General features: G+C 45.1%; 2 protein-coding genes across 4 annotated transcripts; both read left to right on the forward strand.

Moving 5' to 3' along the window:
• The first annotated feature begins 4046 nt into the window (after positions 1-4046).
• Positions 4047-17726, forward strand: SERPINB9 (serpin family B member 9). Of its 2 annotated transcripts, XM_032250084.1 has the most exons (7): positions 4047-4278; positions 6988-7165; positions 11554-11691; positions 12178-12295; positions 13140-13282; positions 14723-14878; positions 16105-17726. In XM_032250084.1, exons 2-7 carry the CDS (start codon positions 6998-7000, stop codon positions 16507-16509), a joined length of 1128 nt encoding a protein of 375 aa, XP_032105975.1. In that variant the 5' UTR covers positions 4047-4278; positions 6988-6997; the 3' UTR covers positions 16510-17726. The 2 variants fall into 2 exon arrangements, with proteins under 2 accessions (XP_032105975.1, XP_032105976.1); XM_032250085.1 differs by lacking the exon at positions 6988-7165 and having other exon boundaries at positions 4048-4278.
• A 32406-nt stretch (positions 17727-50132) lies between these two features.
• On the forward strand, positions 50133-60434 carry SERPINB1 (serpin family B member 1). 2 transcript variants are annotated; one of them, XM_032250096.1, is made up of 8 exons: positions 50133-50361; positions 51505-51680; positions 53668-53805; positions 54348-54465; positions 56084-56226; positions 56311-56478; positions 59138-59590; positions 59904-60434. In XM_032250096.1, exons 2-7 carry the CDS (start codon positions 51513-51515, stop codon positions 59540-59542), a joined length of 1140 nt encoding a protein of 379 aa, XP_032105987.1. In that variant the 5' UTR covers positions 50133-50361; positions 51505-51512; the 3' UTR covers positions 59543-59590; positions 59904-60434. The 2 variants fall into 2 exon arrangements, with proteins under 2 accessions (XP_032105987.1, XP_032105986.1); XM_032250095.1 differs by lacking the exon at positions 59904-60434 and having other exon boundaries at positions 59138-59615.
• Positions 60435-67552: the final 7118 nt, after the last annotated feature.

Below are 67552 nucleotides of genomic sequence, written 5' to 3' on the forward strand. Positions count from 1 at the left end.
TGGGGTGAGGAGTATTCACATTATCTTAATAACAGTTAAGGTGGGGCCGGGAGCGGTGGCTCACGCCTGCCAGCACTTTGGGAGGCCGAGGCAGGTGGATCACGAGGTCAAGAGATCGAGACCATCCTGATCAACATGGTGAAACCCTGTCTCTACTAAAACTGCAAAAAATTAGCTGGGCATGGTGGCGCATGCCTGTAATCCCAGCTACTCAGGAGGCTGAGGCAGGAGAATTGCCTGAATCCAGGAGGCGGAGGTTGCGGTGAGCCGAGATCTTGCCATTGCACTCCAGCCTGGGTAACAAGAGCGAAACTCTGTCTCAAAAAAAAAAAAAAAAAAAAAAAAAACAGTTAAGGTGGCAAGGTGGGGTAAGGGGAAGCTTATGTATGGGGGAAGTTCCACTAGGCGATCAAGAATAATGGTGACCTCAGGGAGGGTCGGGGATGGGGGGTTATCAACCGAGGCAGTCAGGACTTTAGACTTCCTGGGTCCGGACTTGCACATGGAGGCCTGATAAAAAGACCATTGTTTCTCCACTGAATTACATTGGCATCATTGCTGAAAATCAATTGATCATATGTGTATGGGTCTATTTCTGAACTCTGGACAATTCCATTGATGTAACTGTCTATTAAAATCCCAGTACCATGCCATTCTGATAACTGTAACTTAATAAGAAGACAAGACTGTTTAAGATACCTATTCCTTTTTTAGTGAGTTTTGGTAGGCTTTGTCTTTCAAGATATTTGTCCATTTTATCTAATTTGTCAAATTTATTGGCATGAGGTTGTTTATAATATCTGTATCTTCTTTCTAATATATCTAAAATCTGCAGTGACACCATCTATCTTATTCCTGACACTGATCATTTGTGTCTTCTCTCTCTCTCCCTTTTTCTCTCTCACACTTTCTTTCTCTTTTTAGAATTTTATCAATTTATTATTTTTTTTTAAATAGATTTTTGGGCCGGGCGCGGTGGCTCACGCCTGTAATCCCAGCACTTTGGGAGGCCGAGGCGGGTGGATCACAAGGTCAAGAGATCGAGACCATCCTGGTCAACGCGGTGAAACCCCGTCTCTACTAAAAATACAAAAAATTAGCTGGGCATGGTGGCGCGTGCCTGTAATCCCAGCTACTCAGGAGGCTGAGGCAGGAGAATTGTCTGAACCCAGGAGGCGGAGGTTGCGGTGAGCCGAGATCGCGCCATTGCACTCCAGCCTGGGTAACAAAAGCGAAACTCCGTCTCAGACAAAAAAAAAAAAAAAAAAAAATAGATTTTTGGCCAGACGTGGTGGCTCAGGCTGTAATCCCAGCACTTTGGGTGAGTCACCTGTGGTCAGGAGTTGGAGAACAGCCTGGCCAACGTGGTGAAATCCCATCTACTAAAAATACAAAATTAGCCGGGCGTGGTGGTGCATGTCTGTAGTTCCAGCTACCCCAGAGGCCTAGGCAGGAGTATGGCTGGGACCAGGAGGAGGAGGTTGCAGTGAGCAGAGATCGTGCCACTGTACTCCAGCCTGACGCCTAGCCAAGCGAGACTCCACCAGAAACAACAACAACAAAAGAACTACTGAATTGCGTGCTTTAAAAGGATGAATATTATGGTAGTCAATTGTCTTTTAGTAAAGGTGCCATGGGTGTGGTGGCTCATGTCTGTAATCCCAGCACTTTGCGAGGTCGAGGCGGGCGGATCATGAAGTCTGGAGTTCAAGACCAGCCTGGCCAACATGGTGAAACCCCAACCGCGTCTCTACTAAAAACGTGTAAGTTCTTTAGTGGTGATTTGTAAGATTTTGGTGCACCTATCATCCCGAACAGTATACACTGCACTATATTTGTAGTCTTTTTTTTTTTTTTTAAGACAGAGTCTTGCTCTGTCACCAGGCTGGAGTACAGTGGCACAATCGTGGTTGACTGCAACCTCTGTCTTCCAGGTTCAAGTGATTCTCCTGCCTCAGCCTCCCAAGTAGCTGGGACTAGAGGCGCACACCATCACGCCCAGCTAATTTCTGTATTTTTAGTAGAGACGGGGTTTCACCATGTTGGCCAGGATGGTCTTGATCTCTTGACCTCGTGATCCACCCGCCTTGGCCTCCCAAAGTGCTGGGATTACAGGCGTGAGCCACCGCACCGGACGCATATTTGTAGTCTTTTATCCCTTGTCTTACTCCCACTCTTCCCCTCAAGTCCCCAAAGTCCATAGTATCACTCTTATGCCTCTGCATCCTCATAGCTTAGCTCCTACATATCAGTGAGAACATATGATGTTTGGTTTTCCATTCCTGAGTTACTTCATTTAGATTAATAGTCTCCAGTCTCATCTAGGTCACTGCAAATGCTGTTATTTCATTCCTTTTTATGGCTGAGTAGTATTCCACTGTGTGTGTGTGTGTGTGTGTGTGTGTGTGTGTGTGTGTGTGTGTACATATATATATACATACATATGTATACATATATGTCTTACAGAGTTTCTTTATCCATTCGTTGACTGATGGGCATTAGGGTTGCTTCCACGATATTGCAATTGTGAATTGTGCTGTTATAAACATGCATGTGCAAGCATCTTTTTCGAATAATGACTTCTTTTCCTATGGGTAGTCATACCCAATAGTGGGTGGATCAAATAGTAGTTTTACCTTTAGTTCTTTAAGGAATCTCCACATTGCCTTCCATAGTGGCTGTACTAATTTACATTCCCATCAGCAGTGTAGAATTGTTCCCTGATCACCGCATCCATGCCAATATCTACTGTGTTTTGATTTTGATTATGGCCATTCTTGCGGGAGTAAGGTGATATAGTGGTTTTGATTTGCATTTCCCTGATAATTAGTGATGTTGAGCGTTTTTTCATATGTTTGCTGGCCATTTGTATATCTTCTTTTGAGAATTGTCTATTCATGCCAGACCAATTTTTGATGAGACTGTTTCTTTTTTCCTTGTTAATTTGTTTGAGTTTCTTGTAGATTCTTGATATTAGTCCTTTGTCTGATACATAGATTATGAAGATTTTCTCCCATTCTGTGGGTTGTCTGTTTCCTCTGATGACTGTTCCTTTTGCCATGCAAAAACTCTTTAGTTTAATTAGGTCCCAGCTATTTATGTTTGTTTCTATTGCATTTGCTTTTAGGTTCTTGGTCATGAAAAATCCTTGCTTAAGCCAATGTCTAGAAGGATTTTTCCAATGTCATCTTCTAGAATTTTTATAGTTTCAGGTCTTAGGTTTTAAGTCTTTAATCCACCTTGAGTTGATTTTCACATAAGGTGAGAGACGAGGATTCAGTTTCCTTCTCCTCCATATGGCTAGCCAATTATCCCAGCCTAGGATGGAGGCGGAGGAGGATATCTGATGACATCACAAACTGCTGCATCAACTCCCCCAAGTCTCTGCCTCTGGACTCCTGATAGAGTATGCAGGAGTGTCCTGAGCCCATGTAACTCAGTGTCTCTTCCCATCACTTTGCGGCAATGGTGGGGCTGCTTAAACCAACCGCAGTCCAAGCAGCTGTGGCCGGAGAAGGGCTCGGGTACTAGGAGTGAGGACGCCTGGTTCTCTATCTGGACTAGTACCAGTTAGTACTAGTGCCCAGGAGTAGTACTAGTACTAGTACCCAGGACTAGTACTAGTCAGTGGCGGAACCTGGAACAAATGCTTTGGTTAACTGAATCCCTCATATTCCTAAGACAAGAGGCCTGGAACACAGACCCATGGGGACTTCCCACTGGAACATCGAGCCTGGCTTGGGAACATCGAACCCAGCCTTCGCTTCCTGGAAGTAGAAAAGTCCAGGGTTTCAGGCTCTGTCTCCTTCCCGCAGACCCCTTGTTTCTTGGCGCGGAGGCCCTGGGCACCGCAGACTCTCAGCCTACTTCTCTGGGCTGTCAGTTTCAGAACCGGGTCTCGAAGCGGCCTTGGCGCTGGAGTGGGTCAGGCCAGGCGAGCGCCTTGGGCACCTGGCTGGCCTCAGGCGGGGGCGGGGGGCGGTCATGCGCGGACATCGCCCTGGCGGGGGCGGACGGAGCAAACCTGGCCGGCTCCGGCCCCTAGCCCTGTTCTCGGCCACCTAGCGCTGCGACCCTGCTGGTCCCGGCAGGCGGAGCCCCAGTCAAGCGGAAAGTGTGGGAGGCGCTCGACATTGTGGTAATAAAGGGCGGTGCAGGCTGTGGCCTGGAGTGAGAACTCGCTGAGCGCAGCAGCAGGGCCTGGTCCTGCGCCTTGGGAATCGGCGTCCAGGCTCGGAGCGCGGCACAGAGAGGGCGCAGCGCTGCACGAGGTGGCAGGTGAGGGCGTCCCCGCGCAGGGCCGGGGTGGGGGACGGGAGTGGTGAGCTTCAGGTCCCCCGCTGCCACCGCGAGATGGGACCCGAGGACAGGAGCTGTCTCTCAGCCAAGAGCCCCGGGGAGGCGGTGCCGTCTCGGGGGGGACAGCAACGGTCTTTGGGGGTCCCTTGCAGCGCGCAGCCCGTCTCTGCCTCGGCGGCCCCCAGCCAGCGCGGACACCGCCTTCCCCTGCAGCCCCCTCCCCACTTGCCGGCGCTGTGTTTTCTCTGCTCTGGGATCCGCAGGATGACGTCTGTCCTGCTGCTTCTCTGTCCTTTAAAGTCACCAGTCTCGGCCGGGCGCGGTGGCTCACGCCTGTAATCCCAGCACTTTGGGAGGCCAAGGCGGTCTGATCCTTTGAGGTCAGGAGTTCGAGACCAGCCTGACAAACGTGGTGAAACCCGGTCTCTACTAAAAATAAAAAAATTAGCCGGGCGTGGTGGCGCACTCCTGTAATAACGTAAGCTACAGACCGAGGCAGGAGAATCGCTCGAACTCGGGAGGCGGAGGTTGCAGTGAGCTGATACTGCGGCCACTGCACTCCAGCCTGGGAGACAGAGCAAGACTTCGTCTCAAAACAAAACAAAAAATCAAAAAACACACAAAAGAACTACAAAGTAAATAAAAAATAATAAAGTTACCAGTCTCCATTTCCAAATCTGAGCCCTCTTACTCATCCTAATTTTTTTTTTTTTTCACCATGTTGGTCAGGCTGGTCTTGAACTCCCGACCTCAGATGATCCGCCCGCCTTGGCCTCCAAAGTGCTTGGATTACAGGCATGAGCCACCACGCCCGGCCTCCTTCCTAATTCTTTAAATAATTCAGCTAAAGGGATGGGGTCTTTCCTTCCCCGGAGCACTTCTCCAGGGCCTGAGAATCGGGCACAGCCCTTTGCCTGCAGGTCTGTGGAGACCACCAGCAGGTAGATGAGGAATCACCTTTGGGAAGAAGGGTCGTGCTGGGGAGGTCGGCGCCAGCGGAGTCTAGGGAACCTCCTTTAGGGTGGGAATCAGAGCCTCCCAGTCGCAGTGTTTGAGGGTGAGTGGAACGAATCCTGGATTGTCATGGCGCCTCCTAAGGGGGAGCAACAGTGTTTACCAAGAGGTGACTTTGGGAGGGATTCAGGATGGCCACAGATGGAGGCTGTGACCTGAGTGAGGCTGGATCAGGGGAAGCGCAGGTGGAGAAGAAACCATTTCAACAAGGCGGCTTTGAGCGGACCCTAAGGGCCCCGGGAGATTTAGGAGGAAGGATGAGAGGATGGAGACACTGCTTTCCTCTCAGGATGCTGTGTGGCTGTGGCTGAGGGTGGCTGCAGGCAGCGGGTTGTATTCATTGTCCAAGGCTCTCCAGTGGTTTGGCTGGCGTTTTGGGAAGTCCAGGTGAGGTGTCCTGGGAGCGGCTCTAGGGAGCCCAGAGGCTCGGGAGGAGGCCTGGGCACTAGGCCAGGCACAGGATCTGAAGTGGAGAGAAGTGTGGGCGCAGAGGGCAGGCCTTGGGGATGAGTGGGGGGGATAGGGGGAGATGGGAAGGAGTCAGGGAGGTCTCCCAGCCGCAGCTGGATGGGTGAGGCTCATTTCCAAGGGCATTGGAAACTGCGGCCTGGGGGTGGGCGTTCCTTTGGTTTCAGATCTGTGGCCAAGATACCCACCCACTCACATTCACACTTTGCCTCCACCGGCTTCACAGGCACCACCTCCTTGTTCTCACTGGTTTTACTTCCTCACCTTGAGCTGCTTCTTGCCTTTTCATTCTGGTGTTCTGCAGGGATCATTCCTTCCATGCACAATCTACTCTCCTGACTTTTGCTGGGAGTAATGAGGAAAGCTCCACATGGATGTTTCTGAGTTAGCAAGAACATTAAAAAGAAAATGAAACGAAGCAAAAACAACACACAATTCTCTAAGTCTCACTTTCAGTGTTAAACGGTCGCATGATGTCCAGAGGCTAGTGACCGGCAGGAACCCTGAATGCATTCCTGGGATGTCAGAGTGGGCCTGGGCCAGCCTGGCTGGCTGGGAGCAGACTGGCTCCACCCCAGCCTTCCAGGACCCACTCACTTGCCTCCATGGACAATAGCTCCTTGCCTCACAGCTCTGTCTCTGGATCAGATTCAGCATCTCAGTGTCTCTTGTGTATCAGCTAAAGGACAGGGAGGCCACGGGCTGGGTGGCTAGTTGAAAATCTCACAGGACTCTTTGTAAATGCATGCAAGAATAAGAACAGCGTTTTCCTCCTCCTCCCTGGCCCCATTGTCCTCCTCAGATGGGGCCAGGGATGAGGATCTGGTCCTTACGGAAAGAACTGGAGTTCACTGCTCCCAGCTCTCTCTCTCTCTCTCTCTCATTCTCTCATTCTCTCTCTCTCTCTCTCTCTCTGTGTGTGTGTGTGTGTGTGTGTGTGTGTGTGTGTCCGCACGCGCGCTCAGGTGAGCCAGTTCCGTTGCTGTGGCTGGTTTGAGCTGCTGCCATCACCACACTTAGCTAATCACCTTAATATTTGCACTTAGTTTTTAGTCAGAGACTAACAGAAAATAGGTTTTCTCCAACTTAAAATATGAACTTTGAGATAAAAAGAAAAGGTAGGATTCCAAAATCGCCACGTAGTAAGTAGGTCAGTAACATTCAGGGAATGTCGAAACTGCATTTCTCTTTATTCTTGGTTTCCAGGCCCTGCATCATGGAAAGTTTTTCTAATGTGAGTGGAACCTTTGCCATACGCCTGTTAAAGCTACTATGTGAAGATAACCCTTCACGCAACGTGTTTTGTTCCCCTATGAGCATCTCCTCTGCCCTGGCCATGGTTCTTCTGGGGGCAAAGGGAAACACCGCCACCCAGATGGCCCAGGTAAGCTTGCCCGTCCCCCAGGAGCGAGGACTGGTCTGGGTTGGGTATTCTGTCACCAGTTTCACACTCACACTCCAAAGCCACCGAGGAAGGAAGGCAGGACTGGGGCCCGAGTATGCACGGGCCATTTCAGGGAGGTGGGGGTCCACTGGGGAACAAGAGGGACAGGGCAGGGAGGCAGGAACTCTGCTCCACAGAGATTTATTGGGGGGGGAGAGTGTCATCAGTTAATCTTTTGGAAAAGACCATCCAAGCTGTCTGGTCCTAGCACAGAATCTTTGTTTAGAAAATGATACTGAAATTATTTGAAACACCAGTTGCAAAGCCCTACCTCTTTTTTGGAGCAAGAGACTTTGTAACTATAAACTTTGGTTGGTAAGGACTGTTAATACCTGTTTCGAGTTGTTTTTCTACCAAGGGCTCAGGGAGGGCAGAAACAAATTTGCAAGAAGGATTCCAAGGCGTGTGCTTAGTTACAGCTGCACGCTGTGCGGTACTGCTCAGCTCAGTCTCAGCAACACTCAGAGAACCTCTGGAAATGATTCAAGCTCTGTGCTTCTCCCCAGAGGCTTGTGGAAAGGGGAGGAGACTCGTACCTGAGATGAAACCGAAAGCTTGTGTCATCCCTGAGCACAGGCCCCTGAACACATCTTCATTGTAGGAGTGTTTCCCACTGCCCTTAGTTCAATATGACTCTTTTCTTTGATGACGCTTTTCAGTCGTGAATTACTCATCTTAATCATTTCCCAGCTCATTGTGTGAAGGAAAGAAGGTTTATGTGTAGAGGGTACCAACCTCAATAATAAGCACACAGAGAGGCTCTCTAAAAGAGATTTATTTGCACATAGAGCATTGCAGTGAAAATGTGCATGGCATAGCAAGCTGTGTGCATGTTCAGGGTGGTAAACGAACACTGCGGTTTATAAAGAAAAAAGTAAACAGGATTACATAATTCCTTTGAAATAATTATTTCTGGCAAAAAAAACTATAACGAAGGTGACACCAGTGTGAGGTTGGATGGGGAATTCCTGGGTAGATGTCCTTGCACAAGTATTTTTTGTGTAAGGCTGTGATGGCCTTTGTGCAAGGGTGTGGTTTTTACAGAGTCCTCTGTGATAGTTTTGTTACCAAGCATTCAAGCATGAGAACCTTCCCTTTGTGTCTTTCACTGGCTCTGTCAAGGTTATTTGTGTTTGTTTTTTGCCTTTTTTTTTTTTTTTTTTTTTTTTTGAGACTGTAGTCTTCTTCCACTGTCTCCCAGGCTGGAGTGCAGTGGCACAATCTCTGCTTACCGCAACCTCCGCCTCCCGGGTTCAAGCAATTCTCCTTGCCTCAGCCTCCCGAGTTGTGGGATTACAGGTGCCTGCCACCACACCTGGCTAATTTTTTTTTGTATTTTTAGTAGAGACGGGGTTTCACCCTGTTGGCCAGGCTGGTCTTGAACTCCTGATCTTGTGATCTACCCACTTTGGGTTCCCAAAGTGCTGGGATTACAGGCATGAGCCACTGGGCCCTGCAAGTTTTTTTTTTTTTTTTTTTTTTTTTTTTTTTTTTTAACATTAGTGACTTCATTTTGATTCTGAAGTTGCTTATGCTTACATTTTTATGATCTTTTTCTATGTTTTAGGCTCACTGATAAACCCTTATTGAAAGTTTTTTTTGAGAGCACCAAAATTGCCTGGTTAGCTTCTGCGGTGTGACGCCGGGAGCTCTCCATGGCTCCAGTGTGCAGCTGGATACTCCTGAGCCCCCAAACATGCTGAGTACACGTTGCTACCTGTAACATGAAGGGACGCGTTAATGGCATCAGAAATGTTTTAAATTATTTTTTATTTTTTCCTTCATTATATAAGTAGTAAAAATCCACTATAAAAATCTTTAAAAAAGGAAAGTAGAAGGGAGGAAAAAAAAGTCCCTATGAAATCGTCACATGGAGACAACCACCCTTGATAACGTAAGGCATCTTCCTCCAGTCTTATTTCCCCATTTTCACTTTACATGTTGTACTTTGGTGATTATACAGTATCTTTACTCTTATAAATGTTCTTTCAGTTAATTGAGGAGTCAGTGAGAGTCTGTGTAAAGCAAGTGCTCAGCATGTGTTGGCTATGGCTAGTCATAGCGGTATCCCAGCCGTAGGTGAAGTTGGTCTTAGCTTTTGGTTTTGTTCTATTTTTGACAGGGTTTCTTATCAACAGTCTACGAGCTGTCTAAATTAAATTTAGTAGCTTCCTCTTTTTTTCTCTGTTCTGGAACAGTGTGTATTACACGGGAAATAGAAATTGTTTGAATATCAGAAAAAATCCCTCAAAAGATCATCTAAGCCTTTTTAGAAGTACTTCTCTCTCTCTCTCGGTTTATTCATTGTCAGTGATAATAGATTCCTTTTTTGTTTTTTTGAGACCGAGTCTCACTCTGTCATCCCAGCTGGAGTGCAGTGGCGCTCTCTCAGCTCACTGCACGCTTCGCCTCCTGAGTTCAAGTGATTCTCCTGCCTCAGCCTCCCGAGGAGCTGGGATTACAGGCACATGCCACCATGCCTCGCTAATATTCATATTTTTGACTGGCATTTGGTAACAAATCGATACTTCACTGAAAATAATTAGACATAGTTTTTATTGTTTTAACATTCCCTTTGTAGACATTGCTGTCACCTCTTTTTTACATATAACCTTCCTTTGGGGCACTTTTTCTTATTTTTCTTATATGTGCTGTGCGGTTGTCTGTTTTGTATGTGAGTATGTGTGTTTGCTTTTAAAGAACCAGCTCTTGGATTCATTGACCATTTTTTGTTTGTCCCAAAATTCCTTAGGAGTTTTTCTGTATTTTTTCTAGCATAATGATTTAAAGTTTTAGCATTTCATTATTTTCTTGGTAATATTAAAAACAATGCTGTGTTTTCATTTATCTTTGGCCAAACTCTTTGGTCTAATATATATCACCCATATTTTGATTATTTTCTAAATCGTGTGTCGTATACTTATTTAGAAGAATATTTTTTGTTTGTTTGTTTTTTGAGGAGCCTTGCTCTGTCGCCCAGGCTGGAGTGCAGTAGTGTGATCTCAGCTTACTGCAATCTCTGCCTCCCAGGTTCAAGTGATTTTCCTGCCTCAGCCTCCCGGGTAGCTGGGGTTACAGGCAAGCATCACCACACCAGGCTAATTTTCATATTTTTAGTAGAAATAGGGTTTCACCATGTGGGCTAGGATGATCTTGAACTCCTGATCTCAAGTTGATCTGCCCACTTTAGCCTCCGAAAGTGCTGGGATTACAGGTGTGAGCTGCCACGCCTGACCTAGGAGAATATTTTAAATATTTGTTTAGAAGAGGCCTTTTTTTTTTTTTTTTCCTTTGTGAGACATGGTCTGGCTTAAGACTGGAGTGAAACAGCTTGATCATAGCTCGCTGCAGCCTCAAAGTCCTGGGCTCCAGCAATCCTCCCACCTCAGCCTTCCAAGTAGCTGGGACCACAGGAACACACCGTTGTGCCCCACTAATTGGAGATGGGATCTTGCAATGTTGCCCAGACTAGTTTCAAACTCCTGGATTCAAGCAATCCTCCTGCCTTGGCCTCCCAAAGTGCTGGGATTACAGGCATAAGCCACCGTGCCTGGCCTAGAAGAGGATTTTAATGGTTACTTTGAAGAGTTATTTATTTAGGAAAGTGTTTTTAGTAACATTTTGTAGGGCCATTTTCATGTTACTGGTATTTTATTTATAATGTTATTGATTTCTTGTTACTACATCGAGGTTAGAGAATATAACCCATATAATTTCTATATTTCAGAATGTATTGAGACTTTGAGACTTTTCTTACGGCCCAATATGTGTTATATTTTTTGAATTATTTACGTAATACACACACGTATAGTCTCTATAGTGTCTTATTCATCACATTGCTCATTTAATATCTTTATTTCCTTTTGAGGATTCTGATGATTGTATTTCTGCCTATTTTTCCTTGCATTTTTTCTGCTTTTAACTTTTTAACTTCATTTTTTTTTTACTATAAATTTTAGAGATAATTTTCCCACCATTTAGGGTGCATTTGTTTTTCTTTGGATGCAAGATTTTATCACAACCTCTTTTCTGAACTTTTCTTACCTTGCCATTTTTTCTGTTACTCATCGTTAAATCAGCAAGGTCCATTCAGGCAGGAGAGCTACATCTTTTACTTGCCTGTTTTTTATGGACAGGGTTTCCCCATGTTGGTCAGGCTGGTCTTGAACTCCCAGCCTCAGGAGATCCACCCACCTTGTTCTCCAAAGTGCTTGGATTACAGGCGTGAGCCACCACGCCCAGCCTACTTGCCTGTTTTCTATTCCCTCTTTCCTCTCGCCATCAGCCAGAGCTAAATGGATAATTTTTAAAATTGTTTTTCACAACAGGCACTTTCTTTAAATACAGAGGAAGACATTCATCAGGGTTTCCAGTCACTTCTCACTGAAGTAAACAAGCCTGGCACACAGTACCTGCTGAGAATGGCCAACAGGCTCTTTGGAGAGAAAACTTGTGAATTCCTCTCAGTAAGTTGAATCAATAGAACAATAAAAGTTGTATTCAACATACCTGGTGATATAGAGTCCGAGAGAAAGGCTCTAGAGAAATTGAGAAAGTTACGTTAACCAATTTTTTTTTAATTTTACTATTTTTTTTTCTAAGTTGGGGTCTCATTATGTTGCCCAGGCTGGTCTCGAACTCCTGGTCTCAAGTGATCCCCCTGCTGTGAGCCACCACGCCCAGTCTAAACTTCTTTTTTTTTTTTTTAATACCATAATTCTATAATTATACCTTGCATTATTAAAAACTTGACTCTTCTCAAGTTCATTTCTGGTTATTCAGGGTTCAATACATACCTATTTACAAATTCTAATATTTTAACGTATCTTAATTTGATCGCTTTAAAAGAGTTATGTATATTCTTTTTATTAAAAGATAAAATATTTAGAATTTTTGGAAGTTTGCTGACATTTGCTGACAATGCAGCCTCACTGAACTTTTTCTCTCCAAAGACATTTAAGGAATCCTGTGTTAAATTCTACCATGCTGAGCTGAAGCAGCTTTCTTTTATCAAAGCTGCAGAAGAGTCCAGGAAACACATCAACACTTGGGTCTCAGAAAAGACTGAAGGTCAGAATGACAAGTTATTCCACCCTCCTCCCAACCCTTCCTCCTTCTGCCTCTTCTCTCCTCCTCTGTCCTCCCTCCTCCTCCTCTCCCTCCTATCCCTCCTTCTCTCTCTCCTCACCCACCTCCACCTCTCTACTCCAGCCCCTCTAATTTCATGGGTGTTTCAGATGGTCAGAGTAATGTTGACTGGCAGGGCCTCCTGGCATACTGAACCTTAGTGGACTCACAAAGGTTCTGATCAGACACTCAGGTTTTCAGCAACAGCGATTTACTTTCATCTCTTCTCCCAGGACGAGAGTAGCTGATACAAATGTCAAAAGAGGGCTGGGCATGGTGGCTCTCACCTGTAATCCCGACACTTTAGGAGGCCGAGGTGAGCATATCACTTGAGGTCAGGAGTTCGAGACCAGCCTGGCCAACATGATAAAACCCCATCTCTACAAAAAATACACAAATTAGCCGGGTGCGGTGTTAGATCGGGTGTGTGACCACAAAGGGTTGGATCAAACACTCCTTTTAACCACGTGAGACAAACACCCCTGCAGCCTATCACATTTCTTGCTGGCCTTGTTCTCCAACCTGGTGTAATCTTCCTACTTTCTGCCAACCTGTTGTCCTCAAGTGACTTACAAGTCTTTCACTATCTTCAACTTGGTGGGTGCTCTCAAGGTGTCAGTAATCATGAATACCACTCACAGGTGCTGTTGTCATTTCTGTACGTAACAACCCAAACTCGGCAAATTTGAAAAGAGAAGTTTGGTTCTCAACTAATAATTCAGGATCACTGAATACATCAGGTTCTTACAAAAAGCAACTGAACGTAGGTCTCTGCTTTTCTTGAAAGGTAAAATTGAGGAGTTGTTGCCGGTTAACTCAATTGATGCAGAGACCAGGCTGGTTCTTGTCAACGCCATCTACTTCAAAGGAAAGTGGAATGAACGGTTTGAGGAAACATACACAAGGGAAATGCCTTTTAAAATAAACCAGGTAGGGAGAGGCTTTTCAAAATTTCCCTAGTTTTTTGAAGTTGAATGGAAAGATTTAACTTTGTAAAAGTGTAAGTAACGTAAGCATAAGCCAGAGAATTTGAAACTTAAAATATTTCTGAATGAATTTCTTAACTCAGTAGAAAAAATGGAAGGAGTAAAAGACATTTGCTGCATATAGATAGATAGATTTAACATACATGTAGTGTTTCATCACTGCTCTTATGGCCTTTGGTAATTTCCCATACACCATTGCAGCCACCTAGTTTTGGAAACTAAAGATCTTCCTTTAAGCCCAATTTACTTGGTTAGAAAGCAGAAAAAGAGGGCAGCCCCCTGGCACCAAGCAGCCTGAAAGTGCCCCAGCCCAGAAGTAAGAAGCTAAGAAAGAAGAAGAAAAAAAAAGAGGTGTTAATGTTAAGCTAGTGTGATGTATGGGGAGTGAGGAGATAGGGCCGGATGGAGGGAGAGAATGTGAAAACATATGTCTTTGATTAGTTATTTTAAAAATTAAAATAAGTTTTATTTGAATTGTTAACTAATTATTATTAATTCAGTATTTACAGCTTTCCAATATTAAAACTTTGTGACAAAGACCTTAGTTTTGACATCGAAGTAAAAATTAAGGCAGGCGTTAGAATAATTTGCCAAATCCTCCAGCCCCTAAACATATACCACTGTAATGCAATTAGAAAACGAAAGTAGGGAGCCTTCCTGCAGTTTTTGTAAGTTGTACTTTAAATCACTTAAAAAAAATTAGTTGTCTAGTTGCAAAGGGTGGGAGGAGGAGAATTCATCTAACCTTGGTTTTAGAACTATTTTAATTTTTATAATAGATGATCTGTATCAATTTTTTAAAGTAAATTTAATAACTGTAATACTTTGCTCAACTTCTGTGTGCATATGCCTCCACGGTATTTAAAAAAAAAATTTCCTTAGAGTATCAGAATTGAAAAGATTTTGTTAAAATGCATTACCATATACATAGGTTGTTACTCTTTCTGAAAGAGTGTACTGATTTATACTCCCTTTCATACTGCTGTGAAACTGTAAGTTTCACTCCACTTTATGACATTTTTTCTTATATGTTGGGTTGCATAAATATGAAAAACAATATACTTTTTTCTAATTAAATACAAATAGCTGTATTTAATTTCATTTGATTATATTGTTTTCTTAGATGTATTTGCTGAGCTTAATTTAAATGAGAAAAATCTGACTTTCCGCCCGGGGTAAATGGAGAGTATCACATTTTATTTTACAGAACAAAACCTTTCCCAAGGTAGTACTGTGTCTGCTTGCAATGATGATAAGGAAATGGTTGACTTTGTTTTTTTTTAGTGTTAACTGGGGCATGAATACAGGTGCTGAAAACACTCCTGGAGGCAACTGCAGCTCTTTTGAAACGGTTAATTGCTTCTTTCAATAATCCTTCCCCCAGGAGGAGCAAAGGCCAGTGCAGATGATGTATCAGGAGGCCTCCTTTATGCTCGCCCACGTGGGCGAGGTGGGCGCGCAGCTGCTGGAGCTGCCCTATGCTGGCGAGGAGCTGAGCCTGCTGGTCTTGCTACCTGACGACGGCGTGGAGCTCAGCACGGTGAGATCCGGGCTGCAGGAAGAACCCCGGGACACCTTTGCGGGCAGAACTCCAGCGCCACTTTCACCTCTTGTATTTACCTTCCGGGTTGGCGATGCGGCAGACGCAGCCTGCGGAGCGCACTGCGCAGGCACTTGGCTTTGGGATCAAATTTTTGGTCAAGGCCGACTTTCCCTAGTATTGTCCTCGTGATCTGCCAAATGACATATCCCAGTCCTCTGCTTTTTCATCGCTAGAAGGGGTGGGGGGGGGGGATGGTTAAAATGCCTTTTAAAATAAACCAGGTAGGGGGAAGCTTCTAAAAATCCCGCCAGTTTGGTGAATGACACCAGACTTTTAACTCTGTAAAAGCACTGCTTATGGTTAATGCCTGGTAGGCTTATGATGAGGATAAAATGTGGGTAATTCAGGTGGCAAGCTTACCGCATTGCCTGGCAAATAGTAAACGCTATACAAATGGGATCCTTTATTATAATTATTGTTCTTAGCATCATGCTTTTAAAGGCTAGAATCTGAAATAGAGAATGAAGAAGTCTTTCACCTAACAAGGCTGGGAGCAGGGGGATCGTGGCATCCAGGGAGGTGTAAAGTCCATTGCTCAGAGGGTTGGCCCAGAGACAGCCTCTGATGGCACATCCAGGCACCTGGCGTCCCCTCAGTGTGGATCCCTGGGGTGATAGAGTCAACCATGGCAAATGGCAGGCAGTGGAACCCCATGACTTAAGAGGCCTGTGTGTGAGGCAGCCATTGGCTCTCCCTCTGCCCACCTCCCTGACCGTAACCTCTCTGCTCCAGAAACTATGCAGAATGTCACCTGGGGCAGATTCCCCTCCTGGGGTGGCTCTCACTGAGAGCCCTTTCATTTCCCATCCTTTCCTTTACTAGCAATGGTTTGCTGTTTTTAAAAATAAGCATAGGTTGGAAAAAAAAATCATAGTCGCCTGGGCATTGACGCTTGACACAGTACAATTAGTCTTGGGAGTTGCTGGGTAAGGAAAGGACAGCCACAGCCTTCCTGCCTCTGGCTGCTTGGTGTCTCTCCCCCTTGTCATGGAAGAGGTACGTGGGATGGCGCATGAGACACAGGACAAGTGGGAGCGCACAAGCTTCTGGCAGATCAAGGGGCCGCTGGTCCTATGCAAATAAACAATACCCACGTGCAAAAGGAGGAAGGGGACTGTGAGTGCCTGAAGTCGAAATCTTAAAGTCTCATTCTGGTCTTTCAGGTGGAAAAAAATCTCACTTTTGAGAAACTCACAGCCTGGACCAAGCCAGACTGTATGAAGAGCACTGAGGTTGAAGTTCTCCTTCCAAAATTTAAACTGCAGGAGGATTATGACATGGAATCTGTGCTTCCACGTTTGGGAATGGTTGATGCTTTCCAACAGAGCAAGGCTGACTTGTCGGCAATGTCAGCCGAGAGAGACCTGTGTCTGTCCAAGTTTGTGCACAAGACTTTCGTGGAGGTGAATGAAGAAGGCACGGAGGCGGCGGCGGCCTCGGTCGTGGTGGTGGCAGAGTGCTGCATGGAATCTGGCCCGAGGTTCTGTGCCGACCACCCTTTCCTTTTCTTCATCAGGCACAACAGAGCCAACAACCTTCTGTTCTGCGGCAGGTTCTCATCTCCATAAAGGGTACATTTACTGTGCACTCAGCCATTTCCCTCTTGCTGTATCCCCAGATCCCCCCTCCCCTACAGCTCCAAGAGGATGGGCCTAGAAAGCCAAGGGCAAAGATGAGGGCAGATTCCTTACCTGTCTGCCCTCATGATTTGCCAGGATGAGTTCATGATGCTCCACACTCCGCTCTTCTATACTGACCACTCATTTATGCTACACTGAATCAGAATCTTGGGAAAATCGACCATACTGATTCCCTGCTGCATTAAAATTGCGGTCCAAATCCCCTAGGATGGCGTACACAGTTTTCTAGAATTCCACATGCAGTTCACCCTGGCTACCCTGTGCTTTCCTGATACCTCAAATACGTGACCTTAACACGCTGCCTCCGTGGTAATAAATGCTGCTAGATGTTGCTATTTTATAGATTTTCCTGGTGCTTAGCCTTTTTAAAAGTTTTAAAAATGCACATGTATATTTTATGTTTATTTTATTTTTGACATTTACCAATCATCAAACATGTACTTGAGGACTGCATTTGGCACTGGGGATGCAAAGGGGACAGAGCCATTCTCTGTTGACACTTGGTCTTCAATTCTGTGCCCAATTTATATAGCTTTGACAACAACCAGGTTGGACTGTTTAATGATGTCTTTCAACTTACCAGGTAATCCTCTAGTAGGGATCACACGTTTCTTTACGATATTGTGTTTCTCTACCTCTAACAGTAAAAATTCCAGTCAACCCCTAAAGCTCATTTCAAATGTCTTATTTCAGAAATGTTTCCTTTCTCCACAACCAGATGTGCATATGTGAACTCTGTGCACTTGAAGGGCAGCTCCTTTGTGGTAGTTCTTTATTTTATTAATCTCTGTATCCTTAGATAGTCCTCCAACAAGACCTGAAGTTCACCAAGGGTTGGAACTCTATCTTACATAGCTGGGCGCAGTAATACATAAGTTGATTATATACGAGTTCTGAAACTTATTTTTTTAATGGTTGGATATTGCTGGCTTTATCTTTTTTAAAGAATTTTTGTATTGAGGTGAAATTCACATAACACAAAATTAACTATTTTAAAGTGAGAAGTTCACTGCCACTTAGTATTGTTAACAATGTTGTATAACCATTATATATAGTGCAGTAATAAGTAAGTTGATTACATATGAGCTGTGAAACTTATTTTTTTAATGGTTGGATATTACTGGCTTTTTTTTTTTAAAGAATTTTTGTATTGAGGTGAAATTCACATAACGTAAAATTAACTATTTAAAGTGGGAAGTTCACTGCCACTTGGTATTGTTAACAATGTTGTATAACCACCGCCTTTGTTTAAGTTCCAGAAAAAATGTTCTGCTCTGAAAGGAAACCCCATCCCATTAGCAAATACCCTCCATCCCCTCCTCCCTTCAGCCCCCAGCAACCACCAATCAGCTTTCTGTCTCTATGGAGTTATGTATTCTTGATATTTCATATAAACTGAATCGTATGAAACCTTTTGTGTCTGGCCGTTTTCACTTAGTGTAAGTTTCTGAGATTCATTTACATAGTAGCATGTATCAAAACTTCATTTTTATGGGTAAATAATATTGTATTAAGTGTTATAGCACAATTTATCCACACATTCATTGACGGACATCGGGTTGTTTCTGCCTTTTAGCTATTGTGAATAGTGTTGCTATAGATGTTTGTGTACCTATATTTGTTTGAATATCTATTTTGCATCCTTTTGGGTATATAGCTAGGATTGGAACTGTTGGGTCGTACGGTAATTCTATGTTTAGCTTTTTTGAGGAACAGACAAACTGTTTTCTACCGTGGTTGAACCATTCTGCATTCCCACCAGCAATGTTAAGTTATGGCCATCTTAGTGGGTATGAAGTGGTATCTCGTTGTGTTTTTTATTTGCATTTCCTATGTTATGAACTAGAAACTAAAGTACAAACAAGATGGGACTCTAGTTCCCTGGGGATTTCCATAATCAAATATAGGAAGGCAGTTGGCTTTTCACATCTCAGTTCTGTGGAAGGCCCAATAAACTCTATGAACAGGAGTGAGCAATTTTCTCTCATTCTTTTATGGCCTTTTAAACTTTGTTATGATGTTTCATTAATAAACAGGGTTTTGTTTTCCTCTGTAATCAAATCTAGATTTTCCCTTTGTGATTTCTGACACCGCTTCCATTCTTAGAAGTACTTTTCCATTGATGAACTAGTTAAATAAAATAGCTACTTTTTATTCTAAACTTTTATTTTTATAATGATTTAACTAATCCACATGGAATTTGATTATGTATTATTGACATGCAGGGGGAAAACATAATTGTATTTATTTATTAATAGCCAATTTCTGGATAATATTTGTAAATCTATTTTTCCCTACTGTTCATTTCTGATTTTCCATCTTTATTCTTCTAGGTCAATGTTAGAATAGAATAACTTTTTTTTTTTTTTTTTTTTGAGACGGAGTTTCACTCATGTTACCCAGGCTGGAGTGCAATGGCGCAATCTCGGCTCACCGCAAACTCTGCCCACAACCTCCGCCCACAACCTCCGCCTCCTGGGTTCAGGCAATTCTCCTGCCTCAGCCTCCTGAGTAGCTGGGATTACAGGCACGCACCACCATGCCCAGCTAATTTTTTGTATTTTTAGTAGAGATGGGGTTTCACCATGTTGACCAGGATGGTCTCAATCTCTTGACCTCGTGATCCACCCGCCTCGGCCTCCCAAAGTGCTGGGATTACAGGCTTGAGCCACTGCGCCCGGCCTAGAATAACTTTTTAATACCCAAAGTAATTTTTTTAACTTTGAGATTTTGGTGGGGGAAGGATTAGCATGACATTAGCATACAAATTTCTGATGTAAATTGATGTTTTTACAATGTTTAGTCATCTCATTAAGGAAAATGAGAAGAGTCTCCATTTATTCCAGCTCTTTCTATACTATTTTATTAAAACCCTTTTTTGAGTTTCTGGGTCTAGCCATCCAGCGAGTCTAACTGGCTCTGGGTACTGGGAGTTGTCTGTACAGATTCCTGTGATGTGAACCATCTATGGTTCTCTCAGCTGTGGATACCAGCACCTGTTCTGGTGGAGGCGGTGGAGGGTGCAATGGACTCCATGAGGGTCCTTAGCTTTGGTGGTTTAATGCTCTATTTTTGTGCTGGTTGGCCTCCTACCAGGAGGTAATGCTTTCCAAAAAGCATCAGTTACAGTAGTGTGGAGAGGGACTGGCAGTGGGTGGGGCCCTAGAACTCCCAAGATTATATGCCCTTTGTCTTTCACTACTAGGGTGGATAGGGAAGGACCATCAGGTGGGGGTGGGGCTAGGCATGTCTGAGCTCAGACTTTCCTTGGGCACGTTGCTGAGGCTGCAGTGGGGATGCGGGTGAGATTCCCAGGTCACTGGAGTTCTGTACCCAGGAGGATTATGGCTCCCTCTGTTGAGTCATGCAGGGGTCAGGGAAGGGGGGGAAAGCCAGCAGTCACAGGCCTCACCCAGTTCCCAGGCAAACCAAAGGGCCAGACTCACTCCCACCATGCCTCTGGCAATAGCGCTGAGTCTGTTTCCAAGTGAAGGGTGAGATGGGTTTGAAAACTTGCTGCAGGCTTTCCACCTCCCCGCTAGGAAAGTAAAGGGCTTTAGCTCTGTCTGTGAAGTCTGCAAGCCAGATCGAGCCCTTTTCCCAAGTTCTGGCCAGGAGGCTTCTTATGGGGCTCAAATTGTTACAAAGTTCGGCTAGAGAATTCCTTCTTCCTGTGGAGTTTTACCCCCTGCTCCTCTGGCCACCCTCCCAGTGGATCCCTGTGGTGCCAGGCAGGAATGGCTGCTTGGGGACCCAGTGGGCTCCCAGGGCCTTTCTGCTGCTTCCTCTACCTCTGTGTTGCGCTCGGCTGTCTAACTTCACTCTGCTCCAGGTAAAGTCAGAAACATCTGCAAACAGACCTTCAGCTTCTCCCGTGGGGGTGTGCGTTCAGGAGAGGAGGGTCTCCCTTTCCCACTTATTTTATTCCACCATGTGCTGTTTGGATGGGAGCCCCACAGAGGCAGGTCCTGGAACCACCCCGCCCCCACACTTGGACGCTGGCTCCGGTGGGGAACGCGCAGGTGGAGGTGGTGGTGGGTGCAGGTGTGTGTGGGGTGCAAGGGTGCGGCTTAGCTGGCCCCGCAGCCAGGTCAGGAGGCTCAACTTCGCCACTTTATTCAGACCAGTGCACAGTCTTCCCATTTTACACTTTTTAAATAAATGTACTTGCAATATTGAAAAAAAAAAAAACAAAAACTTAGGGCACTCACAGAATTTTGGGGTGTCTCCTGGGTCCTGCAGGAACAGTCTGCTTCCTGCAGAGGGTCTGTGGGTCCTCTCAGCATTGCTTGTTTGTTCTTACAGTGGATGTGGAGCTAAAATTGACAATGCAAGCCTCCACGTGCTGCTTTGTACAGAGCTGCAGTCAATCTAGTTCTGCTTCCCGTTTGCCATGATCCTGAAATCCTCGAAACGGGTCCTTAGAGTGAGAGTTTCTCTGTCTTGGTTTTGCCCCAAACACCCACACAAGGGATGTGGCATCATAACAGAAAGGACAAAGTCAAGGCCATCGAGCTGCCAGTCCAGGGCACAGTCAGCAGTTCATTGAGAGGTGTGCTGAGACGCGGAGCTCTGAGCCTTGTAAAGGCTGGGAAAAGGGAGCTTCCGGTGGCTGTGTCAATAAAACATTGAACTCTGGTGCTATTGTTGGAGCAGAACCAAGTTCATTGGTCAGCAGTGTGTCCAGTAGGACGCTGTGGGCACCTGGCCTCTGAAGGTCACTCGAGGTTTACGGTCCAGCTTTGGCCTTTGCCAGGCCATGGCCAGGAAGCCGGAGAGAGGGCTCTGGCCAGGGCTGCGGGAAGGAAAACGGGCGGTGTCTTTCACAGGGAGGATGCAGCTGACCTCTCAGCCCTTGTGCAAATTGGAAAAGAATGGGCCAGATCCTCTGGACTCCTCAGATGAGCGATTCAGAGAGGGGCTTTTGAGAGAGTGCTGGCAAAGACATTTTTTTCCCAAGAGAGCTGTTGCGGTGCCCGCGTCCATGGCGGGCATGGGCGAGAGACCAGGTTTTTCCACCAAGCCACCTGGAGTCCTCCCCACCTGCAGCCTAGGCCGGCACCGGTGTCAGGGCTCAGAGCGAGTGTGCGGGGCGTGGGGAGTCCCCTGCAGCGCCCGCCACCCACAGTCCCCTGCCCACCCCTGCCTCGCTGCGCCGCTGGGGAAACCCAACGCTGCAGGCATTTCCTCTGTGTCCTTTAAGCACGAATGCGTCCCAACTGCTCGCAGGCTTCCGTGGAAGTGGGCTGGGGGAGTGCGCGGGTAGCTGGGATCTCTGAAGCTGGAGGTCTCCTAGGAGGGATGGGTCCTGGGGCAAGAGTTCAGCCAGGTTTGGTCGGTGGTGACTTCTTTTTCGCTTTTTTCTTTTTCTTTTTTGAGATGCTCTTGTTGCCCACGCTGCAGTGCAATGGCGCGATCTCGGCTCACTGCAACTTCTGCCTCCCGGGTTCAAGCGATTCTCCTGCCTCAGCCTCCGGAGTAGCTGGGACGACAGGCGCGCGGCACTGCCCAGCTAATTTTTGTATTTTTAGTGGAGACGGGGTTTCGCCATGTTTGGCCAGGTTGGTCTCGAACTCCTGACCTCAGGTGATTCGCCCGCCTTGGCCTCGCAAACTGCTGGGATTATAGACGTGAGCCATTGCTACTGGCCTGGGTGTGACTTCTTCCTGGACCTCCAGGCGGCAGAACGGGGGAGGGCAAGCAGCTTGGCAGGGGGGAGAAGCTCCCCTAGGGTCCTGCGCTGTGGTGGGCAGAACTGCGCCAGAGCTGGCTGCAGCGTCCATTCTTGGGGGGAAGGGAAGTTGGAGGAGGGCCCTAGGACGCGGGACATGAGCTACTGCCCTGGGGCTGCCCCGCTGCCTCCAGCCTGCCTCCTCCGAAGCCTCCTGTCCCGAAGCCCCCTATCCGGTCTAGCGCACAGGCCTCGGGCTTGCCCTGACCCGTGGAAGAGCAGAACCTTTAGTTGGAAGGCTTAGGAGAGAGAGAGGGACGCCGGTGATTGCTTTGGGTTTAGGTCACCTCTGCTGCATTTCTCCCCAGGGATCCCTGAGACCCTAAGTTCATTTTGCCTTTGTGGGAGGGCAAGAAAAGACCAATGGGTCTAGGAACACGGTGTATGCCTGGGATTAGAAAATAAAGATAGAGAGTGTGTAACTGTATGTGTAACTGGGTGCGTAAATACAGGTGAACCAGCGGGTGTCCATTGTCTTAGGGGCATGGCTCGATTCCTATTTTTTGAGCCCAGTCGCCAGAGAGAACCCCAGAGTAGAAGCTGGGAGGGTTGGGGTGGGAAGGCCATGAGAGTCTCATGTGATGCCCTGACATGAGCAGTGACTGCTATTGAAGACATGGCATCTAGGGGGAAGACTGACTGATGGGCCAGCCTTTCACAAGTTTGCACCAGTACGGCCTCACTGGCTGTGTTATCAGCAACATTTCTAACTGGTCAGTGCCCAGGATGATTTTACTCTGGGGCTCCCTTCTGTGACCCTTTCCCACCTCATAGGAGGCACCCTATCCAGAGTTGGTGGAGCCTTCCAGGACACAAGCTGAAGATGACAGCCCACGGTTGGATCCACAGAGAAGAGCCCTGTGTGTCTTTCTCGTCAAAGCTTGGGGAAGTGGAGCCCTCAGCCAGGCATCAGCTCATCAAAGCCATCCAGGAGGACCAGGATGGAGGCCAGGGCTGGGAGGAACACAGGCCCTGGACAGACAAGGGTGGTGAGAAATTCTGGGCTTACCTAGGGTAAAGAGAGGTAGGGCCTGGGCATGGAAGGAGGCCTGGTGGGGTTTGCCAGAGACCCTGGTCTGAGAATGCTCTGCCAGGGACTGAGCAAACCTCTGCTCTAGAATGTCCTCCCGCTCCACCCCCTGACCAGTGGCCTGGAATTCCAGATCTGCTGGGAGTGTTTTGATGATAGCTGTCATATACCTAACATCAGCATGGCTGAGGTGGCACAGTAGTTGGGTGTGTGAGTTGTGTAGCCAGAGAGCTTGTGTTTGGCCCTCATTCTGCCACTTACCAATTAAACCTTCTTAGATAAATGACTGCAGCTCCCCACACCAGATTTCCTCAACTGGGAGGATACTCCAAAGGGGCTGTATTTAGAATTAGGGTCGGACATTCTGTACTCGGGCAACAGCACATGGACCACAGTAAGAACTCAACATAAATGTTAGTTTGTTATTATTTTTCAACTATTTTTTCTTTTCTTTTAATTTTTTAAAATTGAGACAGGGTCTTCGTCTGTCACCCTGGGTGGAGTGCAGTGGCACATTCTTGGCTCACTACTTCCTTCCAGGCTCAGGCGATCATCCCATCTCAGCCCCCTCAGTAGCTGGCACTTCAGGCATGTCCCGCCACATCCGGCTACTTTTTTGTGTTTTTGGTGGAGACAGACTCCTGAGCTCAAGTGATCCACCCATCTTGGCCTTCCAAGTGTTGGGATTACAGGGGTGAGCCACAGCGCCCGGCCTAGGTTGTTATTACTTTAAATAAGTTTAATCAGATTGCTGTCTTCCTAATGCACAATTAATGCTACAGAGAGTGGAGAATGAAATTTTACGGGAAGGTGGTGAAGAAAAGTAGAAGGGAGACAAAAGTAGTTAATGAATTAGTTAATGCAGGTGTTTGGGCAGAGGTGATGGTTCTGGAGCATGTGATGAGGCGTCTTTGGACAGCAGAGGCAGAATAAGGGAAGGTCCTGAGTGCTGGGCAGGGCAGGGTGGAGGAGAAGTGTGGCTGCAAGTGAGTGGGGAGAAAAAGGAGCAGTGATTTTGGCTCTAACTGGCCTTACTCTTCCTCCCTGATGTCAGATGGCCTCCGGAAGCTGCCAGTTGCATTGCTGTCCCCCTTGGCAAGCATAGCTTCCTGACTCCCAGCTACCAGCTTTGTCTGCTGGTCACTCTGCCCTGCCTGTGAGTGAAGAAGAGAGGATCTGCTTCTTAGTACCCCTTCCTCCCCCGAATTCCCTGGGCTGTACAACAGCCAAGAGCTACTCCTCCTCTCCCAACCCCTCCCACATTCTGCTGCTCCATCCGAGAAACTGCTTGTCCTTGTCCTCCTCGAGGATAGAGAACTGCCAAACAACTTCTCCCTGTGTTCTGGTTCCAGACCCTCCACCTCTCTGAAGCAAAAGGCTCCAGCCATCATCTTTTAAAGGAACTATGCGGAGAAAACCCTTGATGCAATGTGCTTTTGTCTGCCCCAAGTGTCTCCTCTGCTCTGGCCGTGCTCTTCCTGGGAATGGAGGGAAACATGGCTGCCCAAATGGCCCAAGCCAGGAGACCTCCACTGCATGAGGAGGAATTGTTTGTAGCCATTAGAGCTGTTTGCCAGAAATGCCCGGATTTCCTCCCTTTCCTCTCCAGCACATGGTAGGTGATAAGGTCTGGGTCTGTGTCCCCACCCAAATCTCATCTTGAATTGTAATCCAAACTATAATCCCCACATATTAGGGGAGGGACCTTGTGGGAGGTGATTGAATCACAGGGTGGTTCCCCCATGCTGTTCTCATGATAGTGAGTAAGTTCTCATGAGATGTAATGGTTTTGTCAGGGGCTTTTCCCGTTTTTGCTCTGCATTTCTCTCATTCTCTTCTGTTGCCTTGTGAACTTCTTCAATGTGTTTGCTTCCCCTTTCACCATTATTGTAAGTTTCTGGAGACTTCCCCAGTCACGTAAAACTATGAGTCAATTAAAAATCTATTTTCTTTGTAAATTACCCAGCATGAGAACAGGTATGTCTTTTTTAGCAGAGTGAGAATGAACTAATAGAGTAGGATGGTTTTTTTTTTTTGGCTCCCTTTTGGGGCTTTGTGACCCGTTCTGCCCAATAAGTTGTGTGTAGAAGTGACACACACTGAAGTATTTAATGGAAAGTTTGAGGTCCTCTAGAATTCTTTTGCCCTTCTAGCATGATATCAGCAACATGCGAGGGGATAGCTACTCTACTTGCTTGGGTCCCCAAGTGTCCCTGCCTATTCATAATGGACTTGTAGCCTGAAGCACAAATGATACCTTGTTATCTGCAACCACTGAGATTTGGGAGGTTCTTTGTTGCCACAGAGTAACCCCTTCCACAGGTTATGGAGCTCCTCCTGAGCACTCTTGCCAGTGCTGCTGGAACAGGAAAAGGAGTAAAAAATGTGCCCGGCATGGTGACTCATGCCTATAATCCTAGCACTTTGGGAGGCCAAGGTGGGTGGATCACCTGAGGTCAGGAGTTCAAGACCAGCCTGGCCATCATGGTGAAACCCCATCTTTAAAAAAAAAAAAAAGGAAGAAGTAAAAAATGTGTTAAGACTCTGCAGACCTGTGATAATTTCTTCCATGGCTCACTTTTTATATAAACTCAAAGGTTTTTTGCCTTGTGGGAAGGCAGCAGGCTTCCAGTGAGTTGATGAGCTTTAAAGTCCAGGTAGTGCCTCTGATTAACTGTGGAATCTTTTCTAAACCACATAACTTTTCAGAGCCTTATAAAAGAGAGAAAGTATCAGCTTGGCCTACCATACATGAGGTGTTTGTAATCCAGCAAAATGTGTGTGTGAGAGTACTTTATAAACTGTAATACATTTGTCTAGTAGCCAAAAAATGTTGGGTATATCTCTGGAGAATTTTTTTTTTTTTTTTTTTTTTTGGAGACGGGGTTTCGCTCTTGTTACCCAGACTGGAGTGCAATGGCGCGATCTCGGCTCACCGCAACCTCCGCCTCCTGGGTTCAGGCAATTCTCCTGCCTCAGCCTCCTGAGTAGCTGGGATTACAGGCACGTGCCACCATGCCCAGCTAATTTTTTTGTATTTTTAGTAGAGACGGGGTTTCACCGTGTTGACCAGGATGGTCTCGATCTCTTGACCTCGTGATCCACCCGCCTCGGGCTCCCAAAGTGCTGGGATTACAGGCATGAGCCACTGCGCCCAGCCTCTGGAGAATTTTCTAGCTAAAAAAAATTTCTGTGATTGCATAAGAGTACATTCAAGAGAACAAATCCAACTTTTACATTGAAAACTCATATTGTAGATGAGAAAGTGTTGCCTGACCTGAGAAATAAGTCTGACTATGGACAGAATCATACACTGCAGGTGACAGCTTCAGGAATGTGAGGACCTTCTGCCTAATTTGAAACTGATGCAGTTTTGAGAGTCCTTTCTTGGATGCCATCTCTGCTGGGATGCTCTTGTGTCCTGTCTTTTGGAGTTGGGAGCTCTACTTGACAAACTTTCCTTGTCCCATCATCTTGCTTTCCTTCCCCCAGATGAGCAAATTCCCTGTCCTTCCTTTCCCTTTTCAAGTTCTGTTAGGTCTCCATATGCAAGCCTGGAGCCTGAAAGTCTGAAATCCTGCCTGCCTCGGCTGAAGTCTCCCACCCGCTGCCTGCATGGGCCATTGTCCCTGATCGCCCATCGGAACTTCCCACCAGCCCCTCACCCAACCCTGCCATCCTAACTGTTCTTATGATAATGTAAATACCTCTCACCCAACCCTGCCATTGTAACTGAACTTGTATACCCTTAGCCCTGTAACTGAACTTACTCTGCAACACCACCGCCTCCCAAAAAACTACCCAAACCTATAAAACCAGCCCCAATCCCACTGCCCTTTGCTAATGCCCTTTTCAGCCTTAGCCCACCTGCACCCAGGTGAATAAACAGCCATGTTGCTCACACAAAGCCTGTTTGGAAGATCTCTTCATTCAAATCGCACTTTTTTTTTTTTCAACAAGTTCCACCCCGTGTGTCACAGAATTGTAGGAAGTCAGAGCTGGATGGATACTAGACTATCCAGGCCAGGGTTTCTCAGCTTTGGCTACATTAAAAAATCTCTAGGGTAGCTCACGCCTATAATCCAAGCACTTTGGAGGCCAAGGCGGGCAGATCGCCTGAGGTCGGGAGTTCAAGACCAGCCTGACCAACATGGTGAAACCCCGTCTTTAGAAAAAATAAAAATAAATAAATAAAATAAAATAAAATAAAAATCTCTGGGGGAGATATTAATTCTATTTAGGCCTTGATATTTTCTCTTTTTTTCAGTGTACTCATTGCAGTGTTTTCATTTTTATTTGTCTTGCATGTAGTTTTGTCAGTCAGTATAATTAAATCAATAAAAAGAAAATAATGATATATACACATGAGGTAAGATACCGGAGTATCTTGGCCTTCCAGGTACAGGAGTGAGCATGAATGGGACAATTTTAAAGACTGCCCTTATATTAAAAAACAAACAAAAATTTTACCTTCCACTGAAAAGTCTAATTATTTTAGATTGGTGCCTAAGCAGTGGTGTTTTTTTAAAACCTCCCAGGTGGTTTCAGTGTACTACCAGGGTTGAAAAACCTGGCTCTAGTCCAGTGGTTCTCAAAGTGCAGTTCTCTGTATGAGCAATATTGGAATTGCCTGGGAACTTATTAGACCTCCAAATTCTCAAGCCCACCCAAGACTTTAGGAACTCTGAAAATGGGAACCTCCAGGTGGGTGATTCTGATGCATGTTACGGGTTGAGAAACACTTATCTAGCCCAGCCCCTTCCCACAGGTGGTCATGAACTTGAGGCTGAGAGCCTAAGAAGTTCATGTTACTTCTAGTTCCAGCCAAGATGGAGTAACAAGTATTGGATTTACCCTGTCACTGTTATTAACCATAAACCGGACAAGATATGTGAAACAGCTAGGGGTTGGTTTGATCTTGTGGAAGCCTGGTTTTATTTGGCATAGTTTAATCTTTATTCTAGGGCTATACGAGCCCTCATCCTAAGGCCTGAGACTTCTGGACTCTCAACCATATCCCAAAATGTCCAGTATATCATAAAAAAATTACTAAACCTACATAGTGTAGGTAAATATGACTCACAACCAGAAAAAATAGCCATCAATAAAAACAGGCACAAACGTGACAAATGTTGAAATTAACAGTCAAAGACTGCAACGCAGCTCTTATAAATATGTTAAAGGATTTAAGGAGCAGATGGCATAGTGAGTGAACAGATAGAAAACCTCAACAGAAAAAGAGAAACTTAAAAAAAAAAGTATAAAACTGAAACATTTAAAACGAAACATTTGGCAGATGAACTTAATATTGGATTGGGCATTTTAAAAAATCAGTGAACTGTATACATCATTACCTTTTACCCCTAAATACTTCAGTGTGCATTTCTTACTTTTTAAAAGAAGATTTTCCTGTATAACCATAATAATAGGCTCACACTTGTTAAAATGAACAATTAGTTTCTCATACTCAATCCATATTCAAATTTTCCAGTGGTCTTAGAAATATCTTTTATAGCTTGTTTATTTGAACAAGAATCCATTCAAGGGTTATGCATCAAATTTCATTGTGATGGTGCTTAAAACTCTTAATCCAGATCACCTTCTGTGAGCATTCTGTCTCCTTCATTTTCTGACACATTGACTTGTTTCAGAGCTCATTATCATACAATATCCCATGAGCAAGATTGCTGTTGGTATTCATTTTAGTTGATTTCAGCCAGAATACAGTTGGGAGAAGAAAAGATGCATGAAATAAAATGTTTCTGGATCTTTATGTCTTTAGCTGCTAAATCAGAGACACTCTGCCTATACATAGTTCACACAACCAAAAATCACACATGGACTTTGTTAAATGTCTGCGAATACATCTCTATGGCATCATTTACAATAGCTACCTTGTGTTCCACTAGGTAACTTAACCATATGTATTATTCCATCATGTAAAAATAGACATTGCAGCTATTTACGTTTTTACCATTACAAGTATCACTTCGATAATTTGATGGGAGGAAAATTCCATGTCATCATGATTTAGTTTTTCATTTGTTTATTGTCCATTCATACTTCTTATATTAGAATTAGCCCATTTTTATTATTTACCTACTTTAAACCTTGGGATATTCATTTTTTTGTCTTGTAGTTTTTAAGCACTCTCTACCAATTAAAAAGATTTTCTCAGTGTTATATACGTATTGCAGACAATTCCTGTACTTTTAATTTACACTTTAGTGTTATTAATGTTTTAAATAAAGAACTTTTTATTTAAATAGTTCATTTTACCATTTTTCTTTATGTTTTTTTCCTTCAGAGTCTTGCATATAAATTCTTGACACTAAGATTATATAAAGAGTCACTTGTCTTTTTCCTTAGAGCTTTTATAATTTTGTTTTTTTTGCATTAACTCATTTGGAAATTCTTTCAGACTAACATATGAGAAGTTTAATTTTTAAGGTAATAAGTCTTATTGTGTGTATTAAAAATACTGAGGCTGGGCATAGTGGCTTACACCTGTAATTCCAGTACTTTGGGAGGCCAAGGCAGGAAGATCGCTTGAGCCCAGGAGTTCAAGACCAGGCCAGGCAAGTAAGACCAGTAAGCCAAACCTAATGAAGTCATGACTGGTAAGAAAAGGAGTTACGAACTTAGCAACACTATTAGTAAGTGGGAGTAAAGATCTTTAAGAGTTTTTTTTCCTTACACCAATCAATTATTTGACACCAATTGGGTGTCCAACAATTCAATTCAATTCTGACAATATTTACCTCCAGTTAGATGACTCGGCCCCCAAGACTGCCCGTTCTTCAGACATCTGTCACAAATGGAGTGCCCAAGTATTCACACTGCTGCCTGGCCAACTACAGATTTGGGGATTTCCATAACCCTCCTCAGGCTTAATAATTTACTAGAATGACTCACAGAACTCAAGAAAGCACTTCATTATTATTATCATCAGTTTATTATAAAGGCTGCAACACAGAAACAAACAATGGAAGAGATCACAGGGGAAGTTACAGGGACGGGGGGCACATGGAGAGCTTCTGTGCTGTCTCTAGGCACACCACCCTCTCAGCACCTCTGTCTGTTCATTAACCCAGATGCTCCCGAACCTGGTCTTTTGGATTTTTCTGAAGGTTCCATTACATAGGCGTGATTGAGTAACTCATTGGCCAGTGGTGACTGAACTCAATTCCCAGCCCTTCTTCCCTCTCCAGGGCTCCACCAAGAGCCACCTCATTAGCATAAACTCAGGTGTAGCTAAAGAGACTCATTGTGGGTAGCAAAACACACTCCCATTACTCAGGAAATTCCAAGGGTTTTAGGAGCTCTGTGCCAGGAACTGGGTCCAAACACCAGATATTTTTTTTATTATATCACGACCTTATATGAAAGTAACCTCTTAGGAAGCCTGAAAAGGGATGAAAATAACTAGTTAGGAGTTGTCGACCCAAAGGAAGAAACTGAGGCAAAATTAATATACAGAGTTTATTTGGGCCAGGGTTGAGAACGGCTGCTTGGAAAACACTTCCAAGTTGTCTTGGGAAGTGCTCCAGAGAACAAAGCATGAATTAGGAGAGAGGACAATTACAGGAACACATACAGAGGGAAGACACTATGTAACTGCAGAGAGAGGAGGGCCATCTGCAAGTCAAGAAGACAGGCCTGGAACATGCTCTCCCTCTGAGTCCTAACAAGGAACCCACCCTACTGACACCTTGATCTCAGACTTTCAGCCCTCAGAACTGTGAGATGATAAATACCTTTCTGCTGTTTAAGCTGCCCAGCCTAGACAGTTAATACAAATATTAATATGAAATATCACAATGATTCCTTTTGGCTTTTTAAATGCAAATGAGTGTCTAAACACCAGAGATGCTTTCTCTTTAGCTGAATCATGTGAGTATTCTGAGTCAAGTTTGTATTTTTAATAAGTTAAAACACTTTGCCTTCCCCTGTCCATTATATGGTTGTGATCACCTGGTGTCAGTAATATCCGCTTTCTTCCAGAATGAGAAAAAAGACAGCACACTCATATCTAAAACATACCCTTCTCACCACCTGTTCTGGGGGGATTAATGATAGTTTAAAATTAAATACAGCTTAAGTTGTGGCCAGGCAAGGTCCACTGACTTCCCAAGATGTCAGGATCCTGTTCTTGGAGCCACCTCTTTGCTTGCGTGGCTCTAGGGGACACCTTTCACATTGGGTGTGACTGGCACGTCATCCCTGAAGGTGGGTGACCCTGCAGCCCTGCCTACCGTCTGGTGACACCTGAAGTGTTGTTGACATTGGCTTTAATTCAGAGAAACTCTTCACAAATGTCTTGGGTAATCCTATGTGCTGAATACTGTGGGAAGACCATTCCTCAAGGAGTTCACGATCTACTTCAAAGGTGGAAAGTTGTCATAAGCCAGTGAGTGCGAAATCACCACTGAGACAAAAGTAAGCCAATTCAGAGGGTCATTTATTACCGGCAGCCATGGAGGACTCACGTCTCTCTAATCTGTGTCCCCAAAAGGAGGGTGTCTTGACACCTTTTATGCCCGTAAACCACCTCCTGGGCAGGGGTGGGGGTGAAGGGCTTTGGACATTCTGAGGGCCAGTGGACTTTGGACATTCTGTAAACCATCTCCTGGTCGGGGGTGAGGGTGAGGGGCTTCGAACATTCTGATTGTTACTTAAGTGGTTCACAGAAGTCAAGATAGGCGTTAGTTTACACATTGCCTTGGTAGGGTGGAAATTACAGACCTTAGTTACTTATTACAAGCCGCAGGGGCCAAGATAGCCTGGGTTTGGACTGCTTGCCTGTCACATCAGGGTTCCAGAGAGCAGTTTCAACAGAAAGCTGAGGTATGGTTAAGGTATGCAGTTTTATGGGGCTTTTACCATGCCACAAAGTCAAGTCCGCTTTCAATAGACATAGAACATGGTAACAAAATAGGTGTGTAAAGCACTTTTGCTACTTAGAAACACTTTAGATTTATTTTTATTTTTTTATTTTATTTTATTTTTTTGAGACGGAGTTTCGCTCTTGTTACCCAGGCTGGAGTGCAATGGCGCGATCTCGGCTCACCGTAACCTCCGCCTCCCGGGTTCAGGCAATTCTCCTGCCTCAGCCTCCTGAGTAGCTGGGATTACAGGCACGCACCACCATGCCCAGCTAATTTTTTGTATTTTTAGTAGAGACGGGGTTTCACCATGTTGACCAGGATGGTCTCGATCTCTTGACCTCGTGATTCACCCACCTCGGCCTCCCAAAGTGCTGGGATTACAAGCGTGAGCCACCGCGCCGGGCCTAGATTTATTTTAATATTTGTTTTTTTCCAGCATTCTTGAGGTATAATTGATAAACAAAAATTGTATATATTGGCAATATACAATGTGATGTTTTGATGTCTGTCTTAGTCCATTTTTTAGAAAATTTCCCTTTTGACCATGTCTTAGTCCACTTTGTGCTGCTATAACAGAACAACACATACTGGGTAATTTATGAAGAATGGAAACTTATTTCCTCACAGTTCTGGAGACTGGGAATCTAAGATTGAAGGGCCGGCATCTGGTGAGGGCCTTCTTGCTGCCTCATCCTGTGGTGGAAGGTGGAAGGCAAAAGAGGGTGACTGAGACAAAATAAGGCCCAACTTGTCCTTTTATAAGGAACTCACTCCCCAGATAAAGGCACTAATCCATTCATATGGGCAGAGCCCTCATGGTCTGATCACCTCTTTTTTTTTTTTTTTTTTTTTGAGACGGAGTTTTGCTCTTGTTACCCAGGCTGGAGTGCAATGGCGCGATCTCGGCTCACCGCAACATCCGCCTCCTGGGTTCAGGCAATTCTCCTGCCTCAGCCTCCTGAGTAGCTGGGATTACAGGCACGAGCCACCATGCCCAGCTAATTTTTTGTATTTTTAGTAGAGACGGGGTTTCACTATGTTGACCAGGATGGTCTCGATCTCTTGACCTCGTGATCCACCCGCCTCGGCCTCCCAAAGTGCTGGGATTACAGGCGTGAGCCACCGCGCCCGGCTCTCATCACCTCTTAAAGGTCTCACCTCTTAATACTGTTAGAGTGGCAATTAAATTTCAACATCAGTTTGGGAGGGGACAAACATTCAAATCATAGAAATATACAGATACATAAAGAAATGATCACCATAGTCAAGCAAATTAACATATCCTTCACCGAATGTACTTATCATTGTGCATGTGTGTGTGTGTGTGTATGTGTGTGATGAGAACATTCAAGATCTACTCTCTTAGCAAATCTCAAGCATACATGCTCGTGAACTTTTGTCACCATGCTGTACCTTAGATTTCCAGAATGTGTTAGAGTAACTTAAACTTTCTTTTTTTTTTTTTTTTTTTTTAAGACAGGGTCTCAGTCTTTCACCCAGGCTGAAATACACTGGTGTGATCTCAGCTCACTGCAACCTCCACCACCGGGACTCAAGTGATCTTTTCACCTCAGCCTCCCAAAAGACTGGGATTATAGGTGTGAACCACTGTGCTCAGTCCGTAGTTGAAACTTTATACCTTTTGACCAACATCTCCCCATTCCCATGTCCGCCAGCCCCTGGCAAGCTGTCTTCTACTCTCTGCTTTCATGAGTTCTACTAGTTTAGATTCCAAATATAAATGAGATCATGCAGTATTTGTCTTTCTGTGCCGGTGCCTGGCTTATTTCACTTAGCATAATGATTTCTAAGTTCATCCATGTTGTCAAAAATGACAGGCTATTCTTTTTTAAAATTGGATAATATTCCACCAGATATATGTACACCAAACTATGGTGGCCGTTCATCCATGGACAGACACTTGGCCATTGTGAACAGTGCTGCAATGAACATGGAGTGTAGATACCACTTCTAGGTGAGAATTTCATTTCCTTTGGAGATATAACCAGCAGTGGAATTGCTGGATCGTATGGTAATTCTATTTTTTTTTTTTAAAGACAGGGTTTCACCATGTTGGTCAGGCTGGTCTTCAACTCCCGGCCTCAGGTGATCCACCTGCCTTGGCCTCCAAAGTGCTTGGATTACAGGCGTGAGCCACCATGCCTGGCTGGTAATTCTATTTTTAATTTTTTGCGGGACTCCCACACTGTTTCCCCAAATGCTTGTACTAATTTAAATTCCTAACAACAGTGTGCAGGGTTTCCCTTCCTCCACATCCCGACCAGCACTTGTTATCTTGATTTTGTTTTTTTAAATGTATTTATCATGCTATTTGATTTTTAGAACAACTCTAAGCCATGGACAAAGCAGAAGCAATTCCCTTCCTTTCACAAATGAGAAATTGAGGACAAGGAGTTTTAGAAACTTGGCCGACATTCCACAAGACACATGTCTAAGATCACACAGATAGCAGACTTAAATTTAGGTGTTTGATGACATAGAGATACAAACAACAGGAAGAGTATGGAGATCAAACGCAAAACCTCCAGCAAAGGGCTGCTGAGCTCAGCATCTGCAAGGCTGCACTATGCCAAAGGACCTGCATGAGCAACGGTACAGAGAGAGGACGCATCAGACAGTTCCGGGAGGGACCAGCCCAGACGCGAGGGGGCAGGAGACAGAGCTATTGGGACTAGAGGCATACCGAAGAGGAGCTGGAACTTTTTCCAAGGCCATCATTTATGATCAGTGGAGTCACATGATTTCCTGGGAGGCTGGGACGCTGTTTATTCCTTTCTTGTCTTTCCAGAACCTAACCTGATATTTGGCACGGTAATCGAAAGTGCATAACAAATGTTTATTGTCCAAGCCAGCCGGGAGCTCTCACTCCAAGGGTAATCTGGCAGTGGAAGGAGGCTTGTTTGGGTGTGGGGGAAAAGGTAGGGAGGGTCGAACAGAGGTGGGGCCATGAAAAAGGGGCATTCACTCAGAGAACGGCTGTCAGCTGGGCAAAACAAAATGAAACCAAATTATTTTTCGCAGGCCTTGAGGCAGAGCTCGTTTTTTCTAGAAACATGATAACAGAAAGAAGGGGCCAGGTGAGGTGGCTCATGCCTTAATCCCAGCATTTTGGGAGGTTGAAGCCGGCCGATCACAAGGTCAGGAATTTGAGACCAGCCTGACCAATATGGTGAAACTCCATCTCTACTAAAAATACAAAAATTAGGTGGTCGTGGTGGTATGCACCTGTAGTCCGAGCTACTCGAAAGGCTGAGGCAGGAGAATCACTTGAACCCGGGAGGCAGACGTTGCAGTGAGCCGAGGTCTCGCCCTTGCACTCCAGCCTAGGCGACAAAGCAAGACTCCACTCCGTCTTAAAAAAAAAAAAAAAAAGGAAGGAAAAGAAGTAGAGGGAGGGTGAGAGTAAGGGAGAGAGAGAGAGATGGGGAGGGAGAGGGAGGGGCAGAAGAGGGAGAGAAGCAAAGACAATTCTGAAGGCCTGTCATCTATTAATTACCCTTGCCTTGGACGCAAACACAGCTGAGTCCCGACTAACAGAATTTTCCATATTCCCTCTCCCCCCTCAACAGCTATCTCTCCTCCCACTTGGAGAGTTTAATTCAGTGCTGCTTTTGCTTTACGCCCTCATGGAAACAGTAAATGTCTTGCAGCGTTATCACAACCTTGCTTAGATCTGTTGGTCTGTCTCAAATACCCTGTCCTCAGGAAGACGTATCAATGCTGGTTGGCCTCCCAGCACCAGGGCCTCTGCTCATGTGCAGCTCCTGCTCTGCCCCGCCTCTGAGTCACTGTGAGTCCCTGCTCACTCGAGAGCATGCCACCTGTCCCACCCCCACAATTTTAAAACGGCAGCCCCATTGACTTTATTTATAGAGGGGTGCTTTCCCATCCTTAAGTGCTTTTTTGGTGAACTGGTCATAAAGTTTCCTGTCATGGCATGGGGTGGAGGGGACAGCCCCCAGAGAGAGGTGTGGGGACCTCGGCCAGTGGTCACACGTCACACTGGCCTCTCCCACCTGCAGCCTTGCCCTTTGCAGATGACTCAGTTGGGGGAAGCTCAGAAGGAAGGACAGACATCATGTCCGGACACCCTACCCCACATGCAAAGTCAAGCTTTTCAGGGAAAGCAAGCAGGGGATGCTTCAGGAGACTTTTCTGAGGCCAACCTTGGGCATCTTTTTTTGAAAAGGCATTTGTGCCCCTTTGCTTCTTTTTTTTTTTTGAGAGGGAGTCTTGCATTGTTGCCCAGACTGGAGTGCAGTGGTGGGATCTCGGCTCACAGCAACCTCCATCTCCCAGGTTCAAGCGATTTCCCGCCTCAGCCCCCTGAGTAGCTGGGATTACAGGCACGCACCACCATGCCTGGCTAATTTTTTGTATTTTAGTGGAGACAGGATTTTACCATGGCCAGGATGCCTTGATCGCCTGACCTCATGATCCACCCGCCTCGGCCTCCCAAAGTGCTGGGATTACAGGTGTGAACCACCTTGCCCGGCTACTTTGCTCATTTTTTGGATGATTAAGGAGGGTCCTCCCAGGCTGCCCTTAGTGGGGCAGCCTTTCCTCATACCCCTGTCCACCCTGTCCTCTGGCTTCCAGCCTGTCCACTCCTCTTTCCTGCTTCCCAAACCTCACCCAGAGCCTGCAACCCTCTCGCCCTGGTCCAAAGTCGCAGACACAGATTTGAAGCAGCGCAGCCAATGCTGTTTTCTTTATGTGACTTCCTGGGACACCGCCTAGTGCCTCCTCCCATGTCTTCCTCAGGCTCCAGCATCTCTCAGGGCTCACAGAGGCCCCTCTTGCTCCAGGGAGACTTCTTGGTCTGTTTCACTGGCCAGGAGACAGTGTTTAGATACATCCCCGCCAGATGTTCTAGCCACAGCAGTCTGGCCTTCCCATGAAGATCCTCCGTGTGAGCAAATTGAAAATGGGGTTTCTTGCCCCAAACTTCCATGGAAATGGCTATGGTTTCAGTCTCCATAAAGGCTGCTTACTCTTTTTCTGAAAATCCAAAAAGTCAGTGTGAACTCTTTGTACAAACTGCATTGGCCATTTGGTCATAGTGCAAACTTTTTGGACCTTGTTTCATTTTCATTTTGGGGTGAAAGAAAATATCAAAGCCTCCTGGCATCATTTTGAAACTACTCGAATATCAAGTGCAAAACTGCTGATGGGATCAAAGATGCCGGCTAAATTCTTGGCCAATAAGATAACACTCTTTCTTGTCAGCTCACAAGCAATACACGAATATGTGCAGGGTAGCTGATAATCTATGAAATTATCGGCTGGGCACGGTGGCTCACACCTGTAATTCCAGCACTTTGGGAAGCCAAGGTGGGTGGATCACCGTAGGTCAGGAGTTTGAGACCAGCTTGGCCAACATGCTGAAACCCTGTCTCTGCTAGAAATACAAAAATTAACCAGGCATGGTGGCGGTGCCTGTAGTCCCAGCTACTTGGGAGGCTGAGGCAGGAGAATGGCTTGAACCTGGGAGGCAGAGGTTTTGGTGAGCCAAGATGGTACCACTGCACTCTGGCCTGGCAACACAGCGAAAAAAAAAAAAAGAAAAAAGATTACCAATTAACTAACTAGTAAGTAAGGAGTTATTTGAAAGAAACTTGATCCTTGTCTTAAAGCACAGTAGGGTACAGGAAACTTGAAAATTCTTTTTTTTTTTTTTTTTTTTGAGACAGTGTTTTGCTCTTGTTACCCAGGCTGGAGTGCAATGGCGCGATCTCGGCTCACCGCAACCTCTGCCCGCAACCTCCGCCTCCTGGGTTCAGGCAATTCTCCTGCCTCAGCCTCCTGAGTAGCTGGGATTACAAGCACACGCCACCATGACCAGCTAATTTTTGTATTTTTAGTAGAGACGGGGTTTCACCATGTTGACCAGGATGGTCTCGATTTCTTGACCTCGTGATCCACCCGCCTCGGCCTCCCACAGTGCTGGGATTACAGGCTTGAGCCACTGCGCCCGGCAAAACTTGAAAATTCTTGAGCTGCAGCTCCCTTCTGACTTGCGGCTTTCATTCCAATACACACCTCTCTACTAGGCACAGGTGACATATGGGAGCTTGTGTCAGGACACGTGGGGGTCCTGCACAAGGTCCAGACCTTGAGGTGCCAGGCAGCAGAGCCTGTGGCTGGGAGTGGGGTTACATGGGGTTTAACCTGGGTCTCATAAAGGGCCTCAAAGTTAAACAGTTGAAATTATTTCCTAGTGATCTTACTATATATAGACTCGCAGAAACAGACACACTGAAAAGATAGACAGAAATTAATAATAAAAGTGAAGCTCACGTTCCATGAAAGAAATGCCATAAGAATGTTTTCTAGGCCAGGCGCAGTGGCTCACGCCTGTAATCCCAGCACTTTGGGAGGCCGAGGCGGGTGGATCATGAGGTCAAGGGATCGAGACCATCCTGGCCAACATGGTGAAACGCTGTCTTTACTAAAAATACAAAAAACAAATAAATAAATAAATTAGCTGGGCGTGGTGGCACGTGCCTGTAGTCCCAGCTACTCAGGAGGCTGAGGCAGGAGAATTGCTTGAACCCGGGAGGCGGAGGGTGCAGTTGAGCCAAGGTGGCACCACTGCACTCCAGCCTGGTGCCTGGTGATATGGAGTGAGACTCTGTCTCAAAAAAAAAAAAAAGAATGTTTTCTAAATCCTATGTTTAACTTCAGAATAGCACAATTAGATTGTATTGCAATTTTGAAAGATCACTCGTTAAATACAAAACTTTAAAACATACCACAAGGCTTGGTACTTCATATATTTATTAAACAAGGAGACTCAGAAAATCACAGTGGTCTGGGCCCATGTGAACCTCTGAAACCCTCCCACCAGGAGAGAGGACTCGGAGGCTATGGTCCTAGGTGGGAAAGGGAGAGCAGTGCAGGCTTTGGTGCTGACCTAATGCTGGGGACTTAGGGCTCTCTCCTCTTTTCTTCTAGGTGGAAAATGAGCTTCTGTATGAAGAGGTCAGCGATAGGACAAAACCAGGTGTGATGGATAGCAAAGATGTGGAGCTCTCTTTTCTTGATTCAAGTTAGAAGAAAACTGCAGTGTGGGGACTGCTCTCAGCTATTTGGGAATTACTGATACCCTTGACTAAGCCAAGACAGACTTTTCCAGATTATCACCCAAGAGATAGAGCCTCCCCTGTCCAAGTTTTTGCACTAGTCCTTCATGGAGGTCAGCAAGGAAGGCACAAAGGCAGCCTCGGCGGTCACAGTGTCAGAACGCGCAAGCCCCATAAAGGTTGAATGCAGGCCAGCCACCCCTTTCTGTTCTCCAGCATGGTAGGACAGAGAGCACTCTGTTCTGTGGATGATTTTCCTCTCCACAAGCCAATCTCTCGGGCCGCTTTGCTGTATTCTACTGTCACCTGTCACAACGTGTATGCAGTGACCTCAGCCAGCAGCTGGGAAAACCCCCTACCCCCACCCCTAACAAAGGAGCTCATTTGAAATCCTGAGATCAGAGCTTACAGACCTGTGCACTCGCGCTTTATAGGCTGTGACTTTCAAACAGCTTCGGGAAACTTTAGGATGCTCTGGTGTACGTGGAAATTACAGCAGGGTAGAATGTTCATTTGGATTTAGAAAGAAAATGATTATTTTATATTTGGCTGCTCCCAAACTGTCCCTAAACTTCCTCTCCAGTGGGTGCCCCTCCACTGCCCCGACGTCTCACATTTACACTCGCAATTTGACCCCAGCAAAGTCCTCCAGGGGTCAAACCACACATTGCCTCATCTCTATAGTGACGACTTCCTGTCCTCTGCTCTGTGGGTAAAGGCTCAGATAAAGATGCCTCTGTCGTTCAGCTCTCACTGGAAACATTTTGAAAGCAGAAGGAATGGAGACAGATGATGTCGGAAAATAAAAGCGATGCTCGGTTCGGAAACTTTTGAGAATGTCCTTCCCTAAGAGAGAGCAGTAAAAGTGCACAGTACTTCCCGGCTTGCGGGTTCATATGGCCGGACTGCGCTGCTTCTCACGGGAGAAGTCCTCGCTCCTGCAGACACTTCCCTGCCTGCCAGCCTGGGCTTCGCTGCAATCACCGCATGGTGCATTCCCAAGAGGGAAGTGCTTGACTAGACTTCTGCTTGGGTTTGACTATCGGTTCTGGTTTCCTTTACGGCACAGGGTCTTCTCTTTAAGGCTCAAACACCCCCTAACACAAAGTAAGGGACAACGGAACTTTAAAGCATTTGGAGACCCAAGCACAATAGGCTGTAGGTCATGAGGAGAAATCACAAAGGCAATTTTACCTGGAGGAGGGAGCAGCTGAACTTCTGTAGAGTAAGGTTCAGACTCACTTTCATAACTGAATAGGAAATGTTCTAAATTTTTGGGAAATGCCGAAATGTTTATCGTTGGCATTCCACAGACACTTTTCAAAGTTCTGTAATGTTAGTTTCCTGTGTGCTCATTCCCAAGGCTACTAAGCAACCTCAGTAATTAGTCTGATTGAGAAATGGAACCGAAACTGTGGGGGACTCAGGGCTTTCACCTCCCATGACAGGAAAACTAGGCAAGAAATACTGTCTCCTCAAGTTGTGATTAGATAGTATTTCTTGCCTGGTTTCCCTATCACAGAGTCCTGGTATGGATTCTGCTATGTGTCCCTTGATGAAATGTGACAGTAGCAATGAAACAATTAAGAAAATGGATGTTGGGTGGTGGAGCAGGTTGTCGCTGCTGGAGTTGCAGAGGCACGGTGGGGAAAATTGAGAAACATACCCCAGGTCATCCCAGCCTCAGCACTCATTAGTCATGTTGATGGCATGCACCCTGGATATGACACAATGAGATGGCACTTTATCTCTGTGGCCTTTCCCCAAAAAACCCATAACCCCTGTCTAACTATGAGAAAAATATAAGACAATGGTGCAGGGTGGTGTTTCAGGAGACGGTCAGGGAAAGGGGAGGGGGCCCCAGGAGAGGGTCAGGCAGGGGAAGGGGAGGGGGGTTCCAGGAGAGAATCAGGGAGAGGAGAGGGGACTCCAGGAGGGGGCTTCAGGAGAGGGCCAGGGAGGGGACTTTAGGAGAGGATCAGGGAGAGGGGAGGAGCATCTAGAAGGGAGTTTCAGGAGAGGGTTAAGGAAAGGGGAGAGGGCTCCAGGAGAAGGCCAGGGGAAGGGGCAGGGCTTCAGGAATGGGTCTGAGGGCACCCGGGTAGGAGACACCTTAAAATCCCGTCTCAGTCAGCAATGACTCCTCATAAGCCCACCACGGGCTTAAATATCAGAGACATGGTCAGCACCGCCCCGTGTGAACTTGCTTCATACAGAGGGTCAGCACCGCCCGGTGTCAACATGCTTTATACAGAGGGTCAGCACAGCACCATGTGAACACGCCTCATACAGAGGGTCAGCACCGCCTGGTGTCAACACGCTTTATCCAGAGGGTCAGCAAAAAAATCAGCTGGGTGTGGTGGAGGGTGCCTGTAATCTCAGCTACTCAGGAGGCTGAAGCACAAGAATTGCTTGAGTCTGGGAGGTGGAGGTTGCAATGAGGAGATTGCACCATTGCACTCCTGCCTGGGCAACAAGAACGAAACTCCATCTCAAAAAAATAAAATAAAATAAAATAAATACGTATTTGGTCTTAGTTCCTGGTTCCTGGCACAGAGCTCCAAAAATTCCTGGAATTTCCTGAGTGATAAGAGTGTCTGCTTATTTGTAAAGAGCTCTTTCTGACCATGCCTGAGCTTATGCCAATGAGGCACCTCAAAGTGGGCCTACAGAGAGCTTCAAGGGAGGGGCTGACCATGCCAGAGAGATCACGATCAAGTTCTTATTTAGAGGGCTAGAACGTTCAGCCCCACCCCACCTCCGCAGAGAGGAGAGGGGTTGGGCACTGACTTCATTCCTGCTTACGTGGCTAAATTTTATTTCTCTCTCTCTCTCTCTCTCTCTCTCTCTCTCTCAATCTTTAAATGAGTTTAGAGACCCAGCACAGTGGTTTACACACGTCTGTAATCCTAGTGCTTTGGGAGAATGAAGTGGGAGAATCACGTGAGCCCAGGAGTCTGAAACCAGCCCAGGCAACACAGCAAGACAGTCTCTTAAAAAAAAAAAAAAAAAAAAAAAAATTAACCAGGCACAGTGGTGTGTACACCTGTAGTCCCAGCTACTCAGGAGGCTGAGGCAGAAGGATCACTTGAGCACAGGAGGTCCAGGCTGGAGTGAGCTATGATGGCACAGCCTGGGTGACAGAGAAAGACCCAGTCTGGAAAAAAAAAAAAAGGGTTAAAATTTTAACGTTCATAGTTTAGCTAAAACTTACTGAAATTCTAAATAGCCTTGAAATTCATAATATCATGAACAGGCCAGGCGCAGTGGCTCATGCCTGTAATCCCAGCACTTTGGGAGGCTGAGGTGGGTGGATTATCTGAGGTCAGGAGTTCAAGACTAGCTTGGGCAACATGGCAAAACCCTGTCTCTACTAAAAAATACAAAAAATTGCCCAGGTACTGTGGCTGATGCCTGCAATCCCAGCACTTTGGGAGGCCGAGGTGGGTGGATCGCGAGGTCAGGAGTTCAAGAACAGCCTGGCCAAGGTAGTGAAACCCATCTCTACTAAAAATACAAAAATTAGCTGGGCAAGGTGGCAGGCACCTGTAACCCCAGCTATTTGGGAGGCTGAGGCAGGAGAATTGCTTGAACCCAGGTGGTGGAATTGCAGTGAGCCGAGATCGCACCACTGTACTCTAGCCTGACTTCGTCTCAAAACAAACAAACAAACAAACAAACACAACAACAAAATTAGCCAGCAGTGGTGGTATGCCCTGTAATCCCAGCTACTCTGGAGGCTGAGGCAGGAGAATCATTTGAACCTGCGAGGCGGAGGTTGCAGTGAGCTGAGATCACGTTACTGCATTTCAGCCTGGCCAACAGAGGGAGACTTGGTCTCAAAAAACTAAAATAAAAATTAAAGAACTATTAAAAACATACACTGAGGAGAGAGTGCTCAAAGAAACAAAAGGGCTTACATATTCTGCTCTGTTTTCCTCTAAAGAAAATGTCAGAAGAGACAGGGAAAGTGTCCCAAAGGCTGTCCCTCTGGCAAGTCCCCAGGTCAACACTTGGGGTGGGAGCTGGGAGCTCTGGTGTGGAGCTCAGGTGGGAGCTATCTCCTCCAATGCAGTCGTTACACAGAGTCCTACATTGAGGGTCCCAGGTGCATATATATATATTGGAGACGGAGTCTCACTCTGTTGCCCAGGCTGGAGTGCAGGGGCATGATCTCAGCTCACTGCAGCCTCTGCTTCCTGGGTTTAAGCAATTCTCTTGTCTCAGCCTCGAGAGTAGCTGGGATTACAGGCATGCACTACAACTCTCAGCTAACTTTTTGTAGTTTTAGTAGAGACAGGGGTCTCACCATGTTGGCCAGCCTGGTCTCGAACTCTTGACCTCAGATGATACGCCTGCCTCAACCTCCCTAAGTGCTGGGATTACAAGTGTGAGCCACCGTGCCCGGCCCCAGGTATTTTTATTTTTTATTTTATTTATTTATTTATTTATTTATTTATTTATTTATTTATTTATTTTGAGATGGAGTCTTGCTCTGTCACCAGGCTGGAGTGCAGTGGCGCAATCTCGTCTCACTGCAACCCCTGCCTCTTGGGTTCAAGCGATTCTTCCGCCTCAGCCTTCCAAGTAGCTGGGACCACAGCGCGCACCCAGCTAATTTTTGTATTTTTTTTTTTTTTAGTAGAAACGATGTTAGCCAGGATGGTCTTGATCTCTTGACCTCGTGATCCGCCCGCCTTGGCATCCCAAAGTGCTGGGATTACAGGCGTGAGCCACTGCTCCCGGCCCCCAGGTACTTTTAAAAAGCAGACACGGCTGGGCACGGGGTGGCTCACGCCTGTAGTCCTAGCACTTTGGGAGGCCGAGGTGGGTGGATCACCTGAGGTCAGGAGTTCAAGACCAGCTTGGCCATCATGGTGAAAACCCATCTTTTTCTAAAGAAAAGCAAAGCAGACATTTTGCCTCTGCTTTGCCCCTGGCACCTGTCCAGAGTGCTGGGCTGTTGCTGGGTTCCTTACAAAAACGTAGCCCAAGTTGCTGATTTCATAGACAATTTAGAATTAAGAACAACATTTAGAACTTTGATGTTAACTCATTCACTCTTTGGTCCAAAGTAGAAATTTCCTCTTCACTATCCCTGAGTAGATTATCAAGTTGGCTTCAGTGGCAAAAACGAGCATCGCATTTCCATAAAGGGCTTCCCGTTTGTGTATGAGAAAGTTCCTGACATCGCACTGCTTCTGTCACGTCCATCATCAGTCAGCAGAGCCATGCAGGAGCCTGCTGTCCATGACATGGTGCTCCATGGGACAGCACCTACACCTTTGGAAGGTTGACTAGGTGTCCCCTACCCAGGTGGTGCTGGAACAAACATTCTGGTCTGTCTTGTTGGATACCAGCCCCAACCCTATTCGTGGGTGCCCTTAGTCTTGGCGGTGACGAGGGACTGAGAAAAGGAAATAAAGACAAAGACCCAAGAGTAGAATTTTACAGCTAGAAAGAGGCAATAGCAGGGGACTAAGAGCTGAAAGAAAATGAGCCTTCTAAGGTGAGACACTGAAAAGAAGCCTCTGAAACGAGGGAGAAAGAAGGACGCAAGGTCAGAGGAAGTCCCCAGTGGACCGCTTAGATGGATATTCGCAAGATAAAATTAAATTAGAGACATTGTAGCTACCCCAGTAAGGAGGACCAACCTTGACTGAAGAAAAATTACACGCTATCCTGGCATTTATGTTCTCAGAAGCCGATGATTTGCGTTTTATAAATGATGCAATTGTGCCCTCTGGAGGATAAAGCTATGTTGCACAGCTGAAATTTTAACGTGGTTCCATTATTTGGCAGAAAATAAAAGGACTAAAAGAAAGCCTGGCCAGATGCAGTGGCTTGCGGGTAATCCCCTCACCTTGGGAGGCCGAGGTGGGCTGACTGCTTGAGGTCAGGAGTTTGAGACCAGCTTGGCCAACATGGTGAAACCCTCTCTTTACTAAAAATACAAAAAATTAGCTGGGTGTGGTGGTGCATGTCTGTAGTTCTAACAACTCAGGAGGCTGAGGCAGGAGAATCGCTTCAACCTACAAGGCAGAGGTTGCAGTGAGCAGAGCCGAGATCGTGCTATCACACTCAAAAAAAAAAAAACAAACCCTGAGAGGTTATTTGGTTATTTTATTCATTTTTGTCACTTCGATCATGTAAGCTGCCTAACATAGGAAAATGTAAATTATTTTAGACTTTCCTCAAAATGTCTTGTTATCTGTAACCACAGCCCAGGGGCCAAAATTATTCATGGTCATGAAATTAGCCTCACCCAAAATTCTCAGCCCATTATAAGAAAGCATTATCTGTAGAACGATTTTGTGTTATTTTTCTAGCTTATAAGTTACTAATTCATTTTTTAATGGTTTTCTTTTTCTTTTTTTTTTTTTTTTGAGACGGAGTTTCGCTCTTGTTACCCAGGCTGGAGTGCAATGGCGCAATCTCGGCTCACCGCAACCTCCACCTCCCGGGTTCAGGCAATTCTCCTGCCTCAGCCTCCCGAGTAGCTGGGACTACAGGCATGCGCCACCATGCCCAGCTAATGTTTTGTATTTTTAGTAGAGACGGGGTTTCACCATGTTGACCAGGATGGTCTTGATCTCTTGACCTCGTGATCCACCCGCCTCGGCCTCCCAAAGTGCTGGGATTACAGGCTTGAGCCACCGCGCCCGGCCTGTTTTTTTTTCTTTGAGACAGGTTCTCACTTTGTCACCCAGGCTGGAGTGCAGTGGTGCCATCATAGCTCACTGCAGCCTCACCCAAGTCTTGGGCTCAAGCAATCCTCTCACTTCAGCCTCCCACGTCGCTGGGACCACAGGTGTGCACCACCACACCCAGCTAATTTTTAAATTCTCTTAGAGATGGGGTCTCCCTATGTTGCCCAGGCTGGAAAAACTATTTATTAAGAGCAAGCTTAACAGTTATTTTCAGATTTCTCTTTTACTATAGCAAATACACACTATGGCACACAAAAATGGCTTTTTTAGTTTAAAATGTTTTGAATTGTTGAACTGCTAGTGGATTACTATGAATTTTATGTTTTGAGGAATTGATAATCTAAAATAAAACACATTACTCAGGGAGCACAACATGGAAATAATTTACCCAGAAGAATTATATTTAACATATTTATAATACACTGTTGTGAGGCTTTTAATTTCACCATGGTGCAAGTTTATTAAAAGTGTCACTATTCACTTAATAGCAGTTTTTTAAACTGAACAAGAAAACATGCTAATTCCAAATGACTTTTGAAGGTGAAGAAAGCATCTCAAGATGCTTCTGAGAGTTCTAGGTGATCAGGAGCAACTTATCTGAAGAGCCAGAAAAGTCTAAAAGTCTACTTTCAGGAGCTGGGGGCAGGAGGAATAATTCAGAAATAATTCAAGGTGGAGGAGAACAAGGAAAATCTCATAGGACATCAACATTTCTCCATGTTATTGTCAGAAGAGATGGGCTAGGAAGACTCGGGGGGCAGTAATGTGGAGGTGTCCACATGTTTCTCCTAGACAAGAGGGTAAGGACAAGGCCAGCTTCTCAAGAAGAGCTCCTGTCTTGGCCTTTTCCTGCTGCTTTATCAAAACACCTTGTAAACAATAGACACGTATTTCTCACAGTTCTGGAGGTTGGGAAGTCCAAGGCTGGGAAGTTCAAGATCTGCAGGTGCAGATCCAGTGTCTGATGAGGGCATCTTCTTGCTGTGTTCTCACTGGTGGGAAAGGCAGAAGAGACAAATGCTGTGTCCTCACGTGGCAGAAGAGATGTTATGGGCTGAATGTGTCTCTCCAAAATTCATATGTTGAAGCTTTATCACCAATGTGAAAGTATTAAGAGGTAGAGCCTTAATAAGTGATAAGTGATGAGGGCAGAACCCTCATGGGGGGGATTAGGGCCCTTGAAGGAGTGCATTTATCCCTTTCCATCCCTCCCACCACCACGTGAAGATGCAATATTTTCCCCTTTAGATGCACCATTTTGGAAACAGAGAGCAGCCCACACCAGACGCCAAGTATGTTGGTGCCTTATTCTTGGACTCCCAGCCTCCAGAACTGTGAGCAATAAATTTCTGTTTTTAATACATTGCCCAATCACAGGTATTTCTGTATAGCAGCACAAATGGATTATGACAGAAATTGATACTGAGAAGTGGGATGTTGCTATAACTAATACCTAAATATGTGGAAAGAGTTTTGAAACTGATTAATAGGTAGAGGCTGGAAGAAGTTGGAGATGCATGCTGGAAAAAGCCTAGATAGACATGAACAGAGCATTAAGGGCAGTTCTGGTGAAGCTCAGAAGACTAGGACTGCCTGCAGGGAGAACCTAAATCTTCTTAGAGATTAAATAAGTGGTCAGAATCAGAATGCAGTTAGAGTTATAAAGACAGTTTTGATGAGATCTTAAAAGGAAACTGGAGGAAAGGTCATCCTTGTTACACAGTGGCAATGAACTTGGCTGAACTGTGTGTCTGTGTCCTAGTGTTTTCTGAATGGCAGAATTTAAAGGTAATAAACTAGGATATTTGGTGGAGGAAATCTCTGAGTAAAGTGTTGAGAGTGCAACATGGCTTCTCTTGACCCCTTATAGTACAATATGGGCAGAGAGAATGGATTAAAGACAGAATTTATAATCGAGGAAAGCACAGCTTAAAGGTTTAGAAAATTCTTTCCAAATCTTTGGCCATGTAAAGAATGAAAAGGCATGCTTGGGAGAGAACACCAAGAGTGTGGCCAGGCTCACACTTGATAATGAGATGAGTATGGATAGAAGGAAGCCAGATGCTATTTATCAAGACAATGGAAGAATGAACCCAAAGGCATTTCAGAGGTTGCTGGTGCTGGATTCCCATCACTATCCCAGGGTGCCAGGACCCTGAGGGCAGCATGGTTTTAAGGGAGGACTCAGGACACCATGGAACCTTGGGGCTTGCTGCCCAGGGCTGCCTCAAATCTCTGCCCACCCGCCCCCTGCATTCTGGTGCAGCACTCTTTGGCTACCACTCTAGGTGTGGCTTATGCAGGCCCTTGTCAGGATACCCTTCCTGTGAGCCTTGGCAGTGTCCATGTGATGTTAACTCTGCAGGTGCACAGAATGCATGAACTGTGGAGACATAGCCACCTCCACCTAGATTTTGAAGGACGTCTTGGGGAACCTGGGGGTCCAGGCAGAGAATTGTCACTGAGGTGAGGCTGCTGCAGAAAGCCCCCACTAGGGCAATGTTTAGTGGAGCAATGGCACTGGGGCCACTGGAAAGAGCCCCAACTAGGGTAATAGCTAGTGGAGCTCTGGAAACAGGGCTGTCCCTGAGAACCCAGAACTGTACAGCCACCAGCATGCAAGTCCCTCTGTGAGAGCCTAAACTTCAACCTGTCAGAACTGCTGCAATGTTTACACCTGGCAAATCCATGGGACTGGGCCCCCTGGACCCTAGAGGACCCAATCCCCACCTGATGTGCTTGAAATGGGGGACACAGCCTCAAAGAAAATTATTCTGAAGCCCCAAGATTTAATGTTGTTTGCCTTGTTGCATTTTTGGACTTCCTTGGGATCAGATGCTCCTTTCTTCTTGCCTGTCCTTCCCTTTTGGAATAGGAATGTCCTTCCTATGCCTGTCTGGCCACTGTATTTGGAAGGCATGTAACCTGTTTGATTTCATAGGCTCATGGCTGGAGGGGATTTTCAGTTAGGATGAATTGTACCTTGAATCTTATGCCTTTCTAATTTAGAAGATATTTAGATGAGACTTTGGACTTACATTTTATTTTATTTTATTTTATTTTATTTTTAAAGATGGGGTTTCACCATGATGGCCAGGCTGGTCTTGAACTGCTGACCTCAGGTGATCCACTCATCTGGGCCTCCCAAAGTGCTAGGATTACAGGCGTGAGCCACCGCGCCCTGCCAGGACTTACATTTTAAAGTTGATGCTGGAACTTTGTGGGCCATTGGGATAGAATGCATGCATTTGTATGTGAGTAGGGCATACATTTGGAGGGCTGGGGCAGAATGCTATGCTTTGAATGTCTGTGTTCCCTCCAAAATTCATGCTGAAACAATCTTCAATGCAATACTAAGAGGTGGTGCCTTTAGGAGGCGATTAGATCATGAGAGCACCTCCCTCAGACGTGCGATTGGCCCTTTATTTTTATTTGTTTATTTATTTATTTATTTTTTGAGACGGAGTTTCGCTCTTGTTACCCAGGCTGGAGTGCAATGGCGCGATCTCGGCTCACCGCAACCTCCGCCTCCTGGGTTCAGGCAATTCTCCTGCCTCAGCCTCCTGAGTAGCTGGGATTACAGGCACGCGCCACCATGCCCAGCTAATTTTTTGTAGTTTTAGTAGAGACGGGGTTTCACCATGTTGACCAGGATGGTCTCGATCTCTTGACCTCGTGATCCACCCGCCTCGGCCTCCCAAAGTGCTGGGATTACAGGCTTGAGCCACCGCGCCCGGCACGATTGGCGCTTTAAAAAAGCCTTCACATGGGATTCGGCCCCTTTTGCCCTTCCGCTTTCCACCATTGAGGATGTAGCAGCAAGCTGTGATCTTGGAAGCAGAGAGCAGGTGTTTGGAATTGGGTCTGTTATATCTGATCCTGGAGGCCCCTCTTTTTCCCTATCTATGCAAGATCCCCACATTTGCTTCCTCCCTTCAAAGGAAGCTCCCAGTATAGATGGGACTCAGAGAAAGTCGTTTGCCCTCCAAGAGGTGACACACTGTCTTCTCAGTCTTTCACACCTTTGTAAGAAATAGCTTTTCAGGTCTTTGCCGGAGATTCCGGGAAAGGCTTAGAACTGAGACAGGCGCCAATTCTCTGAGGAGGGCGCTGCTGGGAAGCCACGCTCACTTCTGCCTCCACTTAGGCAACCCCAGGAGCTCTGACTCCTGGGCAGTCACAGGGAAGGGCCGCTGCCCCGCCCGCGGCCGCGGCCTGCGTGACACTTCCGCACGGTATAAGGGCAGCGGCCCTGAGCGCTTCCTCCCAGACCTCGCACCCAGCTCGGAGCCCGCAGCGTGCCTCGGCGCATCGGGTAAGGCCGGGACTGGAGGGACCAGGGCCCCTCGCTCAGCTTCCAGCCCAGCACCCCCCACCTCCTAGGCTGAGGCCAGTCTGCCCCACAGCTCCGCCTGCGCCCCCTGTGCGCACCCCCATCCCCTACCCGCGCTCGGTCTGAGATAGGCCCCTCGGATCCTCGCCCTTGCCGAGGCGCAGGCCGGGCCAGCCAGCGAGGGAGGGAGGGAGGACGACAGATGCAGGCGGAAGTCAGGACTGAAACCTGAGATCCGAATGTTGTTCTTTGTCCCTGAATTCCCGGCTTCCCAGAGCTGTTTGTGAGTTTCCAGGCAGCCCAGGGCCAAGCTGCTTCTCCTTTCTGCAGCTGCAGGGAGGGAGAGGAGGAACCCCTCGCGATTCTAGAGACGACTTAACAGCAAGGAGAAGTCAGCTTTGTACTTACGTGCCGAGCAGCCAGCACAGTTCTTCTTTGCCTGTCCTTGGGGAAATAAGGGCTCTGAGAATGGAGATCACGATGGGCTGGTGGGTGGAGGACGGGGATGCTGCACCGCCACACCCCGGCACATCCTGCGCCGGCTCTGAGACTTTGGGCACTGGACCTCTTACGCCTTTTGAACCTCAAAAATGAGGAATAATTATGTGATTATAATAATTACAGCGATACCCCTGCTGGAGTTCTAATGCGTAGTTAGCTAGCTATGAGTCTCTGATAGAACGCTCTTAGTTCAGGTGAAGGTAGGCAATAGATTCATTGCCCAGTGAATCAGAGACTTGAATCAAAGGCTCAGAAGCAGGTGCACTCCCAGATGTAGGTTGGAAGGACCCACGGCTGGGTGGCTATGCCAAGGCTGGGGTGGCTGGGGTTGGCCCCACCCTACCCCCCAGACTCACCTGTCTGCAAGGTCAGAGCCCTATAGGGCACCCTGGGTCCTGATCCCCTTTAACTGCTGAATCCTTGGCCAGCATGATCCCACATCTGTGGGCCTGGGAAAGTGTTCTTGCCCCGCTGGAATAAAAAAGTGGGGAGAAAGTACAAGATCCAGGGCATCACAGGGTGGCTGGCACAAGATGAGGAAGCTTCTGGGGAAATAGTGCTGCCCGATCAGCTCGGATGAGCAGCGGGAACCAGGCACCATGGGGTTCCTGTCATGTGTTACAGCTTTCACCATGGAGCAGCTGAGCTCAGCAAACACCCGCTTCGCCTTGGACCTGTTCCTGGCCTTGAGTGAGAACAATCCGGCTGGAAATGTCTTCATCTCTCCCTTTAGCATTTCATCTGCGATGGCCATGGTCTTTCTGGGGACCAGAGGTAACACGGCGGCGCAGCTGTCCAAGGTCAGCAGAAACAAGCAAAAAGGGTCGCTTTCCTGCTGTCTCCCTATGAATGGACAGTCTGTATGGAAAGGTTGTGCCGTTGAGCTCTTAAACAGCATCTTTTCAAAACTGTATTTCTGTGTTCAACAACTGTACATTATGAGATCAGACTTTCCAAAAAGTGCCATTTGTAGGTAGGCTTTCATTCATCATCAGGTTTTTCCTAAGGACCTATCACATGCCAGGAACTGTTTTTTGTGTTCCTGAGGAGACAGCAGTGAGCAAAGCTGACAAAAATCCCTTCAGGGCGAGGCTTCTGCTCCAGTGGATGACTCTGACAGCTATCCTGAAAGCCATACCAGGTCCTCCTGGGCCAGCAGCTTCCAGTTTTCGCTTTGCATATGATGATTTGCAACTCATAAATACTGCCTGTTACATAATGCTACTTTCAATTATAATGAGAGCAGTGAGACATAGGGAATGCACTATAATGGAGATAGGGGCATTGCTTTTTTGCAGGGAAGAAAGCGACCCTGTAGTTCTATAGTCCCAGGGCTCTGTGCATGGCTTAGTGGGCTGCGGCATAGCAAGCCCTGCAGGGGAGGTGAGGGGGAGACCCAACAGCTTCGGGAGCAGGACCCAGCCCCTGGCGATGTGACAGGTCACTCTCATGCCCAGCCTTCCTTCTTGTCCTTAATGGAGGGGACTTCTGTGCTTGGTACTCTTCAATTCTGAGAACAGAACTCTAGCTGTCTCTCAAAGCTCAGCAGAAAGGAGAGCTAACAGTGGAGGTTCTTCTAACATACCTGCCGCAAATTATACTGCACCTGCTCCTTGGCAAGGTGCAGCCCCGGATTCAGGTTTAAGGGGCTGCGAAGCTTCTCTTACTCATCGCTTTAGATATGAAAGCATTTTAAAGATTTTTAAAAAAATTTGTTAAAGAAACTTCTATTACTAATTGTTAGTTCCTTCTTGCAGGGTTATATCAGTTCCTAGCTTGAGACTTTTCAGGGACTTTAAAAACCTCAGCAACGAATAGTTTTAAGGACTCCCCCCACCCTGCATTTCCATTAAAGCAGATGGATCATAGGCACAGTGGAAAGATTCCATATCCCAGTGAGTAATGTGGACTTTGTACTCTACATAGTTTTGTTCTTTGTGTATTAATAATAAAAGAACCAGCCTAGGCCTCATAAAACCACAAAGGGCCTCTTGATTTGTAACTGATATATGAGGAATTAAACTTTTGCCAGAATGTTAAGTTTAAGGAAGTTATTTTTATTTTTTTATTTTTTTTTTTTTTGAGACAGAGTTTCACTCACGTTACCCAGGCTGGAGTGCAATGGCACGATCTCGGCACACCGCAACCTCCGCCCCCTGGGTTCAGGCAATTCTCCTGCCTCAGCCTCCTGAGTAGCTGGGATTACAGGCACGCGCCACCATGCCCAGCTAATTTTTTGTATTTTTAGTAGAGACAGGGTTTCACCATGTTGACCAGGATGGTCTCGATCTCTTGACCTTGTGATCCACCCACCTCGGCCTCCCAAAGTGCTGGGATTACAGGCTTGAGCCACCGCGCCCGGCCTGGAAGTTATTTTAAAATAAATGAGTTAATGTTTAATAGGGTAATAAAATTTAAAAAACCTTAGTCTGTAATATGTTTGTGGTTCTGAATAGAGGATGAATCCTATTTTTACTGCTTATTTCTGAGAACTTTCAGTAAAACTGTATTTGATACAGAAAACAAGCATGAACATACCATTTATGATTTTCTTTGGAAAAAGGCAGATTACGTAAATATATAGTGTATTAACCACTCACATTTGAGGAACTGCAAGTGTAACAAAAGTGATGTGAAAGCAATGGCAAATTAATAAATATTGGGTTGGGGATCATCAATAATTAGTAATAGAAACACACTAATTTAATTTGAAAGAAGGAAACACCAAGGAACCATTTTATGGTGTCAAAGTAAATGGTTGTGGAAAGAATGTTTTCTTTATTTTAGACTTTTCATTTCAACACGGTTGAGGAGATTCATTCAAGATTTCAGAGCCTGAATGCTGATATCAACAAACGTGGCGCATCCTATATTCTGAAACTTGCTAATAGATTGTACGGAGAGAAAACTTACAATTTCCTCCCTGTAAGTACTTTGCCCTTCACATTCTAAAACCCCCCTACACAGTGCAGATACTTTCCAGCACAATCAAGTCATGGAAGTCACTTTTAATATTTGTAAATTTTCAGAAAAACAATACAGAAGGCAAACATGGCAGAAACAATACGGAAGGCAACAGGACAGAATGCAAACAGCCAGAATGCAAACTTTAATTGACATGGTGGTTTGTGTATTACAGTCTTTTCAGTGAAAAGTTAGCTCCTGGAGGTTTTACTGAAGCAGGAGTACAATCAGTATTTGTGAAATCTTAGTCCAAGGTCAGAAAAGAGTGGTAATTTTTATATAACACCAACAGGATAAGGGTTAGACTTACCATGACTGAAATGTACATGTTAAAATGGCTAAGACAGTAAATTTAATGTTAAATGTTTTCTGCTACTATGAGAAAAACTGTAAGAGTTGAAACTGTAGCCTTTTAGGACAATTTCTGTTGCTTTTCAGGATTTTAGAAAACAATTTCTATAGGTAGGAGGAGTTGCTTCTATTTTCTCCTTTTTTTAAAATAGGAGTTCTTGGCTTCAACTGAGAAAACATATGGTGCCGTCCTGACCAGTGTGGATTTTCAGCACGCCCCTGAAGATGCAAGGAAGACCATAAACCAGTGGGTGAAGGGACAGACAGAAGGTGAGAGCCTGGGCAGAATGGAATCATTATGCACAGGTCATTCCTTTCCTCAGTCTGCCTTCCCCACCTGCAATTCTTCCCTCCCCAGCTCCCACAGTCCTGGCACACATGGCGGTTACAGTCAGAGGATGCTCGGGGTGCATGAACTCTGCGCCGCCCATTGCTGGACAGCTCTCAAATGTTAGTAGCTCACCGGAGTGGAAACTTAAACATGATTTAACTCAAGCAGCTAAATTCTTTGTTCTCATCAGCCCTCCAAAACTGCATGTTAAAGTTCAAGCCGACATTGGCAGGCACGGTGGCTCATGCCTGTAATCCCAGCACTTTGGGACACCAAGGCAGGGGGATCATTTGAGGTCAGGAGTTCAAGACCAGCTTGGCTAACATGATGAAATCCTGTCTCTACTAAAAATACAAAAAAATTAGCCGGGTGTGGTAGCACACACCTGTGATCACAGCTACTCAGGAGGCTGAGGCAGGAGGATCGCTTGAACCCGGGAAGCGGAAGTTACAGTGAGCCAAGATCGCACCACTGCACTTCAGCCTGGGCGACAGAGTAAGACTTGGTCTTAAAAAAAAATTAAGTAAGTAAGTAAGTAAGTAAAGTTAAGACCAACACTGAAGATAGCAAAAAAGAAATTAAAATTTTGAGGAGAATCCGGCCTGCCAAAAATTATCTAATACACATAAGGAAAGAAATATCCTGGAATTTCATGGAAATACCTGAAATCAATATTCACCAACTGCTGTGGTCATAAATTTTTTGCCAAGATCTTGTCCAGTAAAAAAAGGTGTGGTAGGTGTGGACTGACTTGCTCTTTAGGGTGCAATTTATTTCTTTACCACATCTCTTTTCTTATGTAGTCCTGTTATCAGTCAACCCACTCCAGAAGGCCTGTCTGCCATTATGGGAATTATTCCTGGCCATACTTGTGGTCACCAAGGTGACCTTTGTTTCCATGGAGTAGCTGTTCTGCTGTTTCTTTGGTTGGTTTGTTTGGTTTTGGTTTTTGTTTTTAAGAGACAGAGTCTTGCTTGTCGCCCAGGCTGGAGTACAGTGGTGCGATCGTGGCTCATTGCAGCCTTGACCGCCTGGGCTCATGGGATCTTCTCACCTCCGCCTCCCAAAGTGCTGGGATTGCAGTTGTGTGCCACCATGCTTGGTCTTGTTCTGCCTTTGGGATATTGTTTAAATCTTTTTTGTGAGAGTAGGCATCTGCTCAGCGATTTGAAGAAGTCATTTACCGATGACTAAAGACATTTTTTTCATCAAGAATTGTTTTTCTAAAAATGAATGGTGTTACAAAATGAGGCTCATTGATTATCATACGGTCCAGAAAAGGAGAGTTTTCCTGTCTTTGGTCTTTCAGCACATTTGACTTGTTTAAATTTTGGAGTCCTTTGTGGGTAGTTTGTGTGTCACCCTGGTCTGCCTCACAGGTTGTTATGTTTAAAGTGAAGACATGCTACTAGGTAGGGCTTTCCTAACTTAATATGTTGTTAAATGAAGGTTAAGTAGAAAGTGTATATTTGTATTACATTTCCATCCTAATATATTGTCAGCTCAAATTTGGAATTCCAATTTGGATTTTTTCTAAAGCTAACTTGATTTTTTTAGGGAAGATTCCGGAACTGTTGGCTTCAGGTGTGGTTGACAACATGACTAAACTTGTGCTAGTAAATGCCATCTATTTCAAGGGAAACTGGCAGGAGAAATTCCTAAAAGAGGCCACGACGGATGCCCCGTTCAGATTGAATAAGGTGAGGTGAGGTAACTGTACAGAATCATACATTGCTCTAAAAGAGTGCAGAGAGTAATTTCAGTGTTTTTTTTCAACTGTTCAGAAAGACACAAAAACTGTGAAAATGATGTATCAGAAGAACAAATTTCCATTTGGCTACATTGAGGACCTTAAGTGCCGTGTGCTGGAACTGCCTTACCAAGGCAAGGAGCTCAGCATGGTCATCCTGCTGCCGGATGACACTGACGATGAGTCCATGGGCCTGAAGAAGGTATGGCTGCTGGCCTTGATGCTTTGTGGTTCCTCCTGTGTGTATGTGTCGTATGGTAGGTAGGTGCTCATTAAATGTTCACTGATGGCCAGGCGTAGTGGCTCATGCCTGTAATCCCGGCACTTTGGGAGGCTGAGGTGGGTGGATCACGAGATCAAGAGATTGAGACCATCCTGGTGAAACCCCGTCTCTACTAAAAATACAAAAAATTAGCTGGGCGTGGTGGCGCGTGCCTGTAATCCCAGCTACTCAGGAGGCTGAGGCAGGAGAATTGCCTGAACCCAGGAGGCGGAGGTTGCGGTGAGCCGAGATCGCTCCATTGCACTCCAGCCTGGGTAGCAAGAGCGAAACTCTGTCTCAAAAAAAAAAAAAAAAAAAGTGTTCACCGATGGTTCATTTTCCAATAGTTTGCTATTCCTTTGTAAATGTAGCCCATCAACACTTACTATACCAAAGCTCAGAGTTAATTTTTTTTTTTTTTTAAATTTATAGACACAAGATCTCACTATGTTGTCTAGGCTGGTCTTGACCTCCTGGCTTCCAGCAATTCTCCTGCCTCAGCCTCCTGAGTAGCTGGGACTATAGGTGTGAGCCACTGTGCCTGGCTAACATTTCATTTTTCAGGAAAGATGGGCAGCTACTTTCAGTGGACGCATGTGATGGGGTCATCTAAAGATCTATACTAAATATAATACTGGTTAGTAGCAGCCCATGGAAAGGCTCTTGAATTAACTTTAGAGGAAATTACAGTAAGATGAGGATTGTTTTACTAAGGAAAAAGATTGAAACATCCCAACAGTGCAGCATATAGCTTCATCATGTACTATAAAATTCTATTATTACACTGTTCATTCTCATCACAGTTCATATAGATAGTGAATTAAATTTCCAATGGTTACAAGACAGAAAAAGCCTCATGTGACACATTAGGCCTATTTATTAATATGAAATTTGTATGAGGTTTCCATTATGTGTATTTTTTTTTTTTTTTTTTTTTTGAGATAGGGTCTCACTCTGTCTTTCAGGCTGGAGTGCACTGGTGATCATTTAAATTTTTTGTAGAGACAGGGTCTCACTATGTTGCCCAAGCTGTCTGTTATATGTAATTTAAAGGCTATTACATTTCTTGCCAGGGCTAGAAGTAAGCAAAACTGTGAAGATTAAAGTTTTTCTTTAGGGACCCTGGCCTGCTCTGTGCTCTGTCTCTCCTCCCCAACTAAACTTGGTATCAGGAAGGAAGTCTAATAATAATCATTTGCACCTAAAGTGCAATTAAAAAAATACATATATATATATAAATAATACTGGTCTCACCGGGCGTGGTGGCTCACGCCTGTAATCCAAGCACTTTGGAGGCCAAGGCGGGCGGATCACCTGAGGTTGGGAGTTCAAGACCAGCCTGACCAACATGGTGAAACCCCATCTTTATAAAAAATAAAAATAAAAATAAATAATAATACTGGTCTTAAATAATAAAAATTTTGCTTTTTATTTCTAAAAAAAAAATCATTTGCATGTACAGACTTTTAATACATTGTATAAAAATCAATGTGGTCTTTCTTTCAGTTGTATTTTTGCATTAGTTTTTTTTTTTTTTTTTTTTTTTCTGATTGTAAAGTGAAAATCTCTAGCCTCATAAAAGGAATTGTCAGCACGACTGGAACAAGTAGTGATGGTTCCGTTCCAGCCCAATAGCTATAACAATAGTAATGATAATAGCTGACATTTATATAGCACTATGCGCCAAGCACTTTATGTATATCATTTCATTTAATGCTCTCAACATTCTATAAGGTAGATGTAAGTATTGTCCACATCATAATTTCAGATGAGGACCTAGGCCCAGTGCATAATCTGCCTTTGTAATTTTTACCTAGGAGCTGAAGTTATTAGATATTACTTCAGCTCCAGTGAGGTTCACAGATTACCACAGATTCAGTGGGATTCAGACTAAATAGAAGAAATATTTTAAATTTCTTCTAGCACTACTCAACCAATGAAGAGTAATAGCAGCTGTCATGGCCTATCACAGTAATCCATTGTGGTAGGGGTTTAGTAAGCCTTGGATGAATGGATGGATAAATGGGTGGATGGATGGGTAGATAGGTGGTTGGATAAATGGGTGGATGGATGATGGATAGGTGGATAGATGGCTGGATGGGTGGATAGGTGAATGGGTGGATGGGTATATGGGTGGCTGTGTGGCTGGGTAGCTGGGTGGGTGGGTGGATGGATGGATGGATGAGTGGATGAATGGGTGGATGGATGATGGATAGGTGGATAGATGGCTGGATGGGTGGATAGGTGAATGGGTGGATGGATATATGGGTGGCTGGGTAGCTGGGTGGATCGATGGATGGATGGATGAGTGGATGAATGGATGAATGGGTGGATGGATGGTGGGTGGGTGAGTGGATGATGGACCCAATGTACAAAGTCCCTGTACTTGAACCTTTGATGACTTGGAACACTAGCTCTACCCTATTTCGTCAATTGTCAGGAATAAATAAAATTCTCCAAATGGAATCTGTTTTGGCACAAAACATGAAGGAAAATAACTAGCAACTGATATTATATGTCTATTCATTTAAATATTGCCTTATTGTCTTACTTATGTAAAATTGATATCACTTCTTCTTTTGCCTCATTTTAATTACAGGTTGAGGAACAGTTGACTTTGGAAAAGCTGCGTGAGTGGACCAAACCTGAGAATCTCAGTTCCATTGAAGTTAATGTCAACTTGCCCAGGTTCAAACTGGAAGAGAGTTACACCCTCAACTCTGACCTGGCCCGCCTGGGTGTGCAGGATCTCTTTGACAGTAGCAAGGCTGATCTGTCTGGCATGTCAGGAGCCAGAGATATTTTTATATCAAAAATTGTCCATAAGTCCTTTGTGGAAGTGAATGAAGAAGGAACAGAGGCAGCAGCTGCCACAGCAGGCATCGCCACTTACTGCATGTTGATGCCAGAGGAAAATTTCACAGCCGACCATCCATTTTTTTTCTTTATTCGGCACAATTCCTCAGGTAGCATCCTGTTCTTGGGCAGATTTTCTTCCCCTTAGAAGAAAGAGACTATAGTAATACAACATCAAGCTTAAAGCTTTATTACCGGAGTTTTTTTTTTTTTTTTTTTTTGAGACGGAGTTTTGCTATTGTTGCCCAGACTGGAGTGCAATGGTGCGATCTCGGCTCACCGCAACCTCCGCCTCCTGGGTTCAAGCAATTCTCCTGCCTCAGCCTCCCGAGTAGCTGGGACTACAGGCACGCACCATCATGCCCAGCTAATTTTTGTATTTTTAGTAGAGACGAGGTTTCACCTTGTTGACCAGGATGGTCTCGATCTCTTGACCTCGTGATCCACCCGCCTCGGCCTCCCAAAGTGCTGGGATTATAGGCGTGAGCCACCGCGCCCGGCCTATTACTGGAGTTTTTAATGGTGCCAATGTTCTTACATCTTTACCAATAAAACCACTATCCAGAAACAAATCTTTCAATTTCTTTGTAAGTTCTGCTCTGTTGGGTGTTTACACATGAATTTTGGCATGGGTAAGTAGTTTTCTCTTTTCACATTGAAAAAATCCAGTGGTTGCTTTTGAATACATCGAGTGAAAAAGAAAAAAGAATACAGAAGATGTGTAGATTCTTGACCATGTAGTAATCTATAAAATTGCTGTATCTTCCTGATAGCCATGGGAAAACGTGATAAAGTGGTCATGCATTTTGAAATTAGAATTTTGGAAGCTGCAAAATAGACAGACACTCTGACTATTGAAGGGGTGATTAAAAACAGGTATCAGCTGAAATACAAGAGAGCACCCCAATTGAGATCCTAGATTATGAAGACAAACTTGTCTTGCCTGATGTTTCTGTTTCTTGTTCTGCAGGATTAGTATTCTGTTACAGCCCTCTAGTTTTTAGACTCTTCAATTAAAGGGCCAACAGTTATAACCTGCATTACCTTTTTTGTTCTTCTTTATGTATAATATATAGTTCATGTGGGACTGCATGGAGTCAAGAAGTGGGTGTCTTAGGATAAAAGATGCCAAGAATCTACAAAAATAACCACGTAGTAGGGTAAATGCTGAACAAAGGTTTTACACTTAGCTACCTTCTTATGTGTTTTCTTTTTTTCCTTTTTTGAGACAGAGTCTTGCTCTGTTGCCCAGGCTGGAGTGCAGTGGCACAATCTCGGCTCACTGCAACCTCTGCCTCGTGGGTTCAAGCAATTCTCCTGCCTCAGCCTCCCAAGTAGCTGGGATTACAGGTGTGTACCACCAAAGCCGGCTAAATTTTGCATTTTTAGTAGAGATGGGGTTTTGCCATTTTGGCCCGGGTGGTCCTGAACTCCTGATCTCAGGTGATCTCTGCCCACCTCAGCCTTCTCATGTGTTTTCTGATTGAGACTCTTGACTTCCTTCATTCACACAGGTTGTTATGGCAATAAGATGGCATTGTGCGAGGCTGTGTGGGGAGATGGGGTGGGGGCTCTTGGACTAATAGAAAACTTTATCAAATGTAGTTCTTTGGGACTTGAAATGCTGCATTTTCTTGCTCCCACAAGGATAGGGGGCATCACAAATTAATAAAACTTCCTAGGATTCTGCAAGCCAGACTGGTCTCAGGCCTTTTCTTATTTCTCCTTTATCCTGGACAAGTTAAGACTACCAAAGGGTATTCCTGGCCTGACATCAGTGTTGGTAGTGAGGAATTCTACAGGTTAACAACAAAATTTTGGCAACTCTCTTGCCAACAAACTTTCTTTCTTTCCCCCTTTCTTAAAATACTTATCAGCACCTGCCATATTCCAGGTTTTCTTACTTACAGGAAAAATATTGCCTCCTGTAAGTCTTCTCTTTTGGTTCCCCATCCTAAAATCCACTGTGATTTAGAGTAAATCGTGCGAATTATGTAGAAACTGAATTGCAGGGGCCCAGCAAGCCTGCTCAAATTATATGTAAGGGAACAAGCCCATAGACTATAAGTAAATTATTGAAGGTCAAAACAATTGGTGAGTTCCAGGGCAGAGACTAGAATCCAATTCTTATTTTATGTGGAGAGCATCTAATTTATGTAATGGTGAAATAGTTACCTCAGGCCTCTGAAGACAATTAAAAACCAAATAAATAAAACAAGCATCAGCCCAAAGGCAAGAGAGGGCTAACCTGATCATAAAGAATTACTGGTCCAAGATCCAGAACCAATTGGAAATTCAGAGAAGTGAATCTGGAAATTGGGGTCACTTCTGCCCCAGGGGCATTTGCCAATTCAGAAGTGGTAGACAGAGTTTGGGCCTGTCAAGAACCATGGGGCCCCATTAGACTGCCTCTGCTTTTGTTTGGCATCCTAAGAGCTATTCCCTAGCTGAGTCATGAGTATGACAGAGTCAGCTCAGAATGCAACCCTGCTATAAGTCATTGGAGAGCCCAGAAATTTCCAATCCCTCAAGGTAGATTACTTTCATCCTGGTTTGCTGCTACCTGTGGGCACATTGCAGAAGCAAACAAAAATCAGATTTTGGGGAAAATTACACATAAACCTCAAATCATGTTGACCATCAGGTTCTATAATGCAATATCCAGCACATAATCAAAAATAATTGGACAGTTGAGGAGCCTCCAGATAGACAAATATGATAAATAAAACCCCAAAACGCAAATACAAAAGGGAGGATAAGAGACCCAAGGTAGTCAATAAGAAGATGCTTAATGGGAGAAAAGAAAGTATGGAACAGAATCATATTTTATTCATGTATTTGTTAACTATTATATTTTTTAGAGACAGGATCTCACTTTGTTTCCTGGCTGGAGTGCAGTGGTACAATCATGGCTCACTGCAGCCTTGAACTCCTGGGCTCAAGTGATCCTCTCACTTCAGCCTCCCAAGTAGCTGGGAACACCAGAGTGTGTCACCATACCTGACTAATTTTTTTTTTTTTTTTTTTTTTGAGACAGAGTTTCGCTCTTGTTACCCAGGCTGGAGTGCAATGGCGCGATCTCGGCTCACCGCAACCTCCACCTCCTGGGTTCTGGCAATTCTCCTGCCTCAGCCTCCTGAGTAGCTGGGATTACAAGCATGCGCCACCATGCCCAGCTAATTTTTTGTATTTTTTTAGTAGAGACGGGGTTTCACCATGTTGACCAGGATGGTCTCGATCTCTTGACCTTGTGATCCACCCGCCTCGGCCTCCCAAAGTGCTGGGATTACAGGCGTGAGCCACCGCGCCCGGCCTACCTGACTAATTTTTAAATTGTTTTTTCAGTGACAGGATCTCGCTATCTTGCTCAGGTTGGTCCCTCACAGCCTCAAGTGATCCTCCCGCTTTCCAATAACCCCCAAAGTGCTGGGATTACAGGCATGAGTCACCACACCAGGCATCAGAATCATATTTTAAAATCTAACATTCAGACGTTTATACTAAAACCGATAAAGGATGTCAATTCACAGCATCTGGAAACCCTACTCAAACCCCAAGTAGGAAATACAAACAAATCCATCTCCAGATGCGTTCTAGTAAAACTGCACTCATCCAACGACTAAGGGAAAAATCACACAATGAAAGCCACCAAAGAAAAGGCCAAAGTACCTTGGAAAAAACAAAATCTAAAAACCCTGCTAACCTAGAATTATTATATGCCAGGAAGAACATCCTTCAAGATGTTTTCAGACAAAAACTGAGAAAGTTTGCCATCACCAGACTTCCCCTGAGAAAAAGTCTAAACGTGATTCTTTATGCACAAGAAATGTCAGAGTTGTAACAGCAGCAATAAAAAAGCAAGAAAAATTAGTGACTATAGTAAGTTTAAATGAATATTGACCACGTAAGACAGATGCGATGTCTACAAAGCTTCAATCAGATCCAGAATTAAAAGAAATGAAAACACAGAAGCTGGGGAGGAAAATGGAGTTGAAAGTTCTAAGATCCTTGCATTGCCTGGGAAGAGAATAAAGTACAATTACAATTACATTGGAGGTTGATAAAGAACGACAAAGAATGCCATCATCAGTCTGAAAGAACAGAAAGAAGACAAAATGACACATAGAGTAGGCATGACAACTAGCAACATGGTATATTAGACTCTAAATAAAGTGTACATTCAGTCAATGTTCCCATTCCAGTAAAACAACAAAGATGGTCAAGCTGGAATGAAAAAATACTGCACACTATTTAGAGGAAATAGTTATAAAGCATAAGACTAGGGAGAATTTGAAAAGAAAATAATAGAAAAAGATATATCATGCATATACTAACCATAAAAGTAAGTGTAGCTATAACAGCATTAGTGATAATGTCTACAGAGTCTCAAATATATCTAGAATTAAAATAAATGATAACATAGAAGTTGGGGAGGGAAGTGGAGTCATAAATTCTAAGGTTGGCAGGGCGTGACCTGGCTCATGCCTATAATCCCAGCACTTTGGGAGGCCGGGGTAGGTGGCTCATGAGGTCTGGAGATTTAGACCATCCTGGGCAACATGGTGAAACCCTGTCTCTACTAAAAATACAAAGGTTAGCTGGGCGTGGTACCGTGTGCCTGCAATCCCAGCTACTTGGGGGGCTGAAGCAGGAGAACTGCTTGAACCCGAGAGATGGAGGTTGCAATGAGCTGAGATCGCACCACTGCACTACAGCCTGGTGACAGAGCAAGACTCCGTCACACACACACACAAAGTTCTAAGGTCTTTCTTGCATTGTCTGGGAAGAGAATACTAAAGTACAATTATAATTACATATTTCCTATTCCTCTTCTAGAGATAAGGACAGACGCTTCATAACAACAACAAAAATATTCCACTCACTAGGAAAATATAACAATTTTAAACTTGTATGTACCCAACAAAACGCCCTCAAAAGGAAACAGCAAAAATAGAAAGAAATGAAAGGTGAAATTGGTCTGCAATTTGAGAACAAGATCAGCATGTAAGGCCGGGCGCAGTGGCTCACGCCTATAATCCCAGCACTTTGGGAGGCCGAGGCGGGTGGATCACGAGGTCAAGAGATCGAGACCATCCTGGTCAACATGGTGAAACCCCGTGTCTACTAAAAATACAAAACCCCGTGTCTACTAAAAATACAAAAATTAGCTGGGCGCAGTGGCGCACACCTGTAGTCCCAGTTACTTGGGAGGCTGAGGCAGGAGAAATTGCTTGAACCCAGGAGGCGGAGTTTGCGGTGAGCCGAGATCGCGTCATTGCACTCCAGCCTGGGTAACAAGAACGAAACTCTGTCTCAATAAAAAAAAAAAGAAAAAAAGATCAGCATGTACTATCACCACTTAATAATTTAATGAAGATCCCAGCTGATACACTAACTCAAGAAAAATAAATAAATAGAATACATAATTATTTGAAGGAAAGAACAAACCTCACAATATCTCAATTATTAGAATTTAAGAAAGTTAATTAGGGTTACTGGTTACAAGTTTAATTTATAAAGCTAGTTTGTATTTCTAGGTAATATCTGCAGTTTACAAAATTTTAATACCATTTCTAATGACATAAAAAATACCTTAGTGTCCAGGAATGAATCCAACAAATTGTTTGGGACTCTATACAGAAAACTATAAATGTTATTGAGAGAAAATGAAAGAGATCTGAAAAAATGGAGAGCTTTGCCACAGTTATGATGCAAAACTTTAAATATGTCATTTGTGCCGGGCATGGTGTTTCACACCTGTAACCCTAGCACTTGGGAGCCTGAGAGGGAGGATCGCTTGAGCCCAGGAGTTCTAGACCAGCCTGGGCAAAAGACTTTATCTCTATTAAAAATAAAAGTAAAAAATTAGCCAGGCATGGTGGCACGTGCCTGTCCCCACTCCTCTGGAGGCTGAGGCAAGATCACTTGAGCCTTAGAATTTAAGGAGTTTGAGACTGCAGTAAGCTATGATCCCACTGCACCACTCCGGCCTGGGTGACAGAGCAAGACCCTGTCTCAAAGAAGAAAAAAAAAAGGCAATTGGTCTATAGAATCAATGCAATTCCAATAAAAAACACGATAGTTATTTTTGTTCGGTTTGGTCATCTTTTCTGTGAAATACGGGAAGGGGTTCTTTTTTTCTTTTTGAGACAGAGTCTTTCTCTGTTGCCCAGGCTGGAGTGCAGTGGCACAGTCTCGGCTCACTGCAACCTGTCTGCCTCCTAGGTTCAAGTGATTCTCCTGCCTCAGCCTCCCGAGTAGCTAGCATTACCGGTGGGAGTCACCACACCCAGCTAATTTTTGTGTTTTTAGTAGAGATGGGATTTCACCATGTTGGTCAGGCTGGTCTTGAACTCCTGACCTCATGATCCACCTGCCTCAGCCTCCCAAAGTGCTGGAATAACAGGCATGAACCACTGTGCCCCGCCAAGTGGTTCTAATGGGTACATAAACATGCAAAAGCAGAGACTACCCAAGATAATCTGGAAGAATAATTAGTAAGAGGATGGACTTAATTGAATAGAGACTTGTTCTAAAGCTGCAGGAAATAAGACAATGCAGTTTTGGTGCAAGGATGGTCAGAAATGGACTAGAACAGTGAGCCAAGAAATAGCCTCATACGATGAGCCCAGCTTTATGATGAGTAGGACCATCATCCCAGTGTACCCAAAAACAGCTTGTTTACACCTCTGGTCCTAATGTAATTAGTAATTTTATATTTTTTCTTTTTTAAAAATAGAGATGGGGTTTCACCATGTTGGTCAGGCTGGTCTTGAACTCCTGACCTTGTGATCCATCCACCTCAGCCTCCCAAAGTACTGGGATTACAGGCGTGAGCCACCGCATCCGGCTGTATCTTTTATCTTTTACTCTCAAAATTTAATCACCTTGGATAATAAATCCTATGGTCATTATACTTATGACAAATGCAGCATTTCAGAGTTGAGAGTTAATGGGGAAATTTTTCAATAAGTTGTCTGGGACATTTAGGAACCCATACAAATCAATTTAAAGTTGATTCCTGCCTTACAACCAACACGAACACTGATACCAGATGGACTGTAGACTTAACTGTGAAAGCAAAACAATAAAGCTTTCAGGAGATAATAGAATCATCTATCTTCATGAACTTGTGAAGAGAGAGATTTCTGAAGAAGACACATACACATGTTTTGTTACATTTAATCTGAGGTATATGGACATTTTTGATGCTATGTTGGACCAAATGGAAATTAAGAACTTTTGTTCTGCAAAACATAGCATTAAGAGAGGGAAATGGTGAGCCTCAGGATTAGTTATGTAGACCAAGCCCCAAGAAGCTGTAACATCTAGAAAGGGTCTGAGAGTTTCCACTGGCAGCATTCCAATTCTAGAGCTTTTCCCACTTCACTCTATGATCTCCCAAGCTGCTGCTAAAAAAGTATAGTGAAGGCAGATGGCGGGACCTCTGTGTAGTCACAACTTTGGAGAACTGGCTTCCAAATACCTTCCGAGTTTTTAATATTTCAGAAACACTGCCTTAGGTGACCCAAAGGAAGTGGAGGCCCATTCTGAGTGGGAGAACAGAGGGATGTGGTTGAGTATTATAACATCTGGGGTGCTTTTATTTAGTTATTTCATTTTTAAATTATTTTATTTCACTTATTTATTTTTTTGAGACAGAGTCTCACTCTGTCACCCAGGCTGGAGTGCAGTGGTGCTATCTGCAAACTCCACCTTCTGGGTTCAACAATTCACCTGCCTCAGCCTCCGGAGTAGCTGGGATTATATGTGCCTGCCACCAAATCTGGCTAATTTTTGTGTTTTTAGTAGAGATGGGGTTTCACCATAGTGGCCAGGCTGGTCTCGAACTCCTGACCTCAAGTGATCCACCTGCCTCAGCTTCTCAAAGTGCTGGGATTACAGGCATGAGCCACTGCACCCGGCCTTATTTATTTAATTATTTTTTCAAGGGTGCTTTTAAAATCACCAAAATAAAGACAAATGTTAATGTGATTTCTGCATTGTTTTGTTTCTTTAAAAAGGTGACTGCTGTGTCCTTTTTTCTTTTCTTTTCTTTTTTTTTTTGAGACAGAGTTTCACTCTTGTTATCCAGGCTGGAGTGCAATGGCGCGATCTCGGCTCACCACAACCTCCGCCTCCTGGGTTCAGGCAATTC

This window comes from Sapajus apella, unplaced genomic scaffold (genome assembly GCF_009761245.1).
Source record: "Sapajus apella isolate SASKATOON/1434 unplaced genomic scaffold, GSC_monkey_1.0 scaffold70, whole genome shotgun sequence".
NCBI classification, from domain to species: Eukaryota; Metazoa; Chordata; class Mammalia; order Primates; family Cebidae; genus Sapajus; species Sapajus apella.

What these genes read in the sequence shown, in the direction of transcription:
- SERPINB9 (XM_032250084.1), top strand. Translation starts at nt 6,998, where the DNA reads ATGGAAAGTTTTTCTAATGTGAGTGGAACCTTTGCCATACGCCTGTTA. An exon ending in CCGCCACCCAGATGGCCCAG is followed by an intron (nt 7,166 to 11,553) that starts GTAAGCTTGCCC and finishes TTTTCACAACAG; the next exon opens with GCACTTTCTTTAAATACAGA. An exon ending in ACGGCGTGGAGCTCAGCACG is followed by an intron (nt 14,879 to 16,104) that starts GTGAGATCCGGG and finishes CTGGTCTTTCAG; the next exon opens with GTGGAAAAAAATCTCACTTT.
- SERPINB1 (XM_032250096.1), top strand. Translation starts at nt 51,513, where the DNA reads ATGGAGCAGCTGAGCTCAGCAAACACCCGCTTCGCCTTGGACCTGTTC. An exon ending in CGGCGGCGCAGCTGTCCAAG is followed by an intron (nt 51,681 to 53,667) that starts GTCAGCAGAAAC and finishes TCTTTATTTTAG; the next exon opens with ACTTTTCATTTCAACACGGT. An exon ending in AAACTTACAATTTCCTCCCT is followed by an intron (nt 53,806 to 54,347) that starts GTAAGTACTTTG and finishes TTTTTAAAATAG; the next exon opens with GAGTTCTTGGCTTCAACTGA.